Source organism: Perna viridis, chromosome 7 (genome assembly GCF_037379345.1).
Source record: "Perna viridis isolate PV_CMFRI_1.1 ecotype Kerala chromosome 7, ASM3737934v1, whole genome shotgun sequence".
In the NCBI taxonomy this organism is placed as follows: domain Eukaryota; kingdom Metazoa; phylum Mollusca; class Bivalvia; order Mytilida; family Mytilidae; genus Perna; species Perna viridis.
The window spans coordinates 42,197,702-42,266,910 of record NC_142451.1 but is presented as its reverse complement, the minus strand read 5'-3'; the positions used below and the strand labels follow the sequence as shown (position 1 = coordinate 42,266,910).

Sequence of the window (69,209 nt, the reverse complement as noted above, 5' to 3'; positions counted from 1 at the left end):
ACAAAGAATTTTGAAATCTTCGAAATATTATCACTATTTTTTCATGATTGATTGATTGGTTACAGGTTAATGCCAATTTGCAGATATTTCATACATTTCCGGACGAGAACGTTTTGTACAAAACCGCCAGGTCGAGCCCAAAATTTTATGCGCAAGCTCCCAGAATGCATCATTCTCCACTCCACGCTGATTGAACTTTTGAGTCGATACATTTGGATTGGCTTAAATTCATGTTGAGTTTTTGTACAATTAGCAAACTTTCATCGATCGGTAACGGTCTTGAATACCAGTCGGTTGTGGAGGGCTCATCTCTGGACAGCTGTAATGACCGCTTATTAACTAATCAACTGATGCAACGAGCCATGAACCACAACACAAGGACCAGATCGACCAGCACGTCTGGGAGTTGAAATGACTGCTATGTGATTGATTAACTGGTGTAACTAGCCCTGAACCAACATACAAGGACACAGATGTAATGACTGTTATGTGACTGAACAAATGTGACGAACCATTGACCACAATGTAAGGACTCTCAAAAAATGATGTCATTTATGGATATACCTTTTGATTTTAGAGGAGTCATAATTGTCGTCTATTTCTTTTTGGATGTTGTAACCGAGCAATATTTTGACTGAAAATATTGGCCACATATTTTTTATCAAAACAATTATTCTAATTCCATACAATCAATAAGTTTCTCTTTAAAAAAAAACATCCAGTCTCAATTTCCAAAGGTATTTCAAGTACATTTTAGTACCTTTGTGATTCACATTTATGCAAACCCATTGTACAAGACACTAATCTTTTATTTCGCCTTTTTATTATCAAAAGCTATTTAAATGTCTTTAAACCCTACATGAATTTCGTTGTTACATCTTTTTATTAAAGTTTGTTTATAAGAGTATAAAGTTTATATTTAAATAAGTCGTGTAAAGTACAGCTTGGAATTAGATCAACGGGGTTAAAAGTTAGGCATATTTTAAATATACTTAAGATGAAGACATAAACGATTAACTCACGAAAGGAAACACGCAGACAAAAAAAACTGAATAAATAACTTTGATTGATGTATGTATTTATATATACATAAAATCAGAAACATGCATGTCAAAACCCCGCCAATCTGACAATATGATATCACTCAATGATACTTTCTTTTCTTGAAAAGACCATTATTTGATATCTGAATCACTGACTTAGAAAAATAGGGCTTTTGACAGAGTTATCTGCCCTTGAAATGTTCATTTTTCAGTTTGAAGTTATTGCCCTTCCCCGACTTTTTTTGCTATTTTAATGTTATTTCTTTCAAAAATCTTCTCTTCTGACACTACTTGACTAATTAAAACCAAACTTGCTATGGATGTCTCTTAGAGTATACTGCATAGAACTGGTGTGGAGAATTTTGATCCTTCGAAAAATATGGCCGCCGTTACTAATTACTGATTAGACAGAAGTTTTTTCTCATTTATCTCTAAAACCCGTAAGATTTAGCCAAATTCTTTTAATTTCCGAAATAATCCTTATGATAAGGCCTACAAAAGTTAGCACGGGATCAAAGATGTCGGACGACTCCTTATTACAGTTATTGCCCTTGGGAGGACAAAAATGACATCTGTTACAGTTTTTCAGCCAATATCTTAAACTATGATAGCTCAAAGAAACTTTCAATTGCTGAAATGAACCTTATGATATGTCCTACCTAAGTTTTTTTTAGTCAAAATTGTCAGACAAGGCCTTATGAGATTGATTGATTGATTGTTGGGGTTTAACGCCCGAGCAGTAATATTTCAGCTATATTCAGGCGATGAACATGAAATAATGATAATGATGAAAAATGGGATGGGACAGAATGATAATGGGGTCGACAAATTTTGATTGCCACTAAAAAAGGGAGGGATGGGTAGGGTCGGACAACTTAGCCTCATGTGGTGGAGCGCCAACCTTCCTACTCCTATCGAATTCCACAGTAGGGTTTTTTAACGTGCGAGGAACGTGGCATCTTTCCCAACACGGTGCACCACTATGGTTTGCGGTCAGGTTATCCGTATTATAGCCTGACAACTCCAGTATGTAACACGCCAGAGATACCCCATTCAACCACCTGGGGCACAAAACCCAGTTGCTCTGTGGGCAGAGCGCCCTAGCTTCTGGCTAGGGTTCAGAGCACTATTTAGTCGCCTTTTACGACAAGCTTAGCGCTGCTGCGGGCCTATTCTTTTGAAACCCGGACCCGTACGGGCGCCTTATTAGAGTTATTAGAGTTATTGCCCTTGAAAGGCAAAAATTGAACCTGGTGAGCTATACAAGCTCCAGTAAGCTTTTGTTTGCAGTTAGGTTAAGACAGGTTTCACTGGATTTTCTCTCCTCATTCTTTAACCGCTTTGCTTTGATTGTTGTTTTTTTTAAACAATGCACGCTCCACAAAATGTGAAGCTGTATGAATACATTTGCAGTACAACAAGCACCATACATCTGACAATTCTTACAAATATGTCAACAAAGCAACCACATTTTTATAACAATCATACATTAAATAGTGTAACTGTTATACAGATAGTATATTTAGCAATATTTCAAAATGCATTTTATTTGTTTCATGAAACAAAAATACTCTGACGTTTTACGAACTGTTATTCACTGTAATGTAAAGTACATTGTTTTAAAGTGCAAAGTGACCGTAACTGTGGTTAGCATGTAAAATATGAATTTCAGAAACCATACGATAAATCGGATTGCTTGGAATTTACGTACCGGTCTCAGTAGGAACCATGCAGTTGGTGAAAAAAATCTCAAATAATCACTTTGACAACAATTTATTGAACATTTTCCCGATTTTTACGACGCACATAGAAATCATTTACTTGTCGTGTTTCGCATTGGATACCAAATTGAGCACAAATGAGCTTTCAGATCGATTATCATGTTTTGGATATTAGAAAATTTGCATGATGTTAAGGAAAACTTGTACTCAACGCCTTACAAGCACACTGTATGTTTAGAACAGTTTTAGAGATATTTGGATGACTAACATCTGTTTTATCATATGATTAAATACTGTTTTTCCAAAATTTATGGATGTGTAAAATCGGACCTTTCTCTCACAAACCTGATATTTTAAGTCCTTTTATTTGCTTTGTGAGTGAATGATCCGATTTTACGCATCCATAAATTCTGGAGAACAGCGCTTAATCCTTGTAATTCTAATCACTAACCACCCGAAATATATTTATAATTTTGTTCTTATAGGCTCTCATTCAGTGAAATTGACACCCGATATTGGCAATCATGCATTGCAAATGGTATTCCACCGACTACGTGACATGGTTGTCAATTTCAATTATTAAAGTATTACGGGCTACTGATAATGTATTCCTTCAAAAATTGTTGAGTTGAATACATAGTGCCAAGAATGAATCGATCAAAGCATTAAACTGTTTTAGCCTCTAAACGGCTCTGTTCAGGAGAGGTGCCAGCCGGGGTTCCTCAGAAAAGGTGGGTGTGCTCGGACATTTTTTCCATTTTTGTCAATTTTACACGTGAAAATGTCAAATTTTCTAATAAAAAGGAGAGGTGCTAACCCTCTGTCTCTCCCCCCCGGACCCGTCACTGATCTTTTGTCGAAGCGATGGTAGACATGTTGTTTACGATATACGTGCATGGAATTTACAGTGTCGCTGAGGTCGTAAAAGGTGACCAACCAAAAAGGCATATACTAATTCGATTTAAATTATTACATATTACATATCCATATATATTTTTCTGGTTAAGCAATATTGCAGAAAAAAAGAACAAATCAAACTTGGTTTAAACTTTGGAACGGCTTTGTCGGTTGTCGGGACGCTTTTCCTTACTCCTATCATTCAAGAATTTGTACGATACCAGTATTGTTATAGGTCTCAGTATCATATTAACTTTCCCATAGACTTCTATAGTGAAGTGCATATTTTTAGGATTAAAAAAAATATGTAAATTGATTCAATAAAACTTTCACTTATGTAGCATTTCTAAGGACATGTGAAAAAATTATTTCCCGCAAAGAAAATAGGGTGAGTCCACGAAGATCGGACAGAAAAGTATTCTTAAACTATAAATAGCCATTTTCCTTACTTTCACTTTCGTTTTGCACTCATCAAACCAACCTTTTCAGTGGAAAATTTTTATGTTATTATGTTATATTTTCTTTTAAAAAAAGTTCTTCATCTTACAGTGTGATGTTTGCTCTATTTTATAAGTCATTGTTCATATCTTTTGACAAAACATTAGTTTGTAGAGGCAAAAAGAAAATGCACTATATTTTAGTAGCATCCATGTTTTCGTACACCCGCTCAGGGATATGCAATACGATACTGGTACCTATATACTATACATATCAAACAATATTCAATGACCAAAATAGAACAACAATATTAAAGTTTGAAACTGTTCATATTTTTATTGTCTTGAAAATCAAGCAGTAAAGCACATACCATTTTCTTCTCTGAAAAAAGGGGGTTACTTATTATTTTTCTGCAGGACACAGAGTTAAAATTCTGTTTGAAAATCTTCTTAGTTTTTTTCTTGTACACGTGGGAGTAAATGTTTTTAATGCGAAAATTTGGAATTTAAAAATCTATCTCCGCTTCCTGGTGGCGGCTCTTGAATTATACATGTATGTAAATTGTCAAGATGGCGTCGAAGTCTAATTAAAACTAGTCCTTAAGGTTTTTTTTCTGTTTGCAAGGTCGAAATAAACGTGTGACCTAGGCGATCTCTACGTGAACTCAAACGGCGTTGTATTAGACCCTCCGGGAAAACAAATAAAAATCAGAGGGGCTAATTTTAGTTAGACTGGCTGGCGTCAATGCACCAGGCCAGTCTAAAGAAACATCGACCATGTGGTCGAGGTATAAAGCCATAATTATCTAATATTCTAATGAAAACTTTGAATTGCATCCATTGGTTTAGAGATGAAAAAGAGGTTACTAGCATTTCAAATAGACTGAAAGTATACTGTTATATAGGTGGGTTTTCGACATGCTTGTTCCAGAATTTCTCTTTATGCCTGATTCTTCAAAAACTCGGAAGTCAAAGATGAAGCAGACGAAAAAAAACGAATACAGAAACAAACAAACAAACAAAAAACAGCGATAAAGAAATGGAAAGAAAACACAGAAAACCATAAGTAAATCTGCAACACGAAATTTGATCGAATTTATGAAACGGGAATGAAATGAAGTGATATCGTCTACGCACGTATACTTCTAAATTCAAGGTAACCATAAATTATACGCTGTTATCAAATTTTATAACTTGACATAAACACTTCGGAGGATCTTCTGTTGTCCGGTTCAGTCTGATAACGACCGTGACCTCCATTTTGACATTTTGTAATCAATGACCTGGCGAAAAAATCATGTGTACTGAGGTTATGTATATTTGTCAATGCTGTGTTCATTGTTTAACGTTCTGTTTCCTTTCTGACATGCTGTGAGCCACCATACAAATGCCACTTTCTATACCCAGTCAAGGAAATAGACCCTTTTGTGCTAACTGTTGGATAGTCAATGGGCATGCGTGGAGCATGCTCAATATACACTTCCGCGAATTTTTTTTTGTTCTATTCCCAAGCCTTACCTCGCGGAAGTGTATATTGAGCATGCTCGTTAACTTGCCGCAAAAGGGTCTATTGGTGGCCACCACGCTTTTACCCAGCATGAAAGGGTCACATCATGCAATTCTGGTCCTACTTATGAGCGTATTATGACATTTAATACCAGACCGCATAAAAATCAGACACTGCCAATAGTAAAGTGATTCATGGTGAATAAAAACCCACTAAACAAATGATACTTTTTCAGTCTTTACATGCTATATTTTCACATAACAATAATCATTTCTGCAATCAGATCTGCACTTTTAAGAAAATCATACATTCATCTCCCACTGAAATAAACCGAATGAAACTAAATCAAGAACGATAACTCTTCCAGAGTGCAAATTTCATGTACAATCTACATAATTTTTACCTCAAAAGCGCAACAACCCAATGAAAAACTAAGACTAATTATGTGATCAGTAACTGTTTCTGAACAAGAAATAAGACTGAATTCGGTGGGTTTTAAACTTGCATGAACCACCTTCAGTCTGATTTTTAGAAAGACTGATACTTAAATAGTTTTGCCATTTTATGTTCTGGCTGACACTGCAGGGTCATGTAGAGTCGCTATTTTATTTTATTTTTTTTCAATGATATAATCAACAGTAACGATTAAATAATAAATATGTACCATTGGATTATTTATATGCAGAATTCCCCGACAAAAAAAAACAGATTTACTGTTGGGGCATTCATTAACGACAGCGATATGTTATGAAGTACTTGTATCGCATACCACTTGCACTTTAATTACAAACATATTCTGAAGTGTCATCAAGCACTTATGTGCAAACTATATCTTCTTATTGTGTCAATATGTAGGAGGACTGACACGAATTTAGAAATCGGTAGAAAAAAAAACTTGACTTTGGTAAGAATTGGGAACTGAAAGGGGCGAAGAATTTCGGAAAGTTTGAAAACTATAATGTTTCAGATAGAAAAAAAAATGAAGTAATTAAGAAATGGGGGAAAATATAAACTTGTGGCGTTCCACATTCATCGGTATATCTTTGTTTTACATCGAATACTTGGTTAATGGTGTTCTTATTTCAAGATAACGTCTTATTCAGTAAAAAGTAACAAAGTAAGAATGAGCACGAAGACGTAAAAGTACAGATTTTTTACAGAGAGTTGAAAAGGACCAGTTCAATTATGATGATATTAACCTCTAAATGTCAAGTAAATACAACTCACTGAGGCCAATAAATCATTGTTAAAATTTCTATACTGGTACATTTTCAAGTTTATATTTTAGAGCATCTTATAAAAAAAAATAAATGAATGAAAATAAAAATAAAAAATAAAATGATACTAGTAGTTACAATCACTTTACAAGATTTCTTTAACATTTTTTTTATTTTACGGCATCTTATAAAAACAGTCACTGAAAAAAACAAAAACAAAACAAAAAACAAAAAAATTAAAAATAATGCTAGTATTTACAATCACTTCACATTTCTTTAACGTTTTTTTTTTGAACTATTTAATATTAAGAAGGTCCTTAACAGGACTGGTGCATGCATTTATATTGCAAACTGAAAACATGACCATTTTGCAAAAGTGTAATGAATGCACCATAACTTAAAGCTCTTAAAACTACTTCAGCTAGAAAGAATCTCAGTTTAACAATGTATGAGTATCAAATTTTTTCTAAAAGGAGTTTAATCATTCAATTCGATTAAGTAATTGAAACTAAAAATAGGCTTGGTCTATGAATATTTATATAAAATGAACAGTGTTATCCAATCAGAAACAAGTAAATCACTTGTATACACAGTACAAGCTACCCAAACACAGTGATGGATGGCATGATATAGAGGTTAAGGTCATCATAATTGACAGCTATTCAAACTTAATGGGGCAGTGTCCAAAAGGTCACACGGATGTTCTGAAGTAATTAAGTAGGACATATTGGTATAATGTAGGGCAGATTTCTACCTTGAGAGCTATTTAAAGTACCAACCAACCTACCAAGATTTGCATTGAAATTGGAACTGGTCCTTTTCAACTCGCTGTAAATTTGTTTGAATAGTTTTTAAATTTCTTTTATTTCTGCGTAATTCTTATGTAAAGCCGAATATTAAAACTTAAACGGAAAATATTTATTTTATCATGTACAATACTCATATCTGTGGTCTTGAGATACAAAGTTACACTTTAAAAAGTATGGAAAACTTCCCCACAAAAGATTGCTATTCAAATTCTCTTATATTTCGAAAACATTCTATTCATCTGAGCTGCTAAAACTTCAAGTTCGTCTTGGAAATACTTTATTTCGACGAATTTCACATTCGTGTAAATAGGAGAGTAGTGTCTAAGTTCTTGGTTGTCAATTGGTCATCAGAGTTTGTAGTGTAGGAACACACATAACTCTATGTAGGTAAGAAGTTAAAACCAATGAAATGTATCGGTTTCTTGAACCCTGAATATTTTAATATGTCAGATCAAGGAGCGGATCCAGAAGTTTATATGTATATAATGAAGTCTAAGCTACACCAAACTCTAGAATCGATGCGAGGTTGCAAAAGTGCGATGCAAATTCGGTTGATCCCTCGGCTGGATTCGAACCCCTTCTCTTCTCTGACATCTAAGGCAACACATCTTTTACTAATCCAAACGCTCTAGACCACTCGGCCAACTAGGCTATATGAAATCAAGCTTCCGTTAATCGAGTGATACTTCCTCGTAGTAAATCTAGAGTGCGATGCTATTGAATAGGACAACCTCTGACGGTATCGGGTAAGACAGTAGAGGATCTGCAACATTATACAAATTCTAATGGGATGTGGCAACTCTATCACCTTTCTTGCTAGCTAGTGCATTACAATGTAGGTACATATTAATGCAAGGATGCGTGTATATATATAATCAAGTCTAAGCTAAACACCAATCTAGAATTGATACGAGGTTGCAAATTTGAAACATTTCAAACAAAAGGGGATTGATGATCCCAACCCTTAGAAACCCCACCCCAAAGAACAACCATTAAGGTAAGACCTTGCGGTTTTATGTCCAGTGTAGTATCAACCCGACCCTATTGCTACTAATGGGTAACATACAGTGAAACCTGTCTGAAATGAATCTTGGAAAAAAACGGGAAACCTGTGTAAACCAGGCACAGAGGAACCGAGGATGGATAAAGGCGGAAAATCTGTCCGGATTTTGTCGGATCCGATCCGATTCTAAAATTATAGTAAAATTGGTTGATTTTTTACTATTACTTTTTTTCTTAGCTCCTTACTTGGCATAAAGTCCAGTTTTAAACAGTACGCTTTGAACCAGTCTAAACCGAACAAAGAAGGCCCCGTTTCTTCAGGTTTCACTGTGTAGCCTTCACCTTAATCCTACTGGACATCAACGTAACAGGACATTGATAGAGTCTTTTCTAAACTTACTTTTGACGTATCCAGTAATCTCAATATCAAATGTATTATCATGCAGATTGCTTGACCGACAAATGAACTTTACACCGAAACGAGAAGGACAGGGAGATAACTTTCAGTTCATGTGGATTAATATCAATGATTTTATGTCAAATTCTCGGATAAAGGACGAGGCAACAGTAATATTTGATCTTACTAAGTAAACCCGGAACCTGCACGACCACTTTATAGTTATGATTCTTTTTATTCCTGAGGTTTATTTTCATGAACCCAATACGAATTAATGTATGAATTTCAAGTTAACAAATGGTGTTCTTTTCAAATTGGGGTCAATTTTAAGTTTGCGGTAATGTGAAAAGTTAAGTAAAGTAATAACGATGCAAATGCGTGCGATAATTCCAGCTTAAACTACAACTTATTGTACTCAGCCGTAGAGAGAAAAAAAAGTAAATTCTATCTTTCCCCATTACTTAACAATGTGAATTTTCACTCGTGCTCTGCTGAAAAAAAGTTTCTTTTTTTTATTTCGCTTGTTCTCGCGAACTTTTATCCCAGCCTCCATCTAACGAAAATGGTCAGGGCCTAAAAGACTTTCTGACTCGAACATTTACTTTTACTATGTGGTTAGTTTTACTTCAGGACATATAATTTTTAATTTCAGAAGTAACGCGCTTTCTGATTTGGGTAAAAAAAGTTTGTCCATCATCTCAAAGACCAAATACTGTAATGTTACTATGACGTCATAAAATTACTCGTGGAATTAAATTATACGGAATGACTATTATTTTTTCGGTCTATATGAAATAATCCCAATGCCCGTGGTGTACACTTGAAAATAACCTGCTGGCAGGTTATAAAGTGTGCACGACGTGATTGAGGTTATTTCTCCATAGACAGAAAAAAAAAGAAATTAAGAAATTTTAAATAAGAAATTATTTACTCGTCCAATGAAATAAAAAAAACAAAAATAATGATTCTATGTTTTTTCCATTATTAATCCAACAGATTTTCAAATCAAAAGATTGATTTGGGTTTCTAATGAAATTTTTGGGGAAAAATTCTTTTTGGACATAAAATCCCGGTCCCTCCACCCTACGATTAAAATGCTCGGTACATTATACACTTCATGATCATAAAGACTCAATACTTTTTAATAACATTCCTGATTTTTTAGATATATGACCTACTTTCTGGATATTTAAACGTGGAATTCGATCAATTATACACTTAAACAAACACCAAAATGTCAACAAATTCGAAAACCACGCCCAGAGATCAATTTCCGATACTTCCACTTGAGTTAATAAAAATTGTATGACGAAAACTTTATGTGAATCCAGGGAATTGGTTTCGGTGTTGAAACACCTTTTTCGTTGGAAAAGTTAATTATTTTTATTCAAATTTATACAAAGCGAGCAAATGATATCATTGGCACCCCTTTTACAAATTACGGATCGGAACCCACCAATTTTAAATTTTATTGATCCACTCATGTATCTTGCTCGTCAAAAAATTATCCCGTGTTCACCCACTGTCGCACCTTAAAAATGTCGATTTCTTTAATTGCTTCACCATTAATAGATCTCCGATTCGGTTCGTGCGTTGCACTTATGTGTATTAATTTGAAATGTTAAATGCACATATTGAATTCAAACCTACGAGATTCAAACACGTAATTTTAGACGTGTGAAATAGGGCTATGTAGACGTGATTATATAATATACATGTTATGTAATACAACCCCTCTTTGAATGTTTGAAACTTCAAGAAATTTAGCTTTGTCAACAAAAGACACCATGTTTTGGATTTCAGTGCATTATATTACATTTAAATACATTTTACAATCGTGTTTATCACGTATTTGAGCTACAAAAATAAATCGTGTCTGTTGAACGTTCGTGAAACATTCTCCAATTAGAACTACTCGGCCATTTCCGCTTCACTAAAAATGAGGTGGAGCAAAAAGTAAAATCTTACACAAGAGTTTTGGTGCCTAGTAAGGAGCTAAGAAAAAAGGTATTAGTAAAATATCAACCAGTTTAACTACAATGTTAGATCCGCCTTTATCCATCCCCGGTTCCTTTGTGCAACGAGAGAGCTGTTCAATGAGCACTTCCGCGAGGGAAACTCGTCTGTTCTACTCAGGGCCGACCTCGTGGAAGCATATATGAAGCACGCTTATGACCTAACACGAGCGGGTCTATTAGTACGGGGGCTGAGATAACCCTAGTGCACCACACTCTTTAACTAAAATGTGATTTTCATCTTCCCCTGTACCTCCCATTTACGAATCATTTTGTCGCCAAGAAATAAACTAAAGCGTTTTTGTTATTTTGCTAATTTTTATACCTCGTTGAAGCAAAAATTCATTTTCATGTTTTTTTTTATTCTTCGAACTTCTACTTTCAAACCAAGGAAGTAAATTAATATATATATTGGTATCAACAGGTAGCCCAATGTCTCTGCTCTACAATGGTACCAAGAAAGTTGTGGTAACACCTAGGGTAGAATGAAAAATATGTATCCCTACCCCACCGAAGAATAGCTTAAATTGAAATATTTTTCAATGTCAAAACCCCTAGAGTATTAATGCTTCAGTAAAAATGGCTTATTTTGGAATATTCGGTTAAGTATCATCACGATTGATACTTCTGTTTTCTTATGACTTTTCGTAGTCAGAATTCATAAAAAAGAAATGCAAAAAATGGGATTTTCCCGTAAAAAGTCACATAAACTCGACCCAAAAAAATATTGCGCAACTAAAACATCTATTTGGAATCATTCGATAGATAATTTTTTCAACATCAATAAACCACGAAAAAACTAATTTTCATGAGAGAATTAAAAAAAAATGTTAAAATAATACCCTATCCCTAGTAAAACTGGTCTCAGTATTAAACATAATTCTCATTACAGCATACCGACACTGTACAACTGTAAAGCTAACATTTTAGACATTCATAATTAAGATGATGATGCACCAAATATATCAATTCCATTCAGTCGCTTAAATTTTCATTTTGGGTTTACAATTACTATAATATCGTAAAAAGGGAATTTTAAGAATTTCAGAATTTCCTGTAGATCACCCGTTATTGTAATTTTATTAGTTTAATCTACTATGGTACAGTACATTTACATGGTGTCATAGCTTTCAAATGAGCGGCGGTAATAAATATTTGAACTTTTTCAAGTCAAGTTAGGTGAAAAATTGCCAGCCCTACCCATGAACAAAAATACCTCAACATGTACCAAAATGTTAATTTGTAGCTTATAAACGATGTACATAAAACATATTTGGTAATATTGTTTTAATAATTGATGTATCAAACATATCTGCTCATTTCAGGCGCGTATTTTTTTTAGTTTCAATGTGACAGTAATGAGTTTTTCATAAAGAGGGGAATTTTCGAATTTTCATATTTTCTTCCACTTCACCGGTAATCGGCCATAATTTAAAATACAGTACTTCAAATAAGCTTTTGAATGTTTAAATACAAAGATATAGAATAGTAGCTTTATCAAGAGCCCAAGTTATAAATGTTTGAAAATTTCCAATTCCAATTAGGTGAAAATTTTCCACCCATGAAAAAGAATACCTCAACATAAACCCAAATGTTAATTTTCAGCATATTATCGATGTAAAAATGACATATAGGGTACTAGTGTTTTAATTAATAATGTATTTAACATACCTGCTCATTTTAGATGCGTATGACAATAATAAATTCGGGAATTAATACCACAAAATCCCCTACAGTTCATCAACATTTTAATCAAAAAGATCATTCAATCCTCTCTATGAACGTTCGTATTCTTGAAAAAAAAAATACCATTCAACGAACATTCCTGTCCTAAGTAAATTAAATATCGGAGGGAAGAGAGAAATACTGGATACGCAGACTAGGTACTGCAATACCTTACGGATACAATAATCACATCAAAAGTATAGGAAACCTTGGCAATCCAATATAACAATAGCATAAATGTGATGAATTTATTTGACAAAAATCCAAGTTGGATAAGGAGTCATGGCTTTAGCCACCATACGTCACGTAAGATATATGCTGTCTCCATAGATAGTATTCATTTCATACAAAAACCTCTTGGACTTCATCACATTCGAACTAAACTCTATTCTGTACCTCTCACTCTACTACGCTCCCTTTACAAAACAAGTCTCGACACTACTATTTCTGAACCTACCTTATCATTATACAGACTTGTTGCCATCATTTTGGATATTGGTTCCCACAGACTCTTTAAACCAGTTTGTGCAAAAGGCCATTTCTTCCACTACCGTTTGTCAACAAATGTATCTATAGATACAATTAATTTGGTAAACATCCTCCATCACAACAACAACAAAATTCCCCCATATTTCAAGGACAAATCAGTCTCGATTGTTTTATGTTCCTATTCTTCACCTATTGAGATTTAAGCATCATCGAAAACGAATCTCTCTGTAACGTCCTTTCTAAAAGTCCTAAGCACTATATATTGGAATTATAACTTTAAAGTTCTTATGGATGCCGTGGAGGATTACGCATGAAAATGGATAAAACGAGAATAAGAAGACTGATTCTCGGTGACGTTGCGCACGATATTGGTGTCTTCCAACGTAACGTCAAAAACGTATCATTTCTGACGGTATCATAGAGGACCATAGAGGTTATTTTTGCAATGTCTCTGATCATGAGGATCTTTGTATTGTTGGGTGTTTTGTTTAAAATACCTTGATTTAGTTTATCCAAGCGTTTATTCCCCCCTTTTGTGTGAGTTTTTTGTTTGACATTGATAATCGGATTCGTGCATTTCCTTCTATTCACATACCGTAGTGATCTTCAATAAAAAGAGAGTTGTCGAATCTTTTCCGGTTTTGTTTTAATTTCTGGGAGAGAAAAAATGTATGGAAGTGTTAAGCAGGTTAATGTGTGTCAATGCTACACAACATTGTTTTCGTCTGCAAAATGTATTACATCAAATGTTTATTATCAGAGGTAAACGTAGAAAACAATAGCAGTGATGAGACATATACTACCACTACACTCTCCAAAGAAGAGATAGTGGAAAACCATAAATCCGTGCTATCCTCTTTGAGTCTCTCTACCGATGACGATGATTGTGGTTTACCATCCATGTGCTGGATTCCTAAACTCCACAAGAATCCGCACAAACAACGGCTCATATCTGGATCTGCAAAATGTACCACAAAACCTCTTGCATAACTTTTAATTTCTATAGTCACAGCTGTCAAAGAGGGTCTGCAGTCCTACCACAACACTTGTTACTACCGTAGTGGTATTAATTCAATTTGGATCCCGAAAAATTCGAAAGATCTTCTGGAAACCCATTCTTGAAGCATAAATACTCCAGGGGTTTTGACATTAAAACAAATGTCAACTATTTTTTCGGTGGGATAGGGGTACATATTTTTCATTTTACTCTATTACCCGAAGTGTTACCGCAGCTTTCTTGGTACCATTGTAAGGCTAAAACATTGGAATACATGTTGATATCTATATGTATTATGTTTCTTAAATATGCTGTCCCAGAGATACTTGAAGACTCAAACAACTGAGTCACAAAAATATTTGCTTTTTGACCCAGTTGGGTACAGATGTAGGCTTATACTGAAAAAGAATCCAAGAATAGTCTTTGGCGACAAATGGATTCGGTAATGTTAGGTATAAAGGTACCTGAAAATCACCATGATATTAATGGGTGAGGAGGTGCAAAGTGGACCCCCCAAGCCATGGACTGTATTTAAATAGATTGAAGATAACGGCGGGGCGACCATGCGTTTTTAAAAAAAGAACAATATTTGCCATCATAATCATATGAAAAAGGAGTATGAACAATCATAACTCGTGGAGAGAAAAGGGAAGAATCATATCAAAAAATATAGTTACAATCTATTTTGCGGATTTTCAATGCAACAATAACATAATCCAAATTCTATCCTAGCACTCCCAGGAAAAGTATAAATGGTAACCGTTGCTCATATAGACCCTTTTGTGGTAAGTTAATGATCATGCTCAGTCTACACTTCCGCGAAGTAGGGCTTAAGTAGAACAAAAGAATTTTCTTCGCGGAAGTGTATATTGAGCATGCTTCACGCATTCCTATGGACTATCTCACAGTTAGCACAAAATGGTCGATTTATAACCAAATGAGAAGTAATATGAGAAAGGCATTAGTCTTAAGTGTGAGGGAAGCATTTGATATGTTCCCTCTTAAATAAAGTGGATTCATATCATTTATCACCTTAGGATATTTTCATCTATAGGGACCGGCAAACGGTATCCCAATTTTTAAAATTTTTTACCGGTCAAACAGTTTCGGGTTCGGCAAAGAATGCTTGGTCTACCACAACCGTAAGTAAGTTTTTCGAAAATGTCAGAGGAATTCTGAACTAATAACACGTATTTCTTTGAAATGTTTTATGTAGTGGATGTTTCGCCTACATTTCGAAGCTTCAATAGCAATGTAGTGTTTGCACAGCGAAAGTTTCTCAAGTGGTCAATATATAAATTTTCTATGCATAAAAGAGCGAGCTTTACTTGCCTATAAGTCAAGACAACAAATAACCAATAGCAATCGAATAAAGCGCCAAAAACTATATAAAAAAGCAACTCTGAATTATAACCAGAAACGATAATAGACTGCAAGTAAGTAAAGGGTCATATAGACAAACAATAACACTACCCTAAATAAATGTTAGAAATGAACTACACTCCTTGAGACGTTTAGGTTTCCCGCACGCACGATACCTAAACACACGCTAAACGCCCACCAAACGCACGATAAACGAACGCTTCTATCGTGCGTGTAAACGCACGATAAAAGAACACTCCCAGCGTGCATTTAAAAGCACGATAGACGAACTCTGCTAGCGTGCGTTTAAACGCATGATGCACGTACGCTGAAATGGGAAACGTGAACGCCTTAAGGAGTGTAAAAATATCCATTCAAAAAGCAGTTACGACAAATCTAGTAAATTATAACAAAAGAACATTTGGAACATTTATTTTCTTCCAAAAAATCTCTTTTAGTCTTTTTTGGATCTGTTACAGTTACAGTGAATACTTTGTCGAGGTCGAAATGTTCCTAGTTTTTTAAGTGCTTTAGTCACGCATTTCCGGTCGTTTCCAGTAGTTGGTTTTGATGTAGTGCAATGTAGACCAAATGTGTCATCCCAGTTAGCTGGTATTATAGTACGGCAATTTTTACTTTCATCTACTTTAATCTGTTAATCTAGCAGGAATGTTTCAAAAACGAACGTTTGTTTTATATAAGGCAGGTGCAGACCCAATCTAATTAAAACTAGCTCTTGAAATTTGTCCACTACGTCCCCGCATTCAAGGAACGTAGTGGTTAAATTACATGAGCTAGTTTTCATTACATTAGTGCAGCAGATATAAGATTTCATGTTAGGGGGCGAAAACAGAATTGAAGGCCGAGCAAAGCGAGCCAGAACATCTTGCATGGAGGGATGAGTTGGAGAAAATCCAGATAAACTTCATGCCCCCAAATTTGTTCCTTCATATTTAGGGGGCGAAGCTGTGCTGCCCCTATGAACCCGCACTTGGAAAGAGCAATATTTCAGTACCAGTCCACATAAAATTCAGACACTGCCAACGATAGGTGATTCATGGTGTAGAAAAACCCATCAAACAAACACTGCTTTTTCAGTCTATATATGCTACACATTCACATACCGATAATCATTTCTGCATTCAGATCCGACTGCACTTTTAAGAAAATCATACATTTATCTTCCACTGTAATCAACCAAAGAAACCAACCAAGAACGATAACTCTTGCAAAGAGCAAATTTCACGTACACTCTATATAATTTTTATATCAACGCCCAAATGAAAAACTAAAAATGGTTACGTGATCGGCAACTGTTACTGAACAAGAAATAAAACTGAATTTGGTGCTTTTTGATATGCATGAATCACCTTCTGTTTGATTTTTATAAAGACTGATACTTAAATACAAATGCGTATTGTTGCAGCGCTGATGGATTTCACTTTCTACCGCGGCATTTTGACGATATAAACGGAATAGAACTATCGGTTTGCGTCCTTGGTTATGTTGCATTGTTTGATCTTACTAAAAAACCCGGAGCCAGTTTTGTACTACGTAACTGGGTCTGGTGGACTATTGACACTTTTGGGTTCATTGTATAATAAATGCTGATGTACAAATTAAATTTGATAATTACTTTATGTAGTCAAAATATCCCTAAGTTTTCCGATACCATTAACAAACACGTGGTAGATTCCCGGCATTGTGTGTTCAACTACAGACCAGAACCGCTTAAAATATCGTCTGCTAGGATACGACGATTTTTTTTTTCAGAATGATATATCACCTTTATCAGTTCCGCAGCAAACCTCGACTTTCAAACTTCAAGAAAAGCAAACCATTAATCTAGTTTAAGCCCTCTGAGCATTGACATGTACGCACCAGAAAACAATAGAGGTGTTTTATTTATTGAGACAGTCTTTTGGCTTGAAAATCGGTTAATAAAAAAACCACAAAAAACATAATAAAGTATTCTTTATAGTGCTGCTATCAAGGATTGTTAGTTGTATCTACTATACATAAAATGTGCACTTTGTAACATACAGATTACGAAATGATTCTGTAAAAGTACTTGTCAATCTCCTGCGCGGCGGGTATATTCACTATTTCAAAGCTTTACACCTCTTTCACACTCACTACATAACCCCGTCTCTAAATGTAAAATAGTACAGGTTTACGGATTTGTAATGAGTAATGCTCATACCTTGTAATTTTTTTCGCATCCTGTATACCAGCGGTTTACGGATTTGTAATGAGTACTGCTCATACTTTGTAATTTTTTTTCACATCCTGTATACCAGAGCCTATAAGCTAGCGGAGTGATACGTAGTGAAACAGGAAGCAGTTATAGGTCTGCGGAGGAGATTGAGTACAACTTCATTTTCTTAGTACCCTTATCACAAAGCTTATGCTTCCCTGTCTGATAAAAAAAATAGGAACACTGGACTCAATAATCATTGCAAGTCCACTTTTTAGAGCTTAAAACAGAAGAAACAAATAAATTTTAAATACGTCTTTTTAGTAGTAGTAGTTTTAACGTCTTTCTGGCAGATATTTCATGCAAAACGGGACGAGAATGGTTAATTAACCGAATAGGCCTTGCTTTGTAACTATTTGGACATCCTAAGCGCATTATGCAATGTGCTAGAAACATATTTTGATATTACTAGAAAAAAAGTTTGGTGCCCCCCAATTTTCTTTTTGAAATTTAAAAGAATGTTTGTTAAATGTTCTTTATGTAAATTAGGAAGAAATTCTATCAACCAGTTTTTTTGTAGTTTTCGAAATAGTGAAATTCCCCACAGAATCCATGTAAATATTGCCTTTAATAAGGCTCAATTTTCTCGAAATCAAGTTCAGTGACTAACGTTTTTTCATTAAAATTCTAAAGCATGTCCATCCAATGTCATCTTTCATAAAAAAAATTGTTATTTTATTGACCCGAAATATTAGGTATAATCTACCTTAATATGCGTTATACGCGTGGAAAGTACATGAGAATATGATTCAAACTTTCAATTAATCAAGTTTCATTTCTAAGGTTAGTGATAATATAACGTTGTTTGCATATACTGAAAAATCCGGAACAGTACCACGTAACAAGGGTCAGATAAACATTGACACAATTGTGGCCATTTTAAGATAACTGCCGACACGCACATCTTAAAAACCTGGATTTTAACTATCGAGAGCGTAGAAATCTTTTAATACAAACGAACTGATGGAGTATCTGTTTCTCACATTTTAGAACAATTTCATTATTTTCCCGTCGAGTACCTTAATTTCCATAATATTTTGACACTCGAAGATAAAATAATTGATGCGGAATAAATAGAAAAGATATGAAGCCGATTTTTATCACCAAGACAACAAATTTTCATATCTGATATGTCAAATAAATTATTACAAAACGTTCGGACTTTTTAACGGTGTCATCTGTACAGCGTAAACGAATTCGTGAGGTCATGACCCTAGATTTGACCAACAAAATAAACTACCGCACGAGACTTGAGAATTAAATTATTTTTAATCACCTGGTCCCAAAAATGGGAGAGATGAGATGTAGAATATCTTTCGGTCTCGAGGGGATCACAAGATTTATCCACTCCACCATGAACCACGAGCTTCAGCGAGTGGGTTAAATCTCAAATTTAAATCTTGTAATCCCCGAGAGCATCGGATGCGAATTTGTTTCTCCCATGAAATCTGTAGAAAACGTAAAAATGGCGGCAAAACTCTCACAGAAATTTAATCATCTCCCGGTTGTTAAAAAACCATCTGCTTAGAATGGGAGAAATGTAGTCATCTTTCTTTGCTTACGTAATGCTAAAAGAGAAAATATGATAGTCAACAAAAATCTTTTCTACAGAGATAGTTACTACGGATCCAAACCTGATAGCAGTCTCCTGTGAAGTGCACAGTGGCTTGATTTCAGGACTTTTATCCATAAAATTGTCAATAGTTGTACTAAATGTCATTTTAAGGATTATTTTGCATTTTACTATCCACTCAATATGGCCATACAGTGTATAGCGGAGTAATACGCAGTAAATCGGAAAGCGATCTATGGTCTGTTGTTATTTTAGAAATAAAGACTATAGTTCTACGCAGGAAATAATAAACCACAATAGTGAAATATGTAGTTAAATAGAATTTACTATAAGTGATCGCCTCAGTTTACTATGTCGCTTGAACTTGTGTCATCCATAGGGCATTACTACGAAGTAAGTCTTTATATCCGATCACAATGAAGGTCTGACCTCTTTGAAATAGATAGACAATAACATTTTTTTGTTTCTGTTATGTCATTACTTGAGTAGCCGAAATATCTGTCATCAGCAATATCCTACAATCATTCTACTATGCCACTAATATAGATTGTGAATTAAAGGGGTCCTAATACTGAACCTTGCTGTACTCCAGCCGAAGTATTGCAAAGATCTTGTTTTTTCCTATCGTTAAGATAGCTATTGAATCAAACCAAAAGTTTACCTTGGACACCACATGATTTCAATTTATGAAATAAACCTCGACGCCATCCTTTATCAAAGTCATTTGGGAAGTTGCAGAATACAAAACAAGAAATTTCGTTCTTTTCTAATGAATTGAGTACATTATTATACAATTAAAGTAATTGATGAACTGAGGATCGTTCTGCTAGGAAATCCCGATTGAAACTTATAACATAGACTGTTTGAATGAAGATGGTTGTAAATGTATTTCCAAGTTGAAAGTTGGTATATGATTAACTTCAACAATTAAAGAGAAATAAATTACACAGAAATCAATGAAATTCATTGAAGAAAGTGAGATAACTTTTTTTTTAGCAAAATTTGGTTGCGTTGTTAAAATCATTTTCTGAGTCATCCATTGTCGATTTAAAACAAACTTTATACTATCTGACATACATTGCACTGGGACAAAATTTCAGTGGGATAAAATTTAAACTATGCCACCCATATCATATGATCTGCCTGATTTTTACATGAACAGCCTCCCAACTGTTTTGTATTATCTAAGATATAAAGAATTTTTATATGAAATTTAGATGTTGCTTTTAAATTTAATTCACTAAAGAGTAAGAAAACACTAAAATGAATTGAGCTGAACCGAACTGAGTTCAACATGAGCTTGAGTAGGGATGAATCGATCGAAACTCAATTAACGTTAATGTTATTTGGAATAAGTTTTTCACATTGTTTATATTAGTTCATTATATTGGATCAAACTTGATTATAGTTACCCGGAACTGATTCGTACATTAGTACTAGAGAGGTCATGCTTCCCTTGGGAAGCCGATATTAGTAATCAGTATCTAGACTGGGGGCACTGCAGTGAATGCGGTGGTACATATGATTGAATGAAAAAGGCCCCACTATTTCGAGTGATGCAGTTCATTGGTCAAAATTTTAGATGTTCATAAATTGTGTAAGCAGTCCACGGAGGTCGATAGTTGACGTTTTTAATAATGAGCTGGATCCTGATCGGTATTTACCAAAAAAAAAATCCAAAAAAAGATTTTGGTAATTATCACTACAGATAAGATTAGTTCTAACCTCTCAGGGGAACTGTCAGAAGAGGAGGTCCTAGAACAGTTCTAAAAGTGTTATAGAACAGTTCTAGAGCCAGCTCTTCAAAGGACAGTTTTGCTAGCAGAACCGACTCAACGAGAACAGGTATAGTACTAGAGCCAGCTCTACGAGAGCAGTTCTACCGGTAGAGCCGGCTTTGCTAGAACTATCAGAAGAGCTGACTCTAGAACTGTCCGAGAAGTGTTCTATTTCTGTCAGAGAACTGTTCTTCTGTGAGAGGTTAGAACTGATCTCATTTGTAGAATGAAACATGTACCTTTGTTGCTGTACCACAGATTTGAACCCTTCGATTCCTTGATTACCATGGCTAAATTCTTTTTCTATTTGTTATTGATACATGTTAACTTATATTAATAAATGCGCATTACATCAGAATGTATTTTTTTTAAGTCAAATTGAGTATACTCATACATCTATCAATCTGAAGTTCACATTCTAGCCTTAACCCACCAAGGAGAGCCTATTTAAACATGCATATTTTACCTTTTCCATTCGAAAGCACCATGGATAAAATATATAGCAACAAATACATGATACGATTACGAAAAAGGTATACATCACCATATTTTGCTTAAAGTTTTTTTTTTCAGTTTTTTTTTAAAGCTAATACTTGTTAAGAGGTAACCATTGATATTCAAATTTAGTTGGATAACCTACACACCATAACTCACAAGAATTATATACACGTGTTAGTTTCCATGTCATAAAGTCAGAAGTCATTGAATAGATTAAGGCTGAAATATTGCTAAAACTCTTAGCAATTGTTTTATTTATTGAGACAGCCTTTTGTTGTGAAAATCGGTTGATAAAAAAAATAAAAAAGTATTCTTTATAGGGCTGCTATCAAGGATTGCTTAACATGGCATTTGCACTTAGTAGCATTCAAATTACAAAAGAATTATCTGAAAGTACTTAGCAGATCTCAATTTATTTTGTTCCAGTTCGCTGTTCTCTTAGTCCTTGTCTTTCCGTCTAATCAAACTAGATGACAAATGGAAGCGATGAAAGGACAAAACACTTATGAACTATAATGTCGGTCGAGCCTGTAAATTGAAAATTAAAAGGAACACCAGATTGCAGGACAACCGCAGGTTCATTTTTATAAAAGCTAGAACAGAAGAATGACAAAGTGAAATCAAGGGAACCAGATTTCGAACGGTTACCGAAGGAATATCATCGGATAATCAAAGGAAAACGACTCAAAAGGGAAAGTAGTCACACACAACAAAGAAACAGAAGAGTAAATGAACAACCTGGAGTCAGCTGAAAAACCGGTAGCATAGATCTGGTGCACCGGTAGAATAAGCGTTCTCGGCTTTTCAAGAAACAAAGCAACACCACCACCACCACCCCACCCCACCCCCGAATTTTACCGGCTACCAATCATACTTGGCTTTACTATCACATATCACTCTTTTGAATCACCAAAGCAAAGATAATTCATTGTTTTCTTTTTTCTTATTTAATATTTTAAGAGAAAAACACACTAGATTGAACTTGTTTTATTTCCACGACAAGCGTTCAAAGAAATTTAACATCCAACTCATCGTAAAAAAAAACAAGAAAAAATGCGTTTATGACATCATATGGGAAACTGCAACCGTGATAACAAATGGGAACACTGCGACAAGTTTTACTTATTACTGATTAACGTTCGAAAATTAGCCTACACACGATCAAAACTTCTAATAGAAAGTGCGCCAATACGGGATTTAGCCGCCCAATACGGCTTTTATCCGTAAAATACGTCATATTGGCCTGGTTAAAATCCATATACATGTATGACGTATTGAACTAGTTAGCCAATAAATTAAGGTATAACTGCGTAAGTACGCCTCAGCCCAATATGGCTAGTCTTGGACCAATAATTAAGCCAATATGGAAAACCTTACGCAATAATACTATTATATAGAGTAACTTCAATCATTATTGCGTTATTTAAGGAATGACTGTTATATTTTTTTGGTCTATGAAGAAATAACCTCAATCACGTGGTGTTATTTTCACGTGTGCACCACGGCCATTGAAGTTTTTTTAAATAGACCGAAAAAATATAATAGTCATTCCTTATGATTTAATTCAAATATAAAAATTCAACGATGAAATCATTAAAAATCTTGACGACGTCATGGGTATCACAAAATTATTAACATCGAAAATTAATTGTTCTAGTACGTGGGCTGAGATAACATTCCCCCTTGCAAACCCACTCATCAACCAACATGATTTTCAGGTACCCTTATACCTTCAATTGTCGCCAAAAAATTCACTAAGCATTACTTTTTATACTTTGTTGAGACAAAAATCAATTTTTGTAAGTATTTTGATTCTACGAACTCATTATTTCTTCAAACGGAGTAAACTTACATATGTATGTAACATCATGCTGCCTTATGTCTCAGCTTTACAATGATACAAATACTGTTGCAGTAACACTTGGGGTTTTGAGGTAAAATGAATAAAATGTACCCCTACCCCGCCGAAAAATCGCTTAAATTGACTTATTTTTCAATGTCAAAACCCCTAGAGTAAAAAACGGTTTATTTGGTATTTTCTGTTTAGTATTATCACAATTTATAATTCCGGGGTTCTTTTAATGAATTTTGCCGATTTTCGTAGTCAGAATTTATCCAAAAATGCAAAAAATGGAATTTTCGAATTTTCCGTACAATTCAGATAAATTCTACTCTACAAGTTATGGCTCGACTGAAATGTCTCAAATTTGGTATCATTCGATAGATAATTTTATTTTCTACATAAATAAACCACAAAAAAACTAATTTTCAAGAAAGATTTTTAAACAAATGGTAAAAATATTACCCCTACCCCTAGAAAACTAGTCACAGTATCAAACAGAATTCTCATTCACATCATACCAAAAGTGTAGAACTCATATTTTAAGCATTCATTATTGAGATAAAGATGTATATAATATATCTGATCAATTCAGGCGCTTAATTTTTCCTCTTAGGTTGACAATTACTATAAAATCGGAAAAATGGGAAATTTCAGAATTTCAGAATTTTCTTCTATATCACCCGTTATTGTCTTTTTTTCAAAATTCCGTAGTATAAACAAGCTTTAATGTGATACCGCACATTAATATTATGTCTAAGCTTTAAAATAAGCCTAAGCAATAAATATTTGAGCTTTTTCACGTCATGTTAGGTGGGAAAAATTAACATTTTGTTCCATGTTGAGGTATTATTCTAATGGGTAGGGGTGGGAATTTTTCACCTATTTGGTCTTGGAAAATTGCAAATATTTATTACTAGGGCTCATTAGAAAGATAGGACACTATATAATTGTGTTTGAATTTCCAAAAGCTTGTTTGAAGTACGGTATTTGAAAAAAATGACAATTATATGCGAAATTGAAGAAAATATTAAATTCCGAAAATTCGACTTTTTATGAAAAACTCATTATTGTCACACTAAAACTGAAAAAAAATTTGCTTCTGAAATGAAAAGATATGTTAGATACATCGTTAATTAAAACAAAAGAACCCATTATGTCTATTGTACACCCTTTATTTGCCAAAAAATAATATTTAAGTTCATGTTGATGCATTTTTTTTCATGGGTAGGGGTGGCATTTTCCCACCTAACATGGCATGAACATGTTCAAATATTTATTGCTAAGGCTCAATTTGAAGCTTAGACGTAATATTAATTTGCTGTATCACATAAAAGCGTGTTTGAACTACAGAATTTTGAAAAAAAGACAATAACGGGTGATGTAGAAGAAAATTCTGAAATTCTGAATTTTCCCATTTTTCCGATTTTATAGTAATTGTCACCCTAAAAGGAAAAATTAAGCGCCTGAATTGATCAGATATGTTTTGTACGTATTTATCTTAATTATGAATGCTTAAAATATTAATTCTACACTCTTGGTCTGATGTGAATGAAGATTCTGTTTGATACTGTGACCAGTTTTCTAGGGGTAGGGGTAATATTTTTACCATTTGTTTAAAAATCTTTCTTGAAAATTAGTTTTTTTGTGGTTTGTGTATGTAGAATATAAAATTATCAATCGAATGATACCATATTTGAGGCGTTTCAGTTGAGCAATAACTTGTAGAATAGAATTTATCTGAATTTTACGGAAAATTCGAAAATCCTATTTTTTGCATTTTTGGATAAATTCTGACTACAAAAATCGGCAAAATTCATCAAAAGAACTGAATTATAAATTGTCATAATACTAAACAGAAAATTGCAAATAAACCATTTTTTACTGAAGCATAAATACTCAAGGGGTTTTGACATTGAAAAATATGCCAATTTAAGCGATTTTTCGGCGGGGCAGGGGTATATTATTTTCATTTTATCCCTAAACTCTAAGTGTTACCGCAACTGTTTTGAAATCATTGGAAAGCTAAGACATTTGGCTACATGATAATACCTAAATATGTTTAGTTTGTTCACACATGCTATCCCAAGAAGACTTGGACCGTCAAACAATTTAGTCGCAAAAATCTTGGCTTTTTTACCCAGTTAGGTAAAAATTAAGCTTATACTGTAAAAGATTCCGAGAATATTCTTTGGCGACAAATTGATTCGGTAATTGGAGGTATAAAGGTATCTAAAAATGACCATGTGGTTGATGTGTGTGTGTTTGGGGGGGGGGGGGTGCACGGTGGACCCTCCCAGCCCATGGACTATTCATTGCTTGACATTATCATTGGCAATTATACCACATCTCCTATTTTTATACCATTTTGGAAATGATATATCACTACATGTATATCGTATTAATAAACTTTTTGATCTCTTAAAAACTTTGAAAGAATGTGAATTTAATAAGAAAAAAAATTTTTCATAAATTGTGTGTATTGCAATATATTTAGACATGGAAGAGTAATCAATGGAACCAAGATTCCCGCGGAATTCACAAGAGAAAGACCAATCAGGCGTGGAAAACAGCCGCACACAACAAAGAACATAAAATAACCAAAATAATACGTACAAAAACCTTTACGATAGTAATAGCAACATTTGATTAATTAAACAGGATTAAATAAATATTTCAATCAATTCAATACGTCTTTTTTTTTTTAAATATTAGTGGTAATGAAATATTGTTTGCTCATACTAAAAAAAACGGAACTGGCTTTGTACTACGGTACAGGGGTCAGATAACACATCGGCACAGTTGTGATCATTCTAAGGTAATTTATTTTGATAACTTTTTAGTTCAGCCCATACATACTTTAGTATTACAAGTACCATAAACATATTCATTCCTGAAAATTGAAAAAAAAAAAACACCCTTCTTCTGTGAAAATATATAAGATTAATAATTACTCACGTCAGCAAAAATAATTGTAGTAGTTCCCGTACCATTCCCCCTTCTTTACTTGTTAAATTAGGGCCAAGTAAATTAAAAACTTCGCCGCAGATCTAGAGATGAGATCAGTTCCAATCTCTCATGGGTAACTTTCAGGAGAGCCGGCTCTAGGACAGTTTTAAAATGTCACAGAACAGTTCTACAGGCAACTCTTCTGACAGTTCTACTACTAGAGGCGGCAGCTCTTCTGACAGTTTTAGCAGAGTCGGCTCTACGAGAACAGTATTAGCAGTAAAATCAGCTCTACGAGAGCAGTTCTACTAGTAGAGCCAACTCTGCTAGAATTGGTAATCGTCTTGTACTGCACATTCATGAACGGCTGAGCGTCGGGACATAGAAAATATTACTAACAAGCACTCTATTTTTGCTATTTCCCGTTTTTTTCATATAATTATCATTTTCTTCTAAAGTACATGGTACAATATAAAAAGCAAATTATGACAATTTTGTGGAAAAAATATTTTCATTCATAAAATGATCACGACCATATCGTACTTCTACTGATATTTCATTGGACATCAAGAAAGAAAATTAAGAAGTAGAAGGTCACAAATAAATTTTTTAACGAGGGTAAAATAAAGATTTATCAAAATATTATAATTTGGAGTAAATCATTAAAAAAAAAAAAATTGCAATTGTTTTTTTTTTTTTTTTATAAAACTATGAATCTGAAACGGTTCATATTTAAAAATTTTACATTGTCAATCAACCTAAAAATAAATTGAAATTTGAATTTTAATAATATCAAATCAAATTCATCTTAAATGATTTTAACTTAACAAACTTGAGCTGAACCAAAGTAAGCCGAGCTTGAGCTAAGCTCGACGTAACAGAACTAAACTGAATTCAGGATATCAACCAAATAATGCAACGTGGATGGTATTATCTTATATAAGTTTTATGATACTAAAACTAATTTTGTCGAACTTGAAAATACCCGGAATTTATCTGTTTGAATTAGTGTACTAGGGAGGTCACATTATTGCGTACATCCTGATTATAGGGTAACCCTTATATTTGAATTAATAAATTAAATATCAAATGAAGGTAACCGTATATAGATACTCCAAAAAAAGTACATACACGTGTTTGATTCCATTTCAAAGTCAGTAGTCATTCAAGACATTTTTGTAATATCGCTAAACCTCTTAGCGGTTGATTATTAAGAGGCATGCACCAGTTACAGTGTCATCAAACACTTTTAAAAGGGGGAGGGTTGTGATCACGCCAAAGTACTTTGACCCCGCCACATTTAATTTGAGCCTGTCCCAAATCAAGAATTTCTGGTCTCTGTTTGTCTTGTTTCGTTTTCACTTCCAGTTTTAACATTTATATTATTGGAATATATAAATCAACTATTTCGGTACCTGTGTATAATGTTATTTTGGAGCCAGCTGCAGCCTGCCCTGTGGTGTGAGGGTTTTCTCGTCGTTCATTGAAGACCCATGTGTGACTTTGATATGACATTTTTTATCCCGACAGGGTAGTTGTCTCTTTGACACATTCACCATATCCATTCTCGTAATATCATACTACTTATGATGTTATGTATAAAATTATTGAATTTTGATATAATTCATTTTAATATATCCTATGTTTGTCATGGTATTTTTCTACGACTATTAGTGATGACTACGAATACTTCAAGTTATGACTTTCAAATTCATTTTTTTTGTGATGCCATTCAATAAATAGACAAGTGAGCAATCTTAGACATAACGATACATTTTTGTGTATATTGAAATATTACAAAACTAATTAATATTCTTGTTATCATTGAATAAACCACGTGGTCATTACTATTAGAAACTTGTCATGTTATTTAATATGTTACACACAATTGCACCAATGCTGCATAATATGCATACTGTGCAAACGTGATGTGCAAACCAATAGACGATGAGAAAGAATGGCATTCTTTGCTTTAGCACTAGAGAAATTACAGTACTTAACTTCTTGTTTCGTTATTGATGATAAAACTTTTTCAAAAGAATATATTTATAACCGCCTATAAAACGTTTCTGTACTTACGGTGACCCTTTCAGATTTCACGTTATTGTTAAAATATATAGATTAACTAATTAGAGTTATCTTTCTTTATATTTCAAACCACTTAATACTCCATATTTCGATTCAGAACATAAAGATTTCAGAAATAACGCACTTAGTTTGCAATGTACATGTATTTAGAGTTTATTTGAATTACATTAGCATCATAACATAATTAATTTGAATACCTTGATATTTTCAAAAATAATTATAGTTTTGACAGTTTTACATCAATTAGAATTGTTTTTGGTTCACATTGTCATGAAACTTTTAGTATGTGAGCTTGTGTTGTTACTGTGACGTCATCAACTTTTTTTATGATTTACTCGTTAAATTTTGATACTAAAATTAAATGTTAAGGAATAAGACGAGCCTGTGTTAATATAAATTTTATTAAGACCTATTTAGTTTCAAGTACCAGATGATTCCTTTCCAAATTATTCGTGAGAACAATTATAAATTAACAATGCGTGTTTCTTGGATGTTTGCGTTAAGTGCAAGGTAGCAATGATTGTTCCTAAAAAGTTCACAACAGTTTCCTTAGAAGACAGTCTTGAACAAAAACAGTTTACTTCAGAGAATCAGTTCTGATGCCAATTGTTCATCTGGATTACATTCTTGAATGCTATCATGGAACCAACGATAAGAAACGTATGTCTCCAGTCGAAAGATGTCTCTTTCGTATACCCGGACTTGACTTTTTCGGTGTGTGTTTCTAGAAAAGAAGAGGACGCTTACCCCACAGGTGCGTCTGGTCCGTGCTCCTAGTTTTTAGTGGAGTCCGACCTGCTCATTTACTTTTGTTGCTTTGTACTATTATTTTGGTTATTGTATGTTCTTTGTTGTGCGTATCAAAAATGGCCGCCAACGCGGTCGAAAAACAGTGCTTTCATTTTCTTTTTTTATTACAGACGCCCTCAAAACTCACAATAGAGTATCAGACATAATTATAATACCAGTACCTGAATATTGATTTCCGGTAGTATCTTGGTTCCTTGATTACTATTTCTTAATTATTGCCGGAATTTTTATATCAACTTAACATGTTTTATAGGCGACAATAACTTAATCGGTGTCTAATTTAGCCATATTTTTTTCAATCGTTCTAACCACGAGGTAGAGTTGTCTTTCTTTTGATTTGATATTTGAACAATTTAAATATTAAGGCGACACCGTCTTAAGCCAGTCGTTCGAAATATTTCACGCAACAGTAGGCGGCAATAAACTGGTTGATTTTTGTTTTTGTTTTGTTTTGTTTTGTTCTGTCATATTTGTTTATTTCTTTTTTCTTATTTTGTTTTTGTTTATTTTGTTTTTTTTTATTTTGAATCATCCGGGCGTAATATGATTTTTTTGAGTTTTTTTTTTTATAGTTCTAAATTTTATGTCATAATTAAGCTTGTGAAAAAGTCTTTTTGAGCCTCAATAAATAGCATATGAGCTAAGCAATTGGAATGGTATACAATGCAGTTATATTTGAATGGGCCAAATTTTGAAATGTATTTTTATTGGATTCATCCACTGAAAGTTATACTCTGTAAAACTCCGACAAATAATCACAATGGACATGTATTTGTAGATTTTAGCCATACATGTAGTTAGACTTTGATGTCTCTGTTTCGCCGTCCATTTTTGACAATTGGGTATATATTTCCCTAAATTTGTAATTAACCACAATCTGAAATGTTTCTATATCATGTTAATCGAATATGGTCTGGTTATCAACCAAAAATACTTCTGTAACTACTGTACTTCATCATCAGGTTTCGGTTGAATTTTATAAATATATACCTCTACATTTTTATAGCTCTGTATTTCAAGCATGTATTTATTGGTGAACAATTTTGTTTGGAATATTGATATATGTTCACAATGGCAGTACAAATGCAGATTCAAAAAGGGGTGCATCCAGTGTGCGCAGTTTACATCTTCCCGTCCTGAAATAGGGAAACATCTTTTTTGTGAATGAAATCCTAAGAAATTAAATGTAAGAAATTTTCCAGGCCTTTAAAATCTTTAAACACCTACTAACCTGAAATCTTGGACCTGCTCTTTTATTGTAGCTTTGTTTTATTTTGTAGTATCTAGCTATACGCTGTCAGACGCCTTTGCCAAAGTTTTCTTTTCTGTATTCGTAGACAATTTCCACGTCTTCTCTGTCTTGTTTGGTGGTGTGTTATTTTTAAACTTCGAAATTGTTCACATACATTCAGGTGGTCTTTTGGTATTTCTTATCCAGCAAAGAGTAACATTTGTCGGAGCATTTCAACCGATTCCGTATTCTTTTAGGCCTGGCTTTGGCTTATGATACAGATATATGCCCATGAGTTACTAAAAAGCTTTCAAATTTAGCATGTCTTTTTTTACTAATTTATGTTCATATTTTCATTGCATGAAAATTATCAGAAGTTTATCTACCCCTCCAAAAATGCGTCTTCCTTTCTTTTACATCTTTGCTCCTCTCTCTGCCCTTTCTCCATTTGACTACCTTTTTTGCTTTCTCCCATCTCCCTTTACCCCCACCCCCTTGATGAGAATGTATAAATGTCTAGACTGGCGACAATAACTTACATTTTAAGTAACAGTCTTTCTAAAAATCAGACAGAAGGTGATTCATGCATGTCAAAAACACACCGAATTCAGTTTTATTTCTTGTTCAGACACAGAAACTGTTTATGTAACAAGTCTTAGTTTTTCATTTGGTTGTTGCTCTTTTGAGATGAAAATTATATAGATTGTACCTGAAATTTGCACTTTGCAAGAGTTATCGTTCTTGATTTGGCTTCATTTGGTTGCTTTTAGTGGGAGATTAATGTATAATTTTTTTAAAAAGTGCAAATCTGAATGCAGAAAAGGTTGCTGCTTTGTGAAAGTATAGTATATGTAAGACTAAAAAACATTGTTTGTTCGGTGGGTTTTTCTTGACCATGAATCACTTAACTTGTCTGAATGTTATGCGGACTGGTACTTAATTGATAGACATATTTACACTTAATTATTTCAGTGTCCATGATTTTATTTATGCTATTGATTATAAGACTACCAATAATATGTATAAATAAAGTTTTCTGACATTATAGATGTATAGACTCTTCGTGAGAGCCTTCGTAACCATAATTAATTCCACTTGCTTGTTTACTTGGGATGTTCTTCTGATCAACCGTCTTCGATAAATCCATCGGTGGTTTTTGTTTACTGTCTTTCTCTTCCGTAAAGTTCACAACGCAACGCGCCAAATCGTATTTCTTCGGTAAAATATTGTTTTTAAAAACAAAATTTGTAATAAAAGATACAAAAAATAGGCAAAAACAGGTCGTCAACATGGCGAATGTTTTAAATGGAAATAGTTGAATTTGTTCCTTTTCATCATACCATGGATATTTGATTAATGGTGGCATTCCGAGTGTGTGTTCACCACCTGCTAGCCGAAAGAAAAGACCAACGAAATACCCAGTTACCGAACCGTACGTATTTACACTAAAAAAGAAAATTACGCAAAGCATTTGCGGAAAGAGCATGACGTACACAAAATCTGAACATAATACAAAAAGTTCATAAATTGATCCAACTGCAATAGCCATGATGGTCGCCAAAGCACCGACACCAAATATAGAAATTCTCATTACCCAAGTTAATTCTGTTTCTGAGGCCTAGAACAAAAAAAAAAGCACTATGATGATTTTTTTCTTTCTTGTGGCACAAATTGTAAAATAATATAAAATAATTAAACTACATAATATAATGAAATGAGTGTTGAAAATACAGATTTTTCCCAATTTCCGGTCTCAGCTAATCAGTACGGTAGTAGAACAATAAAATGGCGAACGAATTACACTTACAGAAACATTATCTATTTAACATAACTAGAAAGACTCAAATAGTGAAAAAATGTTATAAAACATGAATTTATGTCACAACTACAAGAAATATTCGATAATAACCGCTTGAGAGTAATCAAGGGAACCAAGGTTCTAGCGGTAATCAAAAGAATGCAATCCAGGGACAAAAACCAGACATGGAAAACAGACATACACAACAAAGAACATAAAGTAACTAAAATAATACATACAAAGTAACAAATGCAAATGAGCATGGACCAAGTGCACCGGTAGGGTCCTCTGCTTTTCTAGAAATACCCGCAGAGTTGCTCATAAAAAGTCAAGTCTGGGGTAGTCGAAAGAGGAAAGGAAAGCTATGATACGTTGAACAAATCAGTTTTAATGGGTAGATGGATACACCGTAACGATCCACGAGTTCACGACGACCATAAAACTTCTGTAGTGATGACTTCAATCTTGTAGCAACATAACCCTGTTCCAGAAGCCTATTTGTTTGAAGTCTAGCGCGATACAGAAAGTCTGTGTAGTTTCGGCAAGCTTTCGCAAAACTTAGAGGTGGAAAAAGGCGGTATGGGAATTGTTAACATATATTTTTATATTTATAATATTATTATTTTGAATATTTAAATATAGTCCAAGCTCCGCTGGCGAGTTGGAATGCATTAGGTAAACATTTGTTACATAAATTTGATAATAAATTCAATGAAATTACTTCATATGCAACTGTGCGACTTTATTGGATTTCGAACTAATACAAATGCCTGTATATTATATAAAGCCATTAAAAATATTGTGTCACGTTAGTGAAATACAAAAGCTAGACACTTTCCATGATATACTAAACCAGAGACTTTTTGGTAACATTAACACCTTGTTTAACAAGAGAGCTCTTTTTCATCATATGTTTTTTTTCAGAGCGGGTTCCAAAGAATTTAACATGTTTGGGATTCAGACCATTAGAACTTCATAACTTGTGATTTAATATACAAGAAACTTATAGACAAACGTAATTGCATCTCTGAACATTCTAAAATTTGATATTGTATTATACAATGAAAACAGACTTCAAGTAATGGGTATGTCATATCTATACCGTCTAAATTCTAAAAAAAAACAAAACGTTGGAAAAATCGGTAAACGATACTGTTTTAACTATTACAGATGAGCCACAAATTCCGTATTTAAATTTAACAGACGAGTAATATATCCAGAAAGCCTTCGACTTGTAACTATCAAAAAAAAATAATAAATAAAAAGCTAAATCCGAAATAGTCAGAGCTAATGGGAAGAAACCTTTAACAAAGAATTTAATTGGAATGAAATTTGGAAAGCTGGGAAAGGTTTAATGGAAAGCATCTTTCCCACACGTTGCAACACTAAGGTTTGTGGCCTGATGACCCATGGGCCAGCATGTAGCATGACAGGGGTACCCCATTCCACCACCTGAGGCACACAACCCAGTTGCTGTGTGGACAGAGTACCCAAGCCCCCGGCCAGGATTTTGAGGGTTTTTTAACTGCCTTTTACAACAAGCTTTGGGCTGCTGCGGGCCTATTCTTTTGACATCCGGACCCACACGGTACTAGAATAAAATGAACTTCAGCAAATTAATTACTGGATTCAAAAACAAGACTTAAAGTCTTACATCAATCCGTCTCCTGAAATCATGAATTATAGTTATATCATTGATATATAGCATACCTCAAGGAAGTAGTGCTCATAATGTGCATTTGGTGAGTTAGGTGCAAAGTATAGAGGTTTGTATTAAATGCTCGAAGTATTTACTCAGGTCATAAGCAATTTTCAAAATTATTCAAAAGAAGTAACTAATTAAGGTTGTTGATTTATAGCGTTTGCTCTGTATCAAAAAGTTTTGAACCTCAGATATGATGTCTCTTAAGCGCTTGGTATAATGGACAGAAGAGTAAGAAGTGGCCAGCAGATTATATTTCACCACAATGGCATAAAGGTAGTGGAGTAATATTTTGTCGGAAAGATCTTTATTTAGCTCGCCTCACTGAAGACGAAGTCTGGCATGTAGGATTTGACCTCAGCGGGATCCGCATTAATAATATATTGGTTTTTGGTAGAGATTCCTCTTACTTTATAAAAATAATTCCAAATCTTCCAAATATACATTGCCCCGTGCAGGTCCGGGTGTTAAAAGAATAGGCCTGCAGCAGCTCTAAGCTTGTCGTAAAAGGCGACTAAATAGTGCTCAGAACCCTAGCCGGGGGCTAGGGCGCTCTGCCCAAAGAGCAACTGGGGTGTGTGCCCCAAGTGGTGGAATGGAGTACCCCTGGCGTGTTACATGCTGGGGTTGTCAGGCTATAATACGGAAATTCCGACCGCAAACCATAGTGGTGAACCGTGTTGGGAAAGATGCCACGTTCCTCGCACGTTAAAGAACCCTACTGTGGTATTCTCCCGGAGTAGGAACCATAGGGCTCCGCCACAGGAGGCTTAATTGCCCGACACTCCCCACCTCTCCCTATTTCCAGTGGCAATCAAAATTTGTCGACCCCATTGTCCTTGTGTCCCATCCCTTTTTCATTTCATCATCATTTCATGTTCATTTTATCATCAATTTCATGTTCATCGTCTGAATATAGCTGAAATATTGCTGCTCGGACGTTAAACCCCAACAAACAAACAAACAAACCAAATATACAGAAGATGTTTACAAAATGCTGGAATTTTTTATCGACAACAACATACTTGTCCAGTGTGGTGGACGCATTTTTCAACAAACCGTCGGCATTCCAAAGGGAACATATTGTGCTTCTCTACTTGCTGCCCTATTCCTTTACTATGATGAGGCTGATTTTATAGCTGATCTGATCCGAAAGAAAGAATATCGTTTAGCTAGATCCTTTAATCTCTTTTCCGCTATATAGATGACGTATTATCTTAAAACAATCCTAATTTCTGGGATTTGATACATCGCAAAAGAACTTCAAATAAAGGATACTACAGACACTGTGAGGTCAGCCTCATATGTTGACCTACACTTAGAAACTGATGGTAAAGGAAAACTATTGACCAAACTTTACGACAAACGTGATGACTTTTCATTCAGAATTGTCAACTTTCCTTTCATCTGTGGCAACATCCCTTCAGCACCTGCGTATGGAGTGTTCATATCATAAACCATACGTTATGCCAGAGCTTGCCGAAACTACGCAGACTTTTTGTATCGCGCTATAATTCTAACAAATAGGCTTCTGGAACAGTGTTAGTTGCTACAAGATTGAAGTCATCACTACAGAAGTTTTACAGTCGTCATCGTGAACGCGTGGATCGCAACCATGCTTCCATCTGCGCCATGAAAACTGATTTGTTCAACGTGTCATAGTTTTCCTTTCCTCTTTCGTCTACCCGGACTTGATTTTTTATAAGCAACTCGTTGGGTGTTTCTAGAAAAGCAGAGGACGCTTACTCTACCGGTGCACTTGGTCCATGCTCCCAGTTTTTAGTGGAGACCGAGTTGCTCATTTGCTTTTGTTACTTTGTATGTATGATTTTAGTCACTTTATGTTCTTTGTTGTGTGTGTCTGTTTTCCATGTCTGGTTTTGGTTCCTGGATTACATTCTTTTGATTACCGCTATACCCTTGATTCTCTTGATTACTTCTTTTACTACCTCATTTTTGAGATGGGTTTTGAAAATTTTTACTGAAGGCGAGATTTTAATATCATTAGGTAGTGTATTCCATAATCGAATAGTGGAGGATAGAAAATAATAGAATATTGGTATGTTCTACAATAAACTGATTGGATTAGGTCAGAAGTATGTGTTGGGAAGTTATAAATTTTATTTACTCTTTTAGGAATCAAAGTTTGAAGATAATAAGTATACGGTGTCATATTGTTCAAAGTTCTGTACATTAGTGTTTTTTTGATTTTCTCGCCGAACACATACATGTAATTTCTGCCATTCAGTTTCTATGTATGAATTGAAATTGAAATCAATATATTGATTTTAGTACCCTCTGTAATTATGCTTACTGCATCAATTTGAATCTTTTCAACTTTGAGTTTTAGAATAATAGTCTTTGTATCTCATATTACATCGGCCTATTCAAGAAAAGGGTCCGTCTATCCAAATCTATTTTAAATTTTCGTAATACATTTAAACGATTATATGATGTGGTTGTAATCATATCTTTAATATTTCACCGATGAAAGTTTATCGTGCTGTTATACATGTACATGTAATGTTGGGACTTATTTAAAGGTTTTAAGACATAACTATAATACGTCTAATTTTTTCTCTTTGTACAATTTTACAAGTTAAAATATCATTTATTTAGCTTTTTTGTTAAATGCACAGCTTCTAACTTCGTCGTGTAATTTTAAATTAAATGCACAACACTTTATAGTTGACCAACGTTTGAATATTAGCCTAAAATGTGATCAAACAACCAATACTATAGTATTATTGCGTAAAGGTTTCCATATTGGCTTAGTTATTGGTCCGAGGCTAGCCATATTGGACTGAGGCGTAGCCTTTATTGACTAACTAGTTCAATACGCTAGGCCAATATAGATTTTAACCAGTCCAATACGAGGTATTGGACGGCTATATCCCGTATTGGTGCACTTTTGTATTTTGTATTGTATTGGCAGTTTTTATCATATTTAGGCTAATATTCGAACGTTAGTTAATAAAACACAAATACAATAGTGCGCAAATACATGATTCTGCCGTCCAGCAGGCTTTTACCCAGTACCCGTCCAATACGCTATATTGGCCTGGTTAAAAGCCATATTGGACTAAGGAGTCAATAAAGGTAGAATTGCATAAGGTTATACATATTGGCTGAGTTATTGATCCTCGTATAGACATATTGGACTTCGGCGTATCGCATATACTGACCTGCTATGATCGTATATACATTTGTCACTTAACCTCAAAACAAGACAAATATCTACACATTCTTAGAAAATATTCAATATTTGGTTGATTCTGAACTTACATTTTTTCGGAGTCCTGCTTGGTATATGTTTCTAGCAAACATTCCTGATGCAGATAGTACAATTGAATCAGCTGAAGACATTACAGCAGCAGCTACCGCCCCAAGACCAATAAATGACACCGCCGCTGGGCATAGATATTGTATAACAAGCGGCAGAGTATATCGTTCATCTCCCGGAGGAAGACTGTATGATGTTGCTTTATGGTACGAAGTTTCATTCCAGTCTAAAATAAAATTTTAAAAAATTGTCATTAGCAAGTATTATACTAACCAAAGTACGCGTGTAGTTTGCAGTTAAGTAAGTATATATATATATATATATAATCAGAAACTCTAAACTATTACAGAACTGTACATTCAGCCTCCGTTCCTGACTTGTGCGTTTTTTCTCATTGTTGTTTAAAGTCAAAATATCGTCCATATATCTAAAGGTGTTATTAAATTTTTCTACCAAATGTTGTTAAGAAGGGTCTTTATTGATCCTTTATTGATCATAAATTGTGATTCGTAACAGTACATAAAGATGTCCTCAATAAGTGATCCCATTGAGTCTCCATGGGAATCCAATAACTCAACGTTAAGCTAAAGCGTACAAAAATGCTGTGTAGCAGGAATCGAGTGCTGTAAGCATATATCAATAGAAGTCCAATTAAAGTAGTTTTTTTATGTTTTTCCTTACTAAAAATGATCTAAAAGAGATCGAACAAACATATTCACATCCCGATTTAATAAATGGCCATTTTATATTATATGTGATTTTTTTTATATGAGATTATGTGGAAGTTTAGTGTATAAATTTAAAAAATAAAAACAGGTTCGAAAGATCTTACATTGGGCATGTAATTTATCAAGCACTTCAAGTGAATGTTTAACACTCCAAAAGTAGTTTACGCCATGCACTATTTTAATACAAAATATTATAATCGGATTTTTTATGGTATTGAACGCTTTTAGTAAGTAAAATAGAAAGTCTAGTTGTTAAGCAATGACATGAATATGTAATGAATCTATATTTATAAGGTGATTTATAAAGTTTTTGAAGCCAGTACATAGTAGGAACTTCCATGCCGCTAGGCTCAATTTGAAAAGAGGTACAACGAGTTTGTGTTTGTTCACAATTTCACTTTCTGACAATTTTGTCGGTTGGAATGTTGGTGAACTTGTAATTTCTTTTTGTAGAATTTCAATATAAAATTTACGTCTAAAAACAATAACATTATTTGCAGCTTTATCAGCAGGAACAAAAACAAATCCATCGCTGAGTTCTTTCTGAGAGGAGTGCACGGAGTCATTAGATATTCAAAATTGAATTAAATAACAAGCCTTGGGCGAGGTAGCCAGGTGTAGATCAAGGGCAAACACAGTACAATTTCTCTAAATGGAAGTGTTTGAAATTTTTAATTTTGTTATAATAATTGAAAAAAACACACTTCCACTCGGCAAAGACTTTTTACAACCCTCTCAACCTGAAATTTTGTATCGGCTCCCAATAAGTTATAAAAAAACTGAGTACAGCATGTCGTTGTACAAACGTTAAATATAGGTCAGAATTTTTATCGTTCTGAAATGTACTTAAGCAAGTAAACTTCAGGGCATTAATTTCAAATGACAGTCACCCGATGAACTTTTGGACAATTGACTCAACGACAAAGAGATTTTCTATCAAACTCATATTAAAATATCTAATATTTCCATTGTTAAATGTATATCTCTGTAAAAGAGGAATTAAAGTATGATGATGGTGATGATGATGGAAAGATTGAATCTCTTAAATTATTGTCCTGTTACCGACCACCGGATTATCGTCATTTAGTCAAGGGGAGACCAACTCTATTCCCTAATATCAACTACAGTAATTACACGTACTTTCTGTGAATATCTCTCATGGGTTGGCAATAAATCTTTCTAATATAATATAATGCTGCTGAAGAGAGGTTGCTCCTTACAACAAGGGTAAATTCACAACGTACCAAAATATGCAATATTTACATGACAGGTATTTTTGTATTTAGAATGATTGTTCATAAGAATGAAAAAGAAGAAATATCAATTTCAATCAGACGAACACAAATAAAAACCAATGCAGACGACGAACTAACATACATACTAAAATAATTAGAACAAAAACAGAAAAAAACAGAAACCAGCAGCTAATTGAATGTTGTAGTTACAGGAGTTTTCTGTATTGGCATATATTTTATATAGATTTGTAAGCCTAAACTAGAAATGCTTCCATAGTTTACATTAACAGTTTCCTTCACTTTTTATTTATATGGGATTAGCAAGTCTATGCCATTACAAAAGATTGATGCTATCGTTTGGCCAACAGCATGATGAATTATTTGGTATATTTTAAAATGTTTCACTAAAAATTCTAAAAGATTACATATGAATGAAAAATGGGTTAAAATTACGTTCATTGAACTTTGTATGGACCTACTAAATGTAAAAAAAACAGAAGTTACAGCTAAATCTTACTGTATCCTACGTATAACTTATTACAGTATTATATTACTCATTACTTAACAATTACTTATAAACCATGTTATTTGTTAAATAATATACATAGTAAAAAGACTTGTTCTTTACAAAGTAATAAGCTTTCGTTGACATACATTATCAATACCACAGGGCGGTATCAGCAAAATATTATCTTGGTCAATAAAATGCTGCAGCATTTTGTATTTAATACAAGCAAGCATTAATGTATGATATATTGTGATATATCTGTTTGGCATACAGACCTCCAACAGATTAGTTTCAACGGACTCACACTTTTATATCTGATTTTCTAAACTTTATTCGCAACTATAAGAAAAAAGCTGGAGTATTAAAATCGATCTTACTATATTTAAAATGTTATCCTTTTTAATGTTTGAAACACCGAGCATCCCATACACAACGTACCCATAGTTAACACATTAAGCATATTTAGTAAGAGTCTAGCATGTGACTGACAAAAATATATTCATATATATTGTATGGAAGAAATAACCTTAATCACATAGTGCACACTAAAAAATCTCATGTAGCAGACTATTTTTAAGTGTGTACCACGGGCGTTGAAGTTATTTCCTCATAGACCGAACAAAATATAACAGTTCGGCATTCATGATAATTTATTTAGTATAAAAATTTAACGAGTAATTCATCACAATGGTTGATGACGTCACAGCCACGAAATAAAATTTAGTCTAGCTGATGGGCAATTTTTTATCCAATCAGAAAGCGTGTTACATCTGAAATTCAATTATTCAAAATGGACCGCCAAAGTAAGTATATTCAATACAATAAATGGCAACAGCAAAGCAACAATCGCAATTACCCGGATGGTCATGACTTAATACAGGCATTTCTAATAGTGTTGATGAGTTAAAGCAGTTTTTATATCGAGCTAAACCGCAAAATTTTGATATATGTTCCGTTTGACTTAAACTTATAAATAATTTAAATTAAAAAGTTAAAAATGATAATTATTTAAATATTACCTAGATAAAGACGGAAAAGGCAAATTCCATGTTTTATTGGAAAACTCATTTCACATTTTATCATTCAATTTTTCATAATCTAATAACCAATTTTAGCAGGTGTAATAAAATTTCCTCTAGTGAATCTAGACAAAAAGGGGTACTCCTTATTTCTATCAGAGTCCAAAACTTGTTTGTTTGTTTGTTGGGGTTTAACGTCCGAGCAGCAATATTTGAGCTATATTCAGACGATGAACATGAAATTGATGATAAAATGAACATGAAATGATGATGAAATGAAAAAGGGATGGGACACAAGGACAATGGGGTCGACAAATTTTGATTGCCACTGGAAATAGGGAGATATGGGTAGGGTCGGGCAATTTAGCCTCCTGTGGCGGAGCCCTATGGTTCCTACTCTGGGAGAATACCACAGTAGGGTTCTTTAACGTGCGAGGAACGTGGCATCTTTCCCAACACGGTGCACCACTATGGTTTGCTGTCAGGTTTTCCGTATTATAGCCTGACAACCCCAGCATGTAACACGCCAGGGGTGCCCTATTCAACCACCTGGGGCACACATCCCAGTTGCTCTGTGGGCAGAGCGCCCTAGCCCCCGGCTAGGGTTCTGAGCACTATTTAGTCGCCTTTTACCACAAAATTAGCGCTGCTGCAGGCCTATTCTTTTAACACCCGGACCTGCACGGGGCCCAAACTAAAGAATGTAAAGTTGGAATGTTTCTTTACAAAAAATGTAAGACATTATTGCCTCGTACCAATGTGTGTTAATATGCAATCATTGACAAGCAGTTGAATTGTGACTTACTGGTTTGTGCTGCTATCGCTCCTATTAAGATGGCAGGAACCGTCAAGATAATGCACCCAAATCCTGCCGCGTACGACAACAATTCTGCAATCCGAGTCGTTTTCGTGGAAAACACTCTTTGGTAATATTCCTTCAACGATTGCAAAGTTAAAGTAAATATTGTTGTTTAATTTATATTTGTTAAGGTAACTGACATTATTTAAACATATTCTCTCCTTAAGGGTACAAGTAAAATCAAGGCAAAAGGAAAATTAAGGTAATTAAGATTCGAACGGTAATCAAAAGCATATAATTCTAGGATTACGATGAGACAGGGAAAATAGACACTTAAAACAAAGAACATGAAATAACAAAAACATCACGTAAAAGAAGCAAAAGTAAACTGGCAGCATTGACCAGATACATCGGTGGGATGAACTTCTCCTTCCTAGAAACATCAGCCGAGCTGTTCATAAAACGTCACGTTCGAAGCAGACGAAAGAGGAAAGGAAAACTATGACACGGTGAACAGTGAACCATCAGTTCTTAGGGTGCAGACGGATACATCTTAACGATCAAGTTTATGATATAACCATAAAACCTTTTTTAGTAATGACTTTGATCTTCTAGCAACATAACCCTGTTCCAGAGGTCTGATTGAAAGAAGTAGCACGGTACGCTAGTTTCCGAAAGCTCTGACATAACGTATGATTTGTTATATGAAAACTCCATACGCAGTTACTGAAACGATGTTGTCTCGGATAAATGAAAGTCATTGAAACGAAAAGTCCTCGCGTTTGTCGTATAGTTTGGTCATATTTAGTTTTCTCTTTCCATGGATGTTTTAGAGCAAGTCAAGATGTGATGCTGACTTTGTAGTGTCTGTATTGTCTGTATCGCAAATTCTTTGGGATGCAATGTATAAAATAACATTAAGGAATATAAAGGGTATCGTTCCAGAGCGATATCTAAGGAATACACAAAAGTATATGGCATCCGTATGTGAATTGATTTATACATGAAAAAGTAAAGTGAGACACATTAAAGTTCAGGATTGAATTTGCGCAGAGAACAAATCCAAAACTTTATATCTTGTCGAGTACGAACATCAAGTTGACATGTGTATTATCGTTTTAATGCTACTACTGATCATTCCTATATACCTTAGAGGACACGTACGATTTTGTATTACGACCAGAAATATTAGAAAAAAAAAACATTTCAATGCTCAATTACCGTGGTCCTAATCAGTTACATGTATTTAAGGGAAGAATTTTGATATCTACCTGCTATGCTAGCAGTTTTTTATGGATTATTTGTTTGATGAATGTTATTTTGTTTTTAAACACTGGATAAATAGTAATCATAAATGTAAACTTAAATGGATAGTCAATAGAAAACACGAGAAACATTACTTTTTTTCTATTGCTTTTTAAGTCGTCAATATTGTTAGCGATTTCTTGCACTCATAATTTCAGTACTTTATATTTTCATATGATTCGCATAATTAAATATTAATATTCCACGCTATGCTGCAGATCTGTGCCGTGTTTACCGCCATAACGTCATAGTTCTACATGTACCTTCATACGAGATAAAATGTACCTCTTCAATATCATACACGTGTGTTCTACATGTACGTATGTTTCTTGAAAATTGTATGAGAACGGGAAGTTTACACGAAATAATCGGTTATCATTGAACATTGCCCAGTTTCCGATTCAGCTGCATGGACTCGTCACAAGTCTATATAGGCCATATACATAAATACGGCCTCGATATCTATAAAAAATATTTACAAATTCCATAGATAAAGATTTATTGGCAGAGTAGGGAACCAGAAGAATTTTTCAGTTATCTTAAAAAAGATAACGTTATGGTGATTTAAAGTTGATGCCACATGCCATTCAATGAATTTTTGCCTATTTTAAAGAATATCATGCACGTCTATTTTTTTTTTTTTTTTGGCTTGTATGAGAATGGGAAATTCACATTAAAAGATAAAATGGTCGGTTAGCATTGAATTTATGTAATATTACCAAGTTACCGATTCCTACAATGGCGCCCAATACAATTGACTATATAGGTCATATACATTATCTTTATATTGCCATTGCCAGTTGTTTAATCTGGTTCCTTGTAACTAGTTCTTTTGATTGAAAACATTCGGGTCATCATGGTTACGAAAAAGTAATCATATTAAGGGAACCACGATTCTTGCAGAAGTCACCCGATTCATAGACCTGTAATTTAAAGCAATGTGAAGTTGGTAACTTATTCGACATTCGTTTGATATTCATTTGGCATTCATTTGACATTCGTTTGATATTCATTTGATATTCATTTGACATTCAATTGCATTAATTTCAATTTCATTAACGTTTAATTTCGATATAAAAAAGTAATTTCATAGTCAAAAGACTTGGCGGTCGGGGCTGTTTTGACACAAAACTTGCATATTCGCAACGACTTTTGCCCCCCTTAACCTGAAGTGTATCAAACAGCCACTATATAGGGGTTATAGTACTCGAATAGGGCAACAATCGGCAGCTAATCGATACTCGATTCCAAGAGACTGAAGTCGCTCACCGGGGCTCAAAAGTTGGCGGTCGGGGCGATTTTGACACCAAACTTGCATATTTATATTTGGAACGACTTTTATCCCACTTTAACCGGAAGTGTATCAAGCAGCCATAATACAGGGGTTGAAGTGCTCTGAAAGGGCATCAGTCGACATTCAATCGATACTCGATTCCTAGAGATGGAAATCGAAAAAGAGATTAGAAAATGAAAAAAAATTTACCCCTACCCCGCCGGAAAATCGCTTAATTTTTTTGCTGACATATTTTTCAATGGCAAAACCCCTAGAGTATTAAGTACCATTTTGTGTAAGAATCAGGCAATGGGTGGCCCTTCATTTCCCCCAATGTAATTTTAAAATGTACTTTGCCGGAGAGTGGATTGTCTACATGCCACTGTATACCCGTGTTGAGTGAACTTTCCTTATGCTAGAAATTCCTTCTACAAAGTCAAATATGAACACATCAAGACTAAAGTAACTATTGGGAAATCTCTCTCAAACTGAGTAAGCGTAAGAAATAGGATTATTCTAACTACAAAAATTAATTAACACAATATCCTAAAATATGAAAAATCATCTGCAAAATCCTTAGGACGTAATTACACTAAAAAACTTTTACTTGACAAGTTTTACACACATAATTTTTTCACATTTCTGCATTTGATTTTCTTGTCAAGAAAGATAATTTTAGCAAAAGATTGAACAACGTTATAACTCGTGTACCTCGGAATTCCCTACAAAAAATAGAATCATGTTTCCTTATAAATAGGATTGGGTATCGATATAAATTTTCTAAAGTGCATAGCTACGATATAAGAGTCAATGACGGGTCAAGACGTAATTTACAATACGGAGATTCGATCAAATAACTTATTTGTAATCTATATTCATTGTACTGCAACCCTATATAGTGGCTGTTTGATACACTTCGGGTTAAGGGGGTTAAAGTCATTGCAAATACAAATTTGCAAGTTTTGTGTCAAAATCGCCCCGACCGCCAACTTTTGAGCCCCGGTGAGCGACTTCAATCTCTAGGAATCGAGTATCGATTGGCTGTCGATTGTTGCCCTATTCGAGTACTACAACCCCTATATAGTGGCTGTTTGATACACATCAGGTTAAGGGGGGAGGTAAAAGTTGTTGCGAATATTCAAGTTTTATGCCAAAACGGCTCCAACCGCCAAGTCTATTAACTATGAAATTATTTTTTATATCGAAATTGAACGATAATGAAATTGAAATGAATGTCAATCGAAAGTCAAATGAATATCAAATAAATGTCAAACGAATGTCAAAAGAATATCAAACGAATGTCGAATAAGTAACCAACTTCAGGTACCAGTATCGCATTGCATATCCCTGAGCGGTGTACGTCAAAACATGGAGCTATAAAAATGTAGTGCATTTTCTTTTTGCCTCTCTACAATCTAATGTTTTGTCAAAAGATATGACTTATAAAACAGAGCAAATATCACACTGACAGATGAAAAACTTTTTAAAAAGAAAATCTTACATAATAACATAAAAATGTTCCACTGAAAAGGTTGGTTTGATGAGTGTAAAACGAAAGTGAAAGTAGAGAAAATGGCAATTAATATTTTTATTTATTTTCTTTGCGGGAAATTATTTCTTCAAATGTCCTTAGAAATGCTATAAAAGTGAAAGTTTTATTGAATCAATTTACATACTTTTTAATAAATCCTAAAAATATCCACTTCACTTTAGAAGTCTATGGGAAAATTGATACGATACTGAGACCTTCACATTGCTGTAATTTAATTATAGGGTGCACTATGCAGTTACATTAGGGTGCACTGTTTCGCACACCAAGTTACCCCTGTCAAATTTCGTAAAACTTAAAAGTTGAAAAGTGGTGGACATTGTGTAAATATAATATATGTAGTGGTAAACAGGTGTAATTTAATAATTTAAATGTATCCGGAACGTTTCAGTCCCCTGCCGTATTATGTTCTCTCATCAGCAGGTCTCAGTATCGTATTAATTTTCCCATAGACTTCTATAGTGAAGTGCATATTTTTAGGATTTTTTAAAAAATATGTAAATTGATTCAATAAAACTTTCACTTATGTAGCATTTCTAAGGACATGTGAAAAAATAATTTCCCGCAAAGAAAATAGGGTGAGTCCACGAAGATCGGACAGAAAAGTAGTCTCGAACTATAAATAGCCATTTTCCCTACTTTCACTTTCGTTTTGCACTCACCAAACCAACCTTTTCAGTGGAACATTTTTATGATATAATGTTAGATTTTCTTTTAAAAAAGTTCTTCATCTTACAGTGTGATGTTTGCTCTATTTTATAAGTCATTGTTCATATCTTTTGACAAAATATTAGTTTGTAGAGAGGCAAAAAGAAAATGCACTATATTTTTATAGCATCCATGTTTTGACGTACACCTGCTCAGGGATATGCAATACGATACTGGTACCAGCATCAGACGGCTGATTTTCAAAATACCTTATTTCGCTCGAACTTTTCGAACTAAAATTGTGAGAGAATGAATCGAAAAGGGTCTTATTATTTTTAGCTTTTTTCACCTACTCCATGGATGCTTTCATCCTGTGGTAGTGTCTAAGTGCCTGATATTTTATAACACATAGTATTTGACTGTTAGTTTTGGTAAGGCACCCCTGACTTGTACTATTAAGAAATATTTTTTTTTCAGTATGTTACCATGGCTACTGGGTTTAATAACAGTAATCACTAAGTTACTTATAAATAACTTGAACCTTCACACACCAAGGATTTCAAAAACATGCACTTTCTTATGACAAAACACTAGGAATTTCCGTGCGGACTGCCTCAAAACAGCTTTATTTAAAAAAAAAATAAGACAAAATTTTTAGAAATGACCTAACTGTATTTCCATAGGTCTCTGTCCGATTGCAGAGCATTTCGTAGTCGTGCCATTTCGGATGTTGGAAGCAAAAATCAGCGGCAGAGAATATTTGACGATTGGCAACTTTTAAGACTTCTGTCTTTGATTATTGTATCGATACAAAGCGGGGATCCTGTATAAAAAAAAACTTCGTACAAATAGACCCAACAGGCCATAAGATGATTTGCACATTTTTCAGATATTTTTAAATTAATAGTTTACCATGTGTTTTTCATTTTGGGAGTTAAACAATAAATTAAAGTTGTCAGTCATGGTCAATTGAAAAAAAAATAGAAGAGAAATATAAACAAGGGGAAAAAATGATAACAGAAAGGAACTGAAACAAAATCTGGAAGACAATTGGAGTGCATAAACCAAATAAGCGTCTTCTGCCTTTCTAAACACTGGAAGTACTTGTGTTGTGTCTAATAAACTGACTCTGACATCATTGACTCTTTTCAGCCAGGCTGTGAAGAGTCAGCAGGACGAAACAAAAGTCCATCTCTTGAACAGTGAATGTTAAGTTGACAAATTAAGCGGTGAAAGCTAACCACTTTATAATTACCAAATTGCATATGGGCATCTAAATTTGATTAGTGACAAATACAAACCTGCCACCCCATTCCGCCTAATATTATTAACAGATATGAATCAATGTAGTACCCCCAATGTCTAGGATTTACTTCTTTAATCCATACAGTTGTGTAGTTAACAGAAATATCCGTTACTGCATCGTTTGTCATTGCGAACGGAATAACCAGCCACTGGAAGATAACAATAATGAATTTAAATTTTGAAGAAAAATATATTAATAATTCTATTGAAAGAAAGTGCATATCTTAACGACCTTTCTAGATACCAAAGTCTGAAAAAATATACAAAATATTGGAACTTTTAATACAGAGATAAAATTTAATTCACCAGTGACGAAAGTGTGACAACAAAACAACGCAACTAAGGTCAAATAAACTTGAAATCCATTAGAATACCTTTGTAAGTGGTGATATCCACTGAACTTAAAACAACCTTGGTAAATGGGGATGTCAGAGATAAAGAGTTAATTGTTTCATTATACTTTTCTCTTGGCAAGCCACCTTGCCTCTATTCAAAATACCCTTAAGTAACTTACCAGTCCAATTAGAATACAAAGGAGCTGTATAATATCTGTATATGCCACAGAATAAAGACCGCCGAACAATGTGTAAAAGACAGCAACACATGCTGATACGATAACAGCGACGTCGTAATCAAGGTCAATTATCACAGCTAAGGTAGTTCCTGCGGAAACACACTATACATGTACATATACAAATTCTGTTTATATTTTTCAACTAACTTCATGAAACTTTTTGGAAACTACTGCAACAACACTAGTACAATGCAAAAAAGGAGGATGTGACACAAACTTTAAAAGGATATGTTGGTCAGACATCGGATCAGATTAAGCCTTAGTTTAGATACTGTTTTGCCCTCCTCCATTGCCTAAACGAAGCCAAAAACAATTATGCAAGTGTGGGAGCATGCATGTGCTTGATTGATCTAAGCTTTTTTCTTACATATGACTACTGCATAAACTATTTGATTGGCTCCACAATATTAGAAAAGAGCAATAGTCAGTTCTGAAATTTTATGTTTTGAATTTTGTTGGATGTAATACAAGTTCTAGCAGTACATTCAATAATATTTGTAATCAATTCCATTTACTTATCTTTTCGTGTGTACAGGCCTTTAAATAGTCTGTGCACATTATTGTAAGGGTTCTTAATCTTACTAAGAGCAGCACTAAACTTATCACTTATGTTGCTTTAATTTTAACGTAATATGATATATATAATACCTAATGCGCCTAGTATTGCACCACACCAAAATATCTCCCCAACTAGAGTCGGTAAAAATAACAGTGCTCCCATCTTGTCTCCATATTTCTGCTGTATAGGATCCAACATAGTTACATAACCCAAAGATCGCAATCGTCCAGCATAAAAATAACCAGCTGTAAAACATTCATCTAGTAAGACAACCTCCATCTAGTAAGACAACCTTTAAACATTCATCTAGTAAGACAGCCCTCATCTAGTAAGACAACCTTAAAACATTCATCTAGTAAGACAGCCTTCAAATGCATTAAGATCAAAAGGATCATAAAACAATCATCTAGTAAAACAGCCTTAAAACGAACTAAGGTCAAAATTATATAGTGAAACATTCTTCAAACGCATTAAGATAAAAATCATCAAGTAAAACAACATTAAAACGCATTAATATCAAAAGCATTAAAAAGCAGTCATCTAGTAAGACAGCATTAAAACGCATTCAAATAAATAGCTTGTAACAATTTTAACCAACTTCGATTTATGGCCTGTCTGATTATTTGCATAGTTCATTAATCGGGTATGTACGGTATGTTTCAATTTTTTTTCTATTAATTTTTAGGTCAACATAATCTAATCTTTGAAAGGCATTGTCACGATTAGAAATTACAAAAAAAAATGACAAAAGTGGCTTACTGTTTGCTTAAGTTAAGTTGTTAATATAATTTTCTATTATTGATAAAATCGAAATTAATAAATTCGTGTAAGATAGACCAAGTCCAATCAGAAAAATTCAAATATTATTAACGGTTTAACAAACACTTACCAAACCAAAGGCTGAGTGCATACCCAAAAGGAGCTTGGCACCAGACAAATCCACTAACGTTGACAGCTTCGGCAGTTCCATTGATGAATCCTCCACCAACCCATGTTGCTAAAATATGTCTTTCATTTTTACTTTTAAAAAAGAAAATTAATACATACTACCATATAACATTATGATTAATACTTCAAAAGCGTGTTAACATGACAGAAATAATAGGAATTAAAAAAAAAGTATAGGGTGATAACTCAAAGAATCGGAGAAGAATCCTAAAGCAATATCATTCAAACATATTTTTACACATTTCACTAAATTTTTAATAACTATAATTCAAATATGACGTGCTTCAAAGCTAGACCACAGCCGATGGGGTAAAATAATGTGACATAAATGACCAGCCCGTGATAAATGGTAAAATGGGGTTCCCGTGCTTTGTTTCTTCATTTTTCTGTTAACGCAATTGATTGAGTATCATTTCAAAGATTTAAATTTAGAAAAAAAATGACCTTCAATATGACGACTAGAAATACATGGAAGACATGTTTACACATTGATAAATTATTCAGGATCCTCATATTTGATTCAGGCCTATTGGTATAAAATATCAATCATGTTGAGCACATTTAATTATGTTCTAGTGTGCATCAAGGGTATAGCACTTAAGCTATTCCATATATACATAAAAATATTACAGCCATATCTTATAATTCTAAGCATCAAAATTTAATTAATAAATCATTACAAAAGGTGTCGCTATCAATGTCATATCCAAAGTAGAGAGTAACACAAAAAAACTGATAAACTCTTGGAATTAATCAAAAGGAAAAATCAAAACGGAAAGTCCATTGCAAATGTCAATATCAAGGTTAAGCCGGGTTTTAAAACGCGCTTTCCAATGAAAATTCATCGTTTATAATCTTGTCAGAAACAAAATATTTCTCTGGATATTAAACAGAAACTTTTTGGATTGCGTATGAAACATATTATGTAACTTTGGTCCAAAAGCCTGTCTCTCAGGCAGCATTGGCGTATCAAGAAGTCAGAGTAGTGGCTACTAGCCTTAGCAACAACTGAGAAATAGTAAAACCATGTTAGACGCTATAACTCGCGCTGTCCATTGAAAATTCATCGTCTGTAATCTTGTCATAAACAAAATATTTCTTAAAAAGATCTGGGGTGGGTCTCTCAAAGCTATCTTAGGGATAAGACGTGTCCTAAGTCTATCTTAGGATTCGTCTCTGTCCTAAGTCGTGTTCTCGAAGCCATCATAAGTTAAGACGAGTCGCAATTTTCATCCTAACTTTAGGCCTAATAAATAGATGTCTTAGGATCAGTAATGTTTGGATTTCTCTTATTCCCGCTCATCATTTACCACAGAATGACCGGCACGCGTCGGTTCAAACATATTTTTTTTAATGAAACGATTCAGTAACACTTTATTTAAACATATTTTGCTACTGTTTCTATTTCTAATACATGCATATAACAATCGAAAATCAATAACGTCATTCGGTTTATAAATTCACTCACATGTATACAATTAGGAAGCAATCATTTGATTTTTTTGTCTTTATGACGTCTTAACTTGAGACATGTCTGAGATAGCTTCGAGACACGGCCTAACATTGTCATAAGATGATCCTAACTCCATCCTAAACTTGGTCTTAGGGCGTGACTTCGGACATATCTTGGATATCTTCGAGAACCCCACCCCTGGATATTAACTAATTTTTTTTAACCATATAAAACATTAAATATTTTGCTATCACAGATCCCATCCAAATTATTTTGAGGGAACAAAACATCGATATTTGAGATGCACGCCCTTGGGGTTCTTAATTTGATAAGCAACAACCTCTACTTCTAAGAACCTTTAATATTTTGCACTTCTTGACCTTATATATCCTCCATAAAAGTATGCAATATCGATTTTGAAACTTTATTTTTATATTTACTCATTTGGAGCTTTAAAATGATATCTCACATGACCAATTATGACGAAAAAAATTCGATATCAATTTTATGAATAGAAAATAATGAAACTTGCAATGTTTGATATGAAAATTTCAAGCTGTTGTGTTTTTACATATACGTCTTTGCATTTGGTATTTCGTTTTATATGTATTTAGGTACGATAACACAAGCTGACATTTAAGATTTCAGGAATTATTATGAAATATTTTATAAATGTCAATATTTTATGATGTGAATAAATTTCCAAATGAATTACTAAAATTTAAAGTGTTTAAATTTGTTTACGTGTGCAAGGATCTAGGTGGGAATTCGGTTATTTCTTTTTTGTCGATATGGTTGTGTAAATCTCTTTCTTACTTTGAATATATTTGCATCGTTATTTCTTTACGATCCGATGCTTCATCAGAGGTTGGCCCAATGGTTTACATAGTGTTCCTATGTTCACGGCCTAGTTAGATATGTACCTATTGAGACGACAGCACCTTGTCGATGGAAGATGCAGCTTACTTAGTCGAGTAGTGATTACAATTAATTAATTACAGATTATATTGTCCTGACAGAAGGGTAGAGAGAGTGAATACATTTTTTTCGCCTGCTGAAATAGTATGAGTGGACTAATGTTTATAACACGGAAAACATTTTGTTGTTGATTTTGCTTGCTTTTTAACACGGACTTGTAGCATGTTCAACGTATGAAATTATTTATATATGTACAAACATCCTTAATCTACCAAGGTCATTTTTATCTAAACTGACCTCTTCTTTAAACAAAGACATCGGATATCAAAAAATGCTGTTTTCGACATGTTTACCTCATCATTTTTAGTTGTAGCTGTCAAGTCAAGTTTCTTACGACAAAAGACATAATGTCAACATAAATAGCAATCAGATCAAATGATAGAAACATTTCGTACACCTACACAATTATCATCTGTTTGGTTCGTCGTAATGCAATAAAATATTTCATATAACCGGTACTTCTGGTTGGTATAGGCCAAAAAGAACAAAACAGTCATGAGACTATACCATTCAAATAAAATATTATGATAATTTCAGAACAACGCAGAACTAATAAATAATATTACCACAATTTTTGATTAAGTTCTCTTCTTCAAGGCGTTGGTACAGCTGCTGTCAAAAATCATTTATATGGTGAAATTGATCATCTGAGAGATACAGGTAAGGAGAAGGAATGTCATTATTTGGTAATGTGTAATGACATATCAAAATATGCTCTACTGCATCCGTTCATGTTAGCAAACTTTAAGAAAAATAGTTGTTGAAAAAGATTGTTGCTTATATAATTTATACGAAAATTTAATTGCAGTGCAATTTATAACACGCTTATTGTTATTAACATTCTGTACGTACCCGTCATTGTGAATACACCAACAACGACACCGATGCCCCTTCCCGCAAGCATCATATCCTCACTATCCTTTGACTTTCGTTTTCTTGCGGCCCAAAGGCCAATACCAAGAATTAATAAATAAAATACAATTACTGCAATCAAACCAGGAACGTTGACAGCCATATTTTTACCGTTTAACAGGTGGAAATGAATTTACAGACTTGCCTTAAGCTTAAACCTTCATTTATAAGTTAGTTTTCCAGTCGAGTAGTTCGTCCGATACACGCCAATGAAAAAGTTAGTACATATATTTAACAGATATAAACATGCATTATAGTCTGTCTTGAATCATTTATAAAACGATAACAAGAAATAGTGTAACATTACATTATGCATGTATAAGATAATCAAAATGACATATATATGTGTGTGTGTGTGTGTGTGTGTGTTTTTATATATTTGTAAAAGACAAGCAATGTTTTTTTTTTCTTGTTGCTTGATACTCACTAAGATATACAATATAGGCTATACGAACGATGTCAATGCAACAGTCAGTCTATATCTTAGACCGCTATTATGCAACTGCTTATCTTTTCCCGAACTAATTTTGTTGTGAACTAAAGAAATAATAACTTCCATTTTTATACTTAGTGACGTTGTTAATTACAATGGTCGAGGTTTTCATTTTGATATTTTTTATGTAAATGTGATGGCATTTCGTTTGATATGCAAAAGCTCGTCTTACTTTCAACCAGATCTTTCTCTATGTAAGATGAAGGCAACATTTGAAATGTACATTAACAACTTTGCACTTGATATGCGTCTACTTAATCATATAAAGCACTCATTGACCCAATCAAACTTATTTTGAGGAAACAAAACAACGATATTTTGGATGTGCGCTCTTCGGGGTCCTAAATCTGATAAAAAATAACCTTCTGAAAACCTTTAATGTAATATCTCAGATCTGTCAACTGTGTCATAATTTGCAGAAAATGTATCATATTTCAGTAAATAATTAGGGCAATAATTCTAAAGCTCATAATGAAAATGGAAGCCAATACCAAAGTAATAGAGACATGGGACTACCACCATAACCCAAAACCACATGACCTTTTATATCATCGCTAGGACACGGTCATACGATCAACCAAGATCACAAAAATAATCTTTCTAATAACTAAATCGTCATATTTATCGAACGGACACTCTTTCAGTTGTCAACTTCAAAATTCAGACCTTATCGAGGAAGTAATTTTATACACTGCATGCATGCATCAATAACACAGAGTTACACTTCCCTTGTCATAACCGGTGTTAATCGATTAAAGTACGCATCACCGAGAACTTTACAATCATACAAACATCGCAATGCTTAGTGTACCGTTTCCTGCCGAAAGAGATTTTTTTGGATCAGGGAACTACGTGCTTTAATGCCTTATGGTTTCAATGATAACATCAAAGGTTTCGAAATCTTTCATGTTACTCCTCAATGCAATGAAATTTATGTAATGGGGTCATTTAAACACCCATCCAAAGACCAAACATCGTCATTGTCGAAAAGGTTGTCAATAACCTAGTGTTCGAAACTCACCAGAGCCAATTCCAATTATAGAAACCATCCTATGGTGTTTCATCGAATTCGTACTAATTTCTTCTCACTGCTTCTTACTGTTATAAAAACCTTCAATATTTGGCACTTGACGAAGATGGCATAGATACAATTTCGTCTAAAAGCTTGACGAATATCATTTCTATTGTGGCTTCTTTTCGCCTTTTCAAACCTTAAAATCGGAACCTTTCATGATTTCAACCAAAATCCGAATGGTACCGTCTTATGTGTCGGAATTGACTAGAATTATAAACGTTCATGCTCCTATGCAGAAAAAGGAAATAACCGTTCGACTTAATACTGAATGGTACACTGATGAACTGCGATTAGCAAAACGTGAATGTCGGAAAGCCGAACGCATGATGAGAAAAACAAACTTGACGGTCCATAGAGAGATTTATCAGGAACAGTGTAGAGTTTCAAGTCGGCTTCTATACAAAAGTAAAAAGGCCTTCTACTCCAACAAAATTACGGAAATAAGTGGTGATCAGAAAGAACTTTATACACTCACTAATGTTCTACTAGGCAACAAGCGTGAAGTAATTCTACCATCCCACGAGAGTGAACAACAACTCGTAAAACACTTTTGGTGAATTTTTCATGGGAAAAATAGAAATGATCCGAAATGTGCATCTCATGTTTCTGAAAATCGTAACGTGTTGAGAGCTGATGAAATTCGAAAAATCATCCAGAAAGCTCCGGCAAAGTCGTGTGAACTGGACCCGATCCCGACTTTTTTGCTAAAAACTTGTCTTGTTTAGACAACGTTATCAAGTTTGTAATGACAATCATCAACACATCTTTAGCAGAGCGGCATGTTCCTAAGCATTTTAAAGAGGCGATTGTTAGACCGCTCTTGAAAAAACCAGGTCTTGATAAAAATGTACTAAAAAATTACCGTCCTGTTTCGAATTTGTCTTTCGTTTCAAAGATGTTGGAAAAAGTAGTAGCTTCACGTGTCGAAGTTCATCTACAACAGAATTTTCTCTTAGATAATCTACAGTCAGCATATCGTACCGGCCATTCCACCGAGACAGCTTTATTGCGGATACATCATGATCTCACCACAGCACTTGATAACAACTCCCGTGCCGTACTTGTGATGTTAGATCTTTTCGATGTAATAGACCATCGTCTTGAATATTCGTATGGAATAACCAGGGTCATCGCTAGTTTGGACTAGATCTTACTTAGACTCTAGAACACAGCATATTGCGATCGGTTCTTCTTTATCCAAAGGTATGCGGCTTAAGTATGGTGTTCCTCAGGGATCCGTTTTAGGCCCTAGATTGTACTGTCTCTTCAAAACCGATTTGGTAAATATGTCGGCAGCATGATATGGACCATCACTGTTATGCTGATGACACCCAGGTGTACCTCATTATTGAACCGCGAAAGACCTGGACTGATATATCGAGTAGAATCGAAGCGTGTTTGGCCGATATAAGTGACTGGATGAGATCGAATCTCTTAAAATTAGATCAGGATAAAACCGAGTTGATAGTTTTTGCGCCTCAACATCGAGTGAAGGATTTTGCCAACTGTAAACTTTCATTCAATGGAACTGTTGTCAGTGACGTACCATGTGTGTAAAACCTCGGCGTATTTTTCGACCAATCTCTTACAATGAAAAAACAATTTAGTGCTATTTCAAAGTCTTGTTTTCACCAGATCAGAAACATTAGATGCACCCGCAACTATATCACCGACGATGCATGCAAAACTCTCGTCAACTCGCTAGTCACATCCCGTTTAGATTACGGAAATGCGTTGTTGTATGGACTTCCAACTATTTTAGTGAATAAGCTGCAGAGAGTGCAAAATACGTCAGCCCGCTTAATATCAAGAACTAAGAAAACGGATCATATAACACCTACTCTCATCGATTTGCTTTGGCTTCCAGTGAACTACGGCTGCCGATATAAGATCCTATTGTATGTTTATAAATCACTCCAAGGTAGTGCTCCTGTATATTTGCAAGATCTAGTAAGGGCATACCTGCCGGTCCGTTCTTTACGATCTGTGAACAGTTGTACCATCAAATCATCACGTGTTCGAACCAAGACCAACGGCGAAAGACGTTTCGACGACGCTGCCGCAACGTTATGAAATAGTCTAGCAAATGACATGAGAAATGTGCCATCACTTCTATGTTTTAAGCGGAATGTCAAAACTCATCTTTTTAGACTTGCATATGACGGTTAACTGTTTTAGGTATTACTGACTATCTATTGACAATTTGATTCTTATGTTTTAATCTGATATTCAATAGATACTCTATATTTTTAAGTCTACCTCTCTTAATGATATTGATTATATTTTACTATATTATATACATATACTTTTTCCTAGATTTTTTAATAAACGTTCCATGCATTTTAGACAGCAATTTTATGTAATGCTAATTGTTATTTTTTTTCATTGTTTTTAATTTCATATAAAATATCTTAGTACAACTAGTATATTTTCTAAAATTTTAATTTTTATTATGATTTTTATTATTTTAAAATTGGTTTATTGAAACATTTAACTTTCTACTCAATTTATTGTAATGAAACTTCACATATTATTTACATATTTTATATTGATGTATCTTGTACTTTATAATAAATATTGTTTATACATAAGCCTATGTTAATATTATATACAGTGTGCATGTATTATGCGATGTATATTTGTGTGTGTGTGTGTGTGTCTTTGTGCGCGTGTGTGTACGCGCGTGCATGTTGTGTGATAGCGGTTAGTGGGTAAACGCGTGCATGTGTTCGTGAGTGGGTAATGTTAAGCGTTTAACTTCGAACGCTTAAAGCGGGTAATCGTAAATGCAAACGGAAAAAGTTCGACAATGATGAAATTGTAGCTAACCACAAAGTTCTTACTTGCTTCGTTGAATATCCCTTTAAATGAGAAGCTTGATGGCGTAATTCTCTTGTAATAAATACCAAAAACTATAGAAAAATGCAAAGGTATATAGCATCCCAGCGGGCACGCCACGTGGATTCAACATTCAAATCACGTCAGTTCTCAACGTGGAAACAACGTTGAAAAATGGAAAAAAAAACAAGATTTTTAAAAATTGAATTGGTTATTTGGTCCCAATTATACTAATATTCCGGATTGAAATAGAGTTGCTAAAAGCCCTTGTAAAATCATATACAATTTCTGTTTCAATTTAATACTGTTGGCTTAACAACATTCCAGAGCTACTAAAGAAAATATACAAACAAAAGCCTTTCATTGCTATATATACATATTATATTTGAAATATACAACTTTTTTCGACAGTAAATCACGTCAGTTCTCAACGTGGAAACAACGTTGAAAAATGGTATTGATATGAAAATTGAAATGACGTGGAAATTTGACGTTGAAGCAACGTTACGTTATGACTTAAATTCTACGTATAAAGAACGTTGAAAATTTACTTAACATCCAGGTTGAATTAAGGCTGATCCTTAACGGCAGGGATTGAGTTGAAATAGGCCATGTTATCACCAAGAAGTTTTTTTTATTTATCTTTCGTTTTAGTGATGCAACAAAAAAATTTCTTGTACATGTATATTTAGTGTATTTTGTTGAATCCTACTCAACATCACATGCCTTTGAAACAATTGAAACAATAATATACCTTCTCTTTCAGTTGGAACCACATTCAGTTTACAGCATACCAATAAAGTTTGATCTCAATATAAATAACAAATGACTAAAGGTAGGAATGTGCATCCTTTAAATCTTTGAAAGTTTAAACTAATATGGCAATAATTTAACTTTGTTAACCTTCATTAATGTTTTATTGTAATATACATGTATTTAAATCTTATCTCATTGCACTCACAGTTACAAAAGCCTTTCATTGCTATATATACATATTATTTTTGAAATATACAACTTTTTTTCGACAGTATCTATCCATTCAACTAGTTCAACATAAGATGAAAGTAAACAGTCTTTCAAAGTAGATTTTATGTAAACAATAATGTACATGTATCAAAAACATTTCTTATAAGTTCTGTGAATAGAAAGTTCTTGTGCAACAACTTGTTTCTTTATCCACCAATGTGAAAACTCTGACCTTGCACCTCTGAAATAAAAGTATCCTTTCTTTTCAAATATGCTTTACATAAATAGACCTCTATTTAATATGATAGACTCTAATTTTTAACATTACTACTTTTACATAATTTGATGTACATGTAATTCATGCATGCAATTTGTGCATTGTCCATCTGTCATTTTTTTTCAAGATTTTAAAAAATTGAATTGGTTACTTGGTCCCAATTATACTAATATTCCGGATTGAAATAAGAGTTGATAAAAGCCCTTGTAAAATCATGTACAATTTTTGTTTCAATTTTATACTGTTGGTTTAACAACATTCCAGAGCTACTAAAGAAAATATACAAACTTTATGTACATCTTCATATTATGCCTGAGATTCCTAAATATCATCATATTCCATTGATCAGCCAGGAAGGTATTGGACTCGGAAGATACAAGAACTTACAAAGAGACAATCATAGGAGGTGACATGCTGGTTGTGATTTCTCAATGTTCAGCAAAGGAATATAAAGACTAATGAATTCATCCTTGAATTTGTAATATTAATAACATATTTAATATGTACTTACAAGAGCAGGTGTGATTACATTGTAAACTCTTCCAAGTGTTACAAATTCTTTCTGTACAATGGTTGCGGTACTTCGAATTACCGAAATCCCCCTGAATTATCGAAATACCCATAGAAAAAGTTGAAATCCCCCTTTGGTTTGATGAAAACCCCCTAGATATGTTTGATAATAAGTAAGCAAAAGTTTCCATATCGGTTTAGTTAATTAAAAATCAGTTTTGAGTGTGATGGAGCACTTTTTCCCTGTCAGCCACGATGTTTATACGAAACCAATATGGCGGCCGATTGTTTACCTGGATCATATCTGATCAAAGTACTGAAAGCACTGATAGCATTAAGTCAAATAATATTTAAACTAGTATATTTATGCTCATATTAGTAAAAGCCCCGCGCCACGTCAAGGCTATGAGCATGTGAGGGTGGGCAGGGACAGTTTAAAATTTCTTGAAGTTATAATTACTTATAATTTATTTAGTGATTTATTTATATTAAATGTTACCAACTTTATATACTTTATTGAAAATATAAAAGAAGAGAAACTTTATACTAAAATAATTATTTATATGATTGAAAAGGGAGGGATTGGAAAGATCATAATATTATACTACTAAGATATCCTGCACAAGGCACGGGCATATCTGCAGTAGGCACATAACCAGATAAAAAAGATTTAATAATAAAAATAAGAAATAGATCAGTTGGCTACATCAGTTGATAGACGATTAAATAAAAGAAAAGAAAAAAAATGAAATAAAGTATTAAAAAAGACATTATATAATTTTAGCTGAAATCAATTATTAAAAAAATACATCATATGTTTAGAAAGTTAAAAGAAATACGCTCTATGAATCACAGTCTGTTTTCGTCTTCTTATGAGTCGTTGTCCTCTCATTAATCTTCCTCTTTCTTTGACCAATCTTCTTTCCAAGTCCCCTTGGTTTAAGCACAGTCATGGTACCGTCTGTAGATGTAATTGTTTTCTGATCCTCAGTAACAAAACATCGAAATCTACTGAACTGTCTCTGTCTCTCTTCCTGTGTCTTACTCAACCCTGCAGTCTTAGAAACAAGGAAATGTCGGTGAGATTCCGAAAGCCTATACTGACCCATACTTACGACTGATCTGAGAAGGTCTTTATACTGCGTATCAATAACATCTTGGTCCTCTAAGTTCATCATTTTGTAATGTCAGCTTGTTGTATACATTCAACGGATTATCGCACTTCAGCATATCGGACATCTGTGACATAACATTAGTTGGTGTTCTAATATACTCACTATCTTCCTTTGCGTTTCCGTGGGGTGATAATCCATGGAAAATTCTTAAATATGAAATCGCCATTTAAACATCCATTTGAAAGCCGATGAATGTCGTCTGATGAATCGTTGATGAATGGACAATTAACGTTGATTTCTTCCACTTTTGTTGTAGGTTGCGGTTGTTCAGTTGTATCATTCGTTGTTTCGGGCTCAGAATCCTCTGTTGGTTGAACGTCATCACATACCTCATTATCGTTGACTGTAATTACTTCCGGGGATTCTGGTCTGGTCCTTCTGAAAATTGGAACAAAGTGGTAAGGTATAAGTGTCGATCCGTTGGTAAGGAGGCCGCAGGCCACATAATTGTACAAAAAGGGTTAACAGTCGATTTCACTCCTCTTTCGTATACTATTCTACTGAAAGGTTGCGACGCAAATTAGGGGTCCATCTGTGGCGGGAAATACGATCTGATTGGTAATTTCAGTACTGCGCTTAAAGTATACATATGCATCATATCAGCATAGGCTCCTATCCTTGATACATCCTTAACCAATTGAGGAACGCAGCTACCACTATCCTGTTGTCCTTGACGAGGTCTTCAAATTTCTTAGTCATAAAATGATGGGAATGTTAGAATTTCTAAGAGCGTCATTAGCCGAAGTAGTAGATATGCAGCTTCTGATCCTGTCAGAGCACGAGAAACAGCTCTATAGAGGCAATTTCCGTCCCCTGTTGTCTCTGCTGGATATGAATTCTCTAGAGCTGTCGGGTGGTACTTGTTCAGGATTGCTTCTGATACGACGTCCGGTACATGGTCAGGTGTAGTTACCATCATCTCTGGGATTTTGATGTTATAAGTCCTCATTAGAAGAGACTGACATTTCGTAGTACTTCTATTTTCTCTAGGCGACTTCTCTATGATTGCCTCTAGTCTGTAAATGAACAACATAGAAGTAAAGTTTGTCCCGCCTGCAGGTCTCAGAACCTCAAGTAACTTAGAGCCTATTACGCGGGGGGGGGGGGGTAACAAATACAGCCATGAAAATGACAAGGTACCTACGAAATGTACATGTTTTTTTTAATTAAAAAAGACTGTAACAAACGTACATATGTGGAGCACCGGTCATAGGTCACAGTGACCTAATTCTTATTGGGCCGTGTCAGGCTACCCAAGACACATCTACTAGTGAAATATCATTGACCTCCAACGTGTAGTACCGGAGATATGGACCTAAACGAAGAACTTAACCAAAGTGTTACGTACGGAAATATATATCAACTGCAGAGGATTTGAAGTTGAGGGATGGGGTCATCAAACTTTGTAACCTATATAGTACCACTTGGGCGTAAAACCCCGAAAATAAATTAGAACTATTTTTATTTTATGTGATGAATTAACAATACATGTATACAATAACATTTTATGTATCATTTTTAATTGTGCATTTCATCATTAATGTCTATTTAACGCCGTTCCGTAAACCAACCAGCAGTAACCCATACACAAATTCACCAATGCGCAACATGCAATGTGAACTCAATTTTTACACATTCCACAACAAATTGTGTCACTAATGCACTCTTCATCACACAAAACACATGGGTATTCAATAACTACGGTAGACATTTTGAAAAGATATCAAAACTAAGAATGAAAGTGTTTACTATGAACTTCACTATATATCATCTGGTATGAAACCATACATCTGAGAAACCATTATGTGTATACCTGTCACAAACTTCCTTTCCCGGTACTTAGAAGAATTTTGTCTGGATTTTATTACTTTCAACAGTCCCATGGAATCCACATACATTGTATGTATAGGGGGGTTAACTCATATTGTTGTTTTAGCAATTATAACTGTCAACCCGGAGTGAAATAAACAATAACAATGAAATTATTTATTATAATTAATATTTTATTGTGCCTTGTGCAGGATATCTTAGTAGTATTATATTATGATCTTTCTAACCCCTCCTTTTTCAATCATATAAATAATTATTTTAGTATGAAGTTTCTCTTCTTTTATATTTTCAAAAAAATATATAAAGTTGGTAACATTTAATATAAATAAATCACTAAATAAATTATAAATAATTATAACTTCAAAAATTTTTAAACTGTCCCTGCCCACCCTCACATATCGATATATTGATGATATTCTTTCTGTTGATAATCCTTGGTTTGGAGAACATCTTCTGTTTATATATCCCTCAGTAATTAAAGTGACTACCGATACGTTTTCCATCGTGTCATTTCCGGACCTTTATCTCGAATTTGACTTTGGACGATAGTCATTGCAATACAAAATAAAGGAAAAACAAGACGATTTTGATTTCAAAATTAAAATCGCTTTCTTGTGCAGTATTATACCAGCTTCCCCTGCATATATTTCTCAGTTGTTAAGGTATGCCAAAGCTGGTAGCATTTATTTTGACTTTTAAATACGCCATCGTTGCTTGAGGGAAAGACATTTAGACCAAGGTTTTACAAAATATATCTCATACGCTGCCTAAAAATTTTATAAAAAAGTTTTATTTCCGATATGCATGTCTAATTTAGAATTATTTTGATACCAGGTAGCACGAACCTTTTTCGAAATATTTTATTTAGAGTTTTTGGTAGTTTGCTAAAACATTTTAAAATCGTTTTATAAACTTTCTGATTTTTTTCAAAATGTTTTGATAACGTTTTTGAAACATTTTACTGTGTAAGTTTGAAAAAGGTTTTCAGAACTGTTTATTGAAATGTTTTTAAAATGTTTTTGAAATGTTTAAATAACATGTCACTGTAATGTTTTTGGATCTATTTTTTAAACATTATTTGGATATGTGATAAAAATGTTTCTTATATGTTACGAAAAAATATTTTCTGATATTTTTTTTCATTACATTCCATTGAAACAGGTTAAAACATTTCCAGTTATGGTTTTAATACGGTTTTCTGAAATGTTCAATAAATAGTTGTAGAACTGTAAGAAAAACATTATAATATATTATTTTTCTAAAACGATTTAAAACGAATTTAGAAAATGTTTCTAAACTATTTTACATTACATATTAAAAAAAACAATTTCTCATAAATATCAAATATGGAATAAAAATGGAAAGGGCATGAAATTAAAATTTTGATAATCTAGCACTATAAGACAATAGTGGCTATATATAATTACATCATTATTTAAAGAACGTCCTATATCCTGGTATCATCGGTTCTCGATAGCATATCAATGTTGTTTACTTGTTTGTTGAACAACTTATTAGATAGCTACAATATTAAAGTCATAAAAACTGATCTTTGTTTTTATTTTCTCAGAAGACTGGCGAGATTGCATGTTTATATTGTGAGAACAACATATTTTAGTTAGGTGACCTACGCTGTATTCATGTCTTTGTGGGTACTACGTCATCAGTTTTCGATAGGGATATGACTTTCTGTATGGAGGGCATGAGAGACATAATTGGAAAGTGAAAATAAAGAAAATAAATAATTCAATATATTTTTTATTGATATTTCATATTTTCAAGGTCCATATATTACTTCCAGTGAATGTTATAATTGATTAACTTTGATACGGCTAAAAACTTAATCACATTTTATATTTTTTGATTTGCTGTGATATGGTGTTCCAAGCATAACAGCAAAGTTATACAAGGTTATTCGTATTATAATTCGCCCAAAATTAATAGGCTTTTCATATTATTGCTCAAAACATTGATAACGTCATGATGTTTTTAATGTTTTCTGGTAAGAAATATTAAGATACGACCAGTACTGTGCACCATACATTTTTTTACTGACATAGCCATGCCTATATCCTGACTGTGCATGACCGCTGAATATATGACCTACCACTTTCAATAAAATTTGTTTACATTCAAAATGTGTGTTGGGAGAGGTGGGCGCTTAAAATAGGAGCTTTTTTGGATTTAAGAGAAAGGTAACATTAAGAGGTACTAAAGTTTATTGGTATTATACATACCTTTATACGCAACATAGCGAAATCAAAGCCTAATAGAATCAAGGAAGTGTTCAGTTGGTTAATTCTTTGTGCGTTTTATGTTATATTGCCTATGCGCATCGCTATCGAGAACTCATGACTGTCAAGAACAGATGAATGCACGATATAGATAATAGTGTAAATGATGTGCCACATGCTGCTGTTGAAATATGTCAGAGCAAATCTTTATCAGTGTACGTATTATCTTACAAAAGAACATCCTAGATATCAACCCAGTCACTAGTTTTGCCAATGTTTACATTCAAACTTAACGTTAATTCCTGACCAAACTTGGTACTTTTAAGGTATGTGTCAAAGAGAGCAACTATCTTCTGAATAAATATAGACGTTTGTTGTCAACAATTTACAATCATTTTAAAGTGTGTATTTTCCAACAGTTTTGCATTATAGATGTATGTTTAAACCATTTTCGATCGTCATGATAGTTGTATGAATAATGTGACTATGTTTATGAGTACTTAGGCTGATATTTTGCATTGAATTTGACCAGGACATTTATTTCGAAACTTTGCAAGTTATTTTTAGAATTTATAACATTACTTCACGTCCTGCATGTATAGAAAGCCAAATTGACAGAAACTTTGAAACACTTGAACTACACATATTGTCAAAATTGGGTTCATAATATTGAACATGTTTATTGTAGGCTTTTACCCTTTCCAGGGGTTTGGATCGAGTTAATAAAGTTCACAGTTTTGATTATATAATGCTTATCATTTTTAATTTATTTTTTATAAGAAATACACATGATCTCTCTCTTTTGCAGGGAATAAGGATTACAAAGGAAGCTCATACCTAATGATTTAATGTTCCCAATAAACCAAGATGATTAATTTTTTTTTTCAAAGTAAGTTTTATACAGTGGTGAGAATCTGGTTGGACCATGACAAGTGATCATGGCATTTTTTAGTCTTTTAGTGTATCTTTTCATTCATTTGACCGCAATATTCAATCACTGTTTTACATAAATCAGTAGCAGATCCAGAAACTCCAAAAAAAGGTTGGAAAATATGGCCTTTGAGGGGGCTCACTATTGGTAGTATCATTAATTTTCCATAAAATCAATTTTGTTTTCAAATATGTGGAGACCCTGGGCCTCTCTTGGATCAACCTCTGTTTTTGCTGAACTTCAATAAAGTTTTTAATTATAGAACACATATATGAAGTTTGGTTCCATGGATATCCACTTCCTGTTTGAAGAAGACATACATTTTATAGGTGTGCATAGCTCTGATCACCACAATTTTAGCTTAAAAACTCAATTCATGGTTTTTCAAATTGCAAGAAAAAATCTTGATACAAAACAGCATGTTTTAATCTAGCAGACAATGGTATTTCCATGATTGACAAATACACCTGTTGCAATAAAATCATGTAATATGTAATTGATAGTATGTATATTTTTTTCCTTTAGTTTTAATTATAACTACTGTAGGTATGTATATCGTGACTATACCATTAACCTTTTTTTTCAGGAAACCAAAATAACGGAAATGGACGCTGCTTGAGATGCCTGAAGATGAATAAGTGAACTGACAAAACCTATCTCTGAAATTTCGTTTAGTTTGTTGCTACATCTACAAAATGTAGAGAACTCTACAAATTTCTTATCTCATGTTAAACCTGTTGTATGTGTATGCAGTTTTTGCATTAAAATATTTATAATTTAGATTGTTTTGAAAAAATGTTATTGAAAAACATTATTATAACATTATAGTGAATAGTTATTGAAACCGTTATTATAACATTTCTGTAACCATACATTTTTACGTTTTAAAAACATTTCTAAAAAATGTTTTCAGTCTTTTTAAGGAAACGGTATAATAACATTATAGTGAATGGTTATTGAAAACGTTATTATAATTTTTCTGCAACCATACATTTTTACGCTTTAAAAACATTTCTAAAAAAATGTTTTCAGTCTTTAAGGAAACGTTTCTAAAACATTTTTATTACGTGTTTGTGCTGGATGGGATCTGACAAAAATGGTTTAATTTATACTTTATATTATTATCTTTTTGTTTTCATCTTGAACTTGACGCGTCATCCCCACAAAGCTCAAACTTGTCTTAAAAAAAAAGACGTGTCTTTGTTCTACGAGTGTTTCAATAGTAATTAGTTTCTTAATTTATTTATTTATTGTTTATATCTTCTGTGCTGTTTTGACTACCGATTTTTACCACTTTCGACTGCTGGCAATTTCATGCTACCTGTTTGTATTGTAATACAGTTTTGTCTACTGTCTAATATTTATCAGCTCAATGATTTGTTTATACCCTTCATTTTCATAATATCAAGCCCGCAAATTTAAGCGAGACATTCTTTGCACTCTGTGACCTTTGACCTTGACTGCAATGAAAGGGGCATGAATCAAAGATTTATGCTGGAGATCTCATGTCTCTAAGAATTGTGGTTCTCGAAATTTCATTTTTAAAAAATAAAATATAACATTTCAAGGGATGTAACTCCCGTAAGGTTTGATAACAAATTATATTTTTTTATTAATAATGTAATTTGTTCATGTTCAAGTTAGTGATTTTGAAGATGTATGAAGATAGATAATGAAGCTCTTCGCAGCCTCATGGTGTTGAATTAAATGATGACCTCAAATATCTTCAAAAAACATCCAACGTGATGATTTATTTATCCGTATTGTCAACTTTCCTTTCATCTGTGGCAACATCCCTTCAGCACCTGCGTATGAAGTTCTTTTTATCACAACTCATACGTTATGCCAGAACTTGCTGTAACTACAAGTGCATACTTTTGTTTCGTGCTAGGCTTCTTACAATTGGGGTTCTGTACGGAAAGTGTTGCCATAGATGTCACAGCGGTACGAGATTGAAGTTTTGCGGTCGTCATCTTTAACTCGTGGATTATTGGCGTGTATCCATCTGCCCCACGAAAACTGATTTGTTCAACGTGTTATAGATTTCCTTTCTTCTTTCGTCTACCCTGGACTTGACTTTTTATTAACACTTTGGCGGGTGTTTCTAGAAAAGCAGAGGACGCTTACCCTACCGGTGCACCTGGTCAATGCTCCCAGTTTTTAGTGAAGTCCGAGTTTACTTTTGTTACTTTGTATGTATATTATTTGTTTTTTGTTGTGTGTATGTGTTTTCCATGTCTGGTCTTTGTACTTGGATTACATTCTTTCGATTTTAGCTAGAATCTCGGTTCCCTTGATTACTCTTAGACAACGATCTTTTCCTTTGCTCGCTTACAAATACTTGAACAGGAGGATGAAGGTTTTTGTGTTTCAAAATTTGACTATGTTGCGAGGCGCCACGCCTTAGAAAACAGTAGAAACATTGACTTCTTAACAAAACACTCGTACATACCTGTATGGAACTCTTAGGGATAAAGATACTACAGGAATAAGGTATGTTAAATGCTCCTTTAATTTTCTACACATTAAAATGTGACTCTCTTTTTTTGTACATGTAAATTTCTGCGTAAAAATACCCTTTTTTTCACTTTCGGCATAAAAATGAGGTAAAATTAATTATCTGTTGGTACAATAGCCAGACCGATATTTTCATCGCCATTTAATTATTTTATCAAGGTAAAAAGTATTTTAATTGAAGTGAACATATTTAATTGTGAGTACGATGCCCTACCGTATTCGACACAACATAATTGATTCTCACAAATATACGCGCTAATGGAAAATTACTTATTTATTAGTTTATAGCTATCAATATGAGACTTTAGAATTTACCATTATACATGTTTTTAAAGAAATTTTATAGTACTCGTCGAATAGGCAATTTCGGATTTTATAAATTTTTAAAAGTTTTAAAAATCCTCTAACAAGAAGTTCATCGTTGGTAAACAGATTTCAAAAAAATAAATTGAGAAACATGCTTAAAATCACCAGGTTCCAACCAAAAGCTTCTGCAATTGATTTGGAATATTCTGGAAAGTCTTTATACAAATATAAACAGGAAAAATTAAGGTCAAATCCGTTAATTCGGTAAACCATCTGTTGCAATTAAAAAAATATTTATCTTTATAAATGATAAGAAACATCTCAAAATCAACCAGTTTTCGTCTTAAATGATAATCTTTACCACATTAAGCTCAAACCATTTTCTTTTGACCATTTCCACTTTTAAGATGACATATTAACAAAATTTAATATCTTCTACTGAAACTCACTTGAGTTAATGTTTAAATTATTAAAATAAAAATTAAAAAAAGAAAAAACAAAATGATTTGTATAACCATAGTAGTCATATACGACACACATATATAATGTATTGACACGTCGTGATCATTATTATTTTCAGAGATAAAAACAAATTACAAACAAGACAAATGAAAATTAACAGATCATGAGGTTATTGTACATTAGTATCAAAATATTGAGAAATAATCGCAAAAAACTTTAAATTTATATTAACCTATTTGCATAAAAATACCATCAAGTATTTGTGGCCCAACTCTTAGCCTTTTGAATCTCATAAAACTAATCTTCACTTTTTTTCCACAATGCAGATTCCAAATTAAAATATATATTCGTCCTTTTGAGAGATCCTGGAGCAAGTT

At 33.7% G+C, this 69,209-nt stretch overlaps 1 protein-coding gene and 1 long non-coding RNA gene across 2 annotated transcripts; one reads left to right on the top strand and one right to left on the bottom strand.

Moving 5' to 3' along the window:
* Window positions 1–31,605: 31,605 nt before the first annotated feature.
* Window positions 31,606–53,423, bottom strand: LOC148612767 (high-affinity choline transporter 1-like). Its single transcript, XM_088594489.1, has 8 exons — window positions 53,159–53,423; window positions 49,817–49,924; window positions 49,017–49,172; window positions 48,309–48,457; window positions 47,791–47,943; window positions 41,721–41,850; window positions 37,428–37,651; window positions 31,606–32,260 (listed from the first exon to the last, which is right to left on the bottom strand). The coding sequence occupies exons 1-8, from the start codon at window positions 53,319–53,321 to the stop codon at window positions 31,685–31,687; spliced, it is 1,659 nt and encodes a 552-aa protein (XP_088450615.1). The 5' UTR covers window positions 53,322–53,423; the 3' UTR covers window positions 31,606–31,684.
* An 11,434-nt stretch (window positions 53,424–64,857) lies between these two features.
* Window positions 64,858–66,327, top strand: LOC148612766 (uncharacterized). The gene is made up of 3 exons (XR_015924019.1): window positions 64,858–64,942; window positions 65,425–65,505; window positions 66,134–66,327. It is a non-coding gene; the product is annotated as an uncharacterized LOC148612766 (long non-coding RNA).
* Window positions 66,328–69,209: the final 2,882 nt, after the last annotated feature.

Excerpts from the sequence above, each read along its gene's own strand:
- LOC148612767 (XM_088594489.1), bottom strand. The coding sequence starts at position 53,321 with ATGGCTGTCAACGTTCCTGGTTTGATTGCAGTAATTGTATTTTATTTA. Across the intron at positions 37,652-41,720 it reads AGCGATAGCAGCACAAACCA|ACTGGAATGAAACTTCGTAC; the intron begins GTAAGTCACAAT and ends ATTTTATTTTAG. Across the intron at positions 32,261-37,427 it reads AAGCAGGACTCCGAAAAAAT|GCCTCAGAAACAGAATTAAC; the intron begins GTAAGTTCAGAA and ends TTTTTGTTCTAG.